Source organism: Phyllostomus hastatus, unplaced genomic scaffold, assembly GCF_019186645.2.
Source record: "Phyllostomus hastatus isolate PE091 unplaced genomic scaffold, TTU_PhHast_1.1 phas_contig_90, whole genome shotgun sequence".
NCBI classification, from domain to species: domain Eukaryota; kingdom Metazoa; phylum Chordata; class Mammalia; order Chiroptera; family Phyllostomidae; genus Phyllostomus; species Phyllostomus hastatus.
Genome location: NW_025333984.1, coordinates 4,948,563 through 5,017,973, shown reverse-complemented (window position 1 = coordinate 5,017,973; position 69,411 = coordinate 4,948,563). Strand labels below are relative to the sequence as shown.

The window sequence follows — 69,411 nt, the reverse complement described above, 5'->3', positions numbered from 1 at the left end:
TGATTCCTCTGATGTGATCTTGGGCTAACCCTCTACCAGCAGGTCCACCAAACAGATGTGTGGTTTAGATCCCTAAGAGCTGAGGAATGCCATTAGCACTCCTGACGTGTGGTCTCCAGCAGGGGGAGGATCCCTGCACCCTTCCACAGCAGAGAGCAGGAAAGTAAAGCTTTCCCAGTGGTCTGCAAACCAGTCTCCCACCTCACCTCAGTCTGCAGTGTACTGTGTGACCACTAGGAGGCAGTATTGGGTCACAGGAAGCTCAGAAGCTAGGCCACTATTGTAGTCCCAGCTTTTTGAGGATGAGAAAGCCCCTAGGGAAACCTGTGGCTTTCTGGGATGTTTGGGGTTTTCCTCAATGGTAGAAGGAACTGTGGTAGTCAATCTTGGAGGCATGGGCTGGATGCCTCATGCTGGCTATTGCAAAGAGTAGTGCAGAGGCAAAGAACAGAGGACTAAAGGAGCTCTAACTTGCTTCCAGGCACCAGACCCTGGCTGATTAGCTGGACTAAACAAGGGGTGAGGCCAAAATGCAAAACAAAAGTAGGTGAGAAAAGGAGACGAACCAGGCAGGAGGAGGATGGAAATTTGGATGAGGTTTTGGTTCCTGGGTTCAGTTTTCTAGGATGTTCCAGGAAGGATCCTTGACCTCAGTATGTGTGGTGGTTAGGCCAGGGTGCAGTTAGAGGACCGAACACAGAGCAAGCAGCTCAAAGTGGAGAGTGTGCATTATATTTGACAGCTCTCTCTCACCTTCCCTCATTCATATAATTCTCTTTTGAATTTTCCCACTTCTGTCCAGCTTACTTCTATCTCCACCCTAATCTAAGCCTCCATCATTTTTCCTTGATGAATTTAAGACAAGGTTGCCAGATACTGAATGCCTAATTAAATTTCAATTTCAGAAACACAAAAATTATTTTTAGTACATCCCATACAGTATTTGGGATACATTTCTACTAAAAATTGTTCTGTATCTGAAATGCCAATTTCAGTGGCATCTTGTGTTTTTCTTTTTTCCTCTTGCTTTGTTTCTAAATCTGGCAACACTCCCCAGAGCCTCCCCAACCTTATACTTCTATAACCCATTATCTACAAAGCAGTCACAATGAACTCACAGAAATTCACATCTAATCATGTCACTACCCTACCCAAAGCCTTTCAAGGATTGTCTACTACCCAAGGATCAGGTCCAAGCCCTCTGTATGGCACACAAGTGCCTCCACACCCCGACCACCAGCCAGCTCTCAGCTTCACCTCCCACTGTCCTCCCAAACCCATGGTATGGTCCCAGTATACGAAATGTCCTGAAGTCCCTTACATGTGCCCCCATGCCTTTGCACACCCCCACCTCTGTCCTGAAGGCTTCCCCCCAGCCACATAAAGAGCTCAAAGTCAGTTCTCAGACTTAACCACCACATCTTCTTTCCAAGTTCTTCCTAACATGTTTCCATTTCCCCAAGCCAAGCTCACCCTCCTTGTGCCACATAGTGATCTTACTTAACCATATCGAAATGATCTGTGTGCCTGTCTGCCCCACTGAACTGCAGCCCCCTTCAAGGATGGGCCCTAGTGTTATACATCTTTGTACTTACAATGTATAGCACAGTGCCTGGCCCAGAGCGGGGGCACTCAATAAATGTGTGAAGCATGAATGAATGAACAACAGTGATTCTAAATTTCCTAAGTGGGCCACTAACAGTGACTGCAGTGACAGAAAAGGACACCAGGGGGCAGAATAACCTTAGTTTTGTTTGGCTTGTTGGGGGAGTGGTGTGGAAAGCACCCTTCCTGGCACTGGTTTCCTCTCTCCAGTTCCAAGGAGGGTTTTTGTTGTTTTCTTCTGTTTTTAAATCATGGAAACACAAAACAGGAAGGGACCTTAAAAGACTATACAAACCAGCCCTCTGCTTTCACGTAGTTAAAAAAGTCTTTCATTTCCATTTAATACCTCCTATCAGGTAGTTAAACATTCTTTGGTTTGTTACAAATCAATCACAGAGAAGTTAGGAAACTTGCTCCAAGGAACACCATGACTGAATTATACAGGAGACTCTAATACTAGCTGTGCAACTTCAGATAAGCCACTTCCCCTCTCTGAACCTTTCTTCAAATATTAAGTAGGGATGATAACATCCCCCTTGGGACCGGCATGGATCAGATGAGATAGTATATAAGAAATGTAAGCTAGTAGAGGGCTCCCTAGGTCAAAGTGTACAATCAATGTTGGTTATGGCTACTGTTATTAGTATGTCAGCAGGCATTACAAAGAGAAGGGGGAGAGAGACAGGGAAGGTTTCTTGCGGGAGGTTAGGCTTGATCTTGACATTAAAAGAGAAGAATTTGGATGGTCACAGGAAAGGAGATATTTGTAGGTAAGTCTTGCCAAGCATTTTTTAAAAAAACAAGGCCCTAAATTTTACTTCCATTCCCCCTCGTGGGTGGTGTAAAGAGATTGTCATGAGGGTTGTCTGGCCCAGGAAGGGCACACCTTTGAGAAGTCACAGGAAAAAATGAGGTGGTCAGATGACCCTCCTGTCCCAGATGAAATTCAAACCTCCACAAGGCAGGGAATGGCTAATCCTGGACTAAACTGTGTGGTCTGCCACCAATCTGTGACCCAGGGTGGCCCCCAGAGGCCCTGAGCCTGTCTCTTCACCCCTACCCTGAGAACTGGTCCTTGAGAATGTGCTTTCTGGTAATCAGTAGATAAATGCCTGTGACCCCTTCCAGGAAACTGGTATGCATTTCAATGGGAGCTTTCCAGAGACAATGCCTTACCTCCCAAGGCTTCCAAACTTTTGAGCAGCAGGAGCTCTTGTTTTCTTGAAATCTGAATGGATTCCTGGAGCAGATTACATTTTCATTGTTGACTGAATCCCAGGACCCAGGAAGCACACTTTTCTTCTGTCTGAATACCCAGGGCTCACTAGGTCCACACTCAATCTTGGAGACAAGCAGGACCACAGGGAGAACAGCTGGTGGTGCCCATCTGCTTTTGTTCTTGTTTGGACAGACGTGATATACATGTCCTTTCTCTGCCACTGTGCATTGGTCAGGATTGTCTAGGTTATGCTGCAATAATCCAGAACCGGGACATGTGGTCTCCAAGATCTCCACAGGAGGGAAAGGAGAAATGGAGAAGTAGGTGTCTTAATCAGCTGGGGCTGCCTTGACAAAATACCACAGCCATGGTGGTTTAAACAACTGAAATTTATTTTTTCTCACAATTCTGGAAGCTGGGAAGGCCAAGACCAAGGTGCCAGCCACTTCAGTTCCTGGTGTGAGCTCTCTTCCTGGCTTGTAGACAGTTGCCTTTTCACTGTGTCTTCACATGGCAGAGAGAGCTCTCTAGTGTCTCGTCTTATAAGGGCACCAATCCTATCAGGTCAGGGTCCCACTTTCATGACCTCATTTAACCTTAACTACTTCTTTAATCCAAATATAGCCACATTGAAGATTAGGGTCTCAATATATAAACTGGGGGAGGGGGAGCACACAGTTCACCAGCTCTTAACTGCCTCAACTCAGAAATGGTGCACATTACTTCTGAGATGGGCCCTTGGTCAGCATTAATCACATGGCCCAAACAACTGCAATGGAGGCTGGGAAATGTAGAAGAACAAATGGATATCTGTTGAGCACAATGTTTGCCACACACTCTCTTCTGGGCTGAGTCTTGCTGAAGAAGGAAAGTCTTCAAGGTCAGAACAACAGCTCTGAGATAGAAGTAGAAATCACACACAACTGGGACTATTAGGCAGGTTCAAGGAGCCAAGACCTGGAACCTGATTCTGAAGAGGATTCTAGGGGGTGGGAATGTGGGTTGGAGGGTAGGAAAGTTGTCTCAGATGTGAACATAAATATTTCATCAAGATGTATCAATAGATGCTGAGGAAATTTCAATGAATTGAGCAGAGACCAGGCTTTTGATTCAATTTTTTAAAATTGACATGTTGAGTGTTCTCCTCCCCACAAAAGCTCTGTTTCTTTTTAAAAATCTTTTTCTACTATATATCAATAGGAACAAGGCTAACAAAGTACTGTCAAACCGGAGTCTTCAGGAACCTGTCTTGATGACTAGACAGGTCTGCCCCATGGGCTGCACAGCTATGGTTGATTTCTAACTTGCTAGAGAGTCTGTAGTTTTAAACAGATGTATTCTGGTTCATTTGGTGGCATTTGGGAGGCAGTACAGCAAAATCACCATGTCAGCCCAGCTTCGATGGGGGCCAATTCAAAGTCTGAATTTGTGAGGTCCAAAAAAGAGAGGCATTGCTCTTCTGAACTGTCCATAACCATAATGGGAGCATCTATGACTGGATGCCACATTTTCCTTCCTTCTGATAGCATGTAGGTAATTGAGCAATATATTTTGGCAGCATGTTTTAGGGAAAGATCTCAGCCATCTGAGTTTGCTATTTAACAGCCTTCCTGTGGCTTATAGAGCCTGCCTGCCCCTCCAACCTCACCCCTCTGCCTAACAACCCAGATACACCAACCTCCAGTCTGTTGAAGAGACCCCAAGTCCTTTGCTGCCCTGCACTTGCTGTTCCTCTGCCCAGAATGTTCTTCTCCCAAACTTTTGCAGCCTACTTCCTTTTCATCTTTGAGGACTCAGTTTAAATGCTAATATCTCATAGAGGTCTGATTGTCCATATAAAGTCATAAAGTCTCCCAGCCATCAACCTACACCTATACTCATCATCACCCAATTTATTTCTTTGGTAACAATGGCCACATTCTGTACCTATTTGTTTCAATAATTTATTTACTTATGAATGGCTTGGAAGTGATTTCTCAGGGATGGACCAACTAGATGATGATTTTCCCCAGGGAAATATATCCTTTATCTACCCTACAGGAGGCAGATAAAGATATTGACTTTATTTTTAAGAATATCTGAGCCCTGGTTGGTGTGGGTCAGTGGTTGAGCACTGGCCTGCGAACCAAAGGGTTGCTGGTTCGATTCCCCATCAGGGAACATGCCTGGGTTGTGGGCCAAGTTCCCAGTAGGGGGAGGGGTGCGAGAGGCAACCACATTCTAATGTGTGTCTCCCTCTCTTTCTCCTTCCTTCTCTCTGTGTCTAAAATAAATCAATAAAATCTTTTTTAAAAAGAATGTTTGAGTCCTAAAGTAACGAGAGAGTTACCAAAGTCCTGGGTGGAAGTCACACATGAGATTCAATTGAACACCTACTGTGTATGAGTTTACCAATCATTATGTACTAGGGCTCTAGGTGTTGTAGGTAGAAATTAGGCTCTTCCCCATGATCACAAGGAAAGCATTCAAAGGACCCACACACAGGTGATTGTTGGTATGGTGTGGTTTAGAATTTCTGTTGTTTAAGCCACCATGGCTGTGAAAATAAAAGCTGTGCCCTGGGTTTCCAATGTCCCATCTTCCTCTGATCCACCATGGAAAAAGTCAGCATGGCCAAGACAAAAGCCTATGTCCCAAATTTTTGCTTCATATTACAGCTTAGTCCTTTGGAGCCTGCAGACAGCTGCTAAGTGGTCTCAATCCCCAACCAGGTAGCTTAGCTTGTTCTGGGCAGAGTATGTGTGGCTGCTGGCCACATGGCTATAAAGAGAGGACACATGAGCACACAGGGTGAGTATGTTACTGGAGGGGATAGCGCGGGGAGAGAGAGAGAGAGAGAGAGAGAGAGAGAGAGAGAGAGAGAGAGGGACTAATTCTTTGTTCCCCTGGGATTGTATTAGCTTGGTTGTAGGATGGATTATGTGCTTTTTCAAAATGGCCAATCAATTTCCCAGGCTTTTGTGGGCTTTGAATGGGCACCCCCCTAGTTAGGCTGACAAGCTCTATGGTTCAGCACATCCCCATGTCCCCCAACAATTCAATACCGGAGGGGGAAGGGAGAAGTGTTAATCCCCTTGGCAGAGCAATGCTGTAATCTCCTGGGGTGTGAAGCTGGTGAAGCTGTAGCTTCCTGGTTGAGCAAGTGGGTTTATGTTTCCCAGTTTAAGTTCAATGTATAGTCCCCTTTGCTCCCCTTTTCCAGCGAAATATGTGCAATAGCATAGGCAATCTTGGGCCCTGCCTACCTTCTTGGAGCTTGCAGTGCCTGTGAAAGACACAGAAATCAAGTAATTACATTACCTATTCCTACTCATCACCATCATCGTCATCATTATACTGATAGCAGTAGTAATAGTTAACTCTTATATTGTGCTTATCTGTTCTGTTCTAGGCATGACAGTATGGGGATATAGATTATCTCCTATAGAGACACTCACCATCTAGAAATAACAATATAAATAATAAGTGAAACTTACACATGCTTGTTATGTACCATGCATTGATTGTTCTAAGCACCTTATACCTACTAACTCATTTAAGCCTCACAGCGGCCCCACGAGGTAGGCACCATTACCATTCCCATTCTTACAAACAAGGATACTGAGGATCAGAGAGGCCAAGTCAGTTGCTCAAGGTCACACAGCCAATGTCAAAGGAGCTATTATGAGTGACTAACCAGGGAATTCCCCTGTTTCTGTTGTCTTTGTTGTTGTTGATCTAGGTTGCTTAGGAAGTGCTACATCAAGTCCTACTGCTGTTTAGATCCTGTCTGCTGATAGTGGTGATAAACAATGCTGTAGGAGACCTGTATGTGCCCAGAACACTGCTGAATTTTCTTATTCATTTTGAATGTGATTGAATAGCTTTGAACCTGAGTCAGTGAAGTCCTTCCTCTAGAGTGGCATTGCAGTCACTGATCTTGGCAGGGAAGTCATAGCTATAAGAATTTTTCTTTGTTCTAAATTAAGTTTTCATACTGGCTAGTCTAATGGCTATGTTCCCAAATGCCATGCTTCTCCCTCAGGAATGGCTGAGTGCATGACAATGTAAATATCATCATGTTTTATCTAATGCTCAAAATAATTAAAACCAACAAATTCTTATTGGATGCCAACTATGTTTAAGGTACTATTTTTGGTATTGGGGCTACTGCAGTGAGCAAAACAGCTTAACCCCCTGCTTCTGTGTCCATACAAAGTGGTAGAGAAAGACAATAAAGAAATTAGTAAGTAAAAATGTCATTTGGTGGTAAAGGTTACTAGAAAAAAAGAAAGCATAGAAGGAGAATAGTGAGAGCTGGGCACAGGTGCAAATTTAAGTAGGGTGGATGAGGTAGGCCTCACTGAGAAAGTGACTCATAAGCAATGATCTGAAGGAAGTAAAGGTATTCCTATAGACTAGCTGGAGGCCCCTGTATACACAAGTCCTTGGGCCTTAGCCTGGCTTGCCAGTGCCTAGGAAGTGGATCTCTGTTTGTAGACTTTGTGTGTTTAGCAGCTGTTGGCTGGGGCTTAGCATAAGCAGTTCAGATGAAGGACACCCACTCCCCCAACCCCCACCCCCACTCTGCCAGGGCTTGGGAAGCTGCTGTGCTGAAATGATGTCACCCTCATGCCCCTCCTGAAACCAAAGGAGCAAGTGGACCACTACAAGAATCTCCTTAAGGTCTCAAAGGAGCAACCCTCCTCCCCAAAATGTTATCAGTTCCCTGGTGAGAATCTCAGCTGGTATCTGTCCTTCTGGGTTTGTATTTTTAGTGTGAAGGCAGCCCTAACTTAGACCCTCCTTCCCCCTCCAACTCCTAGCAGCCTGTGCTCTTCAGAGTCACCTTTGTGATGTGGGTTTCGACATTTATACTAAAGAGATGCTTCCAAAGCCCTGGATGTGTGTGTGCACACGTGCATATATTTGTGCATTAGAAAGGGAGCCCTATCTCAGACCTTCACATTTAATCAATTCATGTCTTTTGCTTTGAGCACAGAACTAATGAGGTCATAGTCATGGGTTCCAGTTTCTTTCATTCATTCAACACCATAACATGGGGCTACAATCCTGATTCTAGCACCAGATTGACTTACACTTGAGTACAGTAGTCCCCCCCCAATCTGCAGAAGATATGTTCCAAAATCTCTAGTGGATGCCTGAAACTACAAATAGTACTGAACCCTATGTGTACTACATTTTTTCTTGTACATATATACCCATAATAAAGTTTGATTTATAAATTGGCACAGGAAGAGATTAACAACAATAGGTAATAAAATAGAACAATTGTAACAATATACTGTAATAAAAACTGTGGGACCCTGGCTGGTGTAGCTCAGTGGATTGAGTGTCTGCCTGCAAGCCAAAGGGTCACCGGTTCGATTCCCAGTCAGGGCACATGCCTGGGTTGCAGGCCAGGTCCCCAGTGGGGGCATGTGGGAGACAACCACACATTGGTGTTTGTCTCCCTCTCTTTCTCCCTCCTTTCCCTTCTCTTTAAATAAATAAATAAAATATTTTTAAAAATTATGTGACTGTGCTCTCTCTCTCTGATAACTGATGTGGCTACTAAGTGACTAATGGGTGGGTATCGTATGCAGCACAGATATGCTGGACAAAGGGATGATTCATGTCTTGGGCGAGATGGAGCAGGACAGTGCAAGATTTCATCATGCTACTCACAGCAGCATAAACTTTAAAACCTATGGATTGTTTATTTCTGGAATTTTCCATTTAATATTTTTGGACTGTGGTTGACCATGGGTAACTGAAACTGTTTAAAGCAAAACTGCAGACAAGAAGGACAATAGTAGCAGTCCATTCATATACTTGTTCTATGACCTGAGACAAGTCACGATTAAACTGACTATGCATTTTCTGTAAAATGAAGCTTAAAAGCAACACTTTCCTTATAAGGTTATCAAGATTAAATGATAGTTCTTAAAAGGCACCTAGAACGGAGCCTGGCACATAACAAGTTTCATAAATGGCAGCTGTTATTCCTATTAATTAGCAAGGACATGCAGAGCAAGTGCTGTGGTAGGCAGTGGGATAAATAGGAGGAAGGTTGGTTGTGGGATAAATAGGAGGAAGAATTCAGAGATGAGTTAGACAAAGGCCAATTTAGCTCCATTTCTCACCCAGGCCCCAGTCTAGCCACCTCATTCATGAAACCTTGCAGTTGGGTGTGCAAGCCCCTGGTGTGCGTCCCACAGAGTCCAGGCCAGAGAATGTCAATGGATCGGTGCACCACCCATGCCTCCATCCTGCCCACTCCCACCACTCCTGAAGCCATAACTGAGTGTGAGTCCAAGGCCACCAGCAGAGTGGGGCATGCATTTCCCTCTGCACATGGGACAGCGGGTGGGGCACCAGTGCTGTGCAGATTGTAGCTAGGTCGCTGTTTTACTATTTCCCCACCTCAGCTTCTTAGTCACTGGCAATTCATCATCACTTTCTACTTTTTATTGGGAAGTGGCTTGCTCTCCTTGTATGAGACTCTTCCTATTCTCTTGTGTCCTTTTCTTTTTGTCACCTGCCCACTCCTTGATTTCACACTCTCCAATTCCTTGTTTCAGTCACTATTAGCCTCAGTGGTCAGTGGACCCCTCATGGATGCCTTATTGAACCACAGGGTATGATTAGCACATTGTTGGATATTGTTGGGAAGAGGAAGAGAAGGGAAGGGAGAGGGAGGGGAAAGAGAAAAAGGAAACAAAGGATTTGGTCTCTGCCGTGGCTGATGGAGTGTATCATCTCCTGCAGGAGGGAGGGAGGAAACCCAGGTGCATTCAGTACATAAACCAGTGTGAAACTATGCAGCCTGTACTTTATGATGTGAAAGAAAATGGGAAGAACAGTGAGAACCACAGTGGAGGAAGTGCGACTGGGGCTGGACTTTAAAGGAGAGGAAGGATTAGGATGGGGTGGGCAGACTAAATTCTCACCAGGTGGGATGCAATCAGCTGTCTGAGAGCTGGTAGCAGGGAGCAGTAAATGGTGATGAGTGAAGAAGATATGAGTCAGGCTGAGGCAAAAGGTAAAACATCCAGGTGGGGGCCATAGGTGGCAGGAGAAGAAAGGCACAGAGGGACCTTTTGCTAGATGGTTGCAGAGGCCATGTGGGCAGGCCTTTTTCTCCAAACCTAATTATGTTTTGCCCTTTTACCCTTTTACCCTTCATTTTCTGCACCACCCCTCTTACTCTCTCTCCCTTCTTTGGGTTTCTTTGTGGTCCCCCTTACTTTCTTTTAAGTCTCAGTTATTTTATCTGCAAAATAAGATTGCTCATACTGGAGGCCGGTGGTGTCATCACTCCTGCTTTGCATTCCAGTTCTGCAATCTGATTCAATAAGAACTGCTGCCTAAGGGCTGCTCTCCCCAGCCTTGGCCTTGTCCACTCCTGCAGATGTTTTCCCCAGAGGGGAGGCATGAGGGGCCAGGCTTTGGGTGCTCTGCTCCTGTTTGCTGGGGTTGGTTTCGCTTCTCACCCAGACTGCAGACAAATTAGAATGCCAAGTCTAGAAGTTGCTTTTCTTCCAGAATCAAATGGCTTCTTTTCACCACCAGTCCCTTTAAGATGATATGGACGCCAGAAGAGAAGATCTTTGATATTGTTCAATTGAGAAATCCATCAGATGGGATCAAGCCAAAAAATGCTGGAGCAAAGGGCTCCATCTGTGGTAGCTCATTGGTAGGGGTGCTGCCTGAACTGTGTTTTTTGATGGTAAATGTCTTCTAATATAAATACAGGCAGAGAAAGGAATAACAACATTCAGTCCCCAAACAAACAAAACAGGAACAGGACTTGCCTTGCACAGGGGATGACTCTTGTTGCAATGATGCAGCTCAAGGGGCCTTCACTGTGGAATTTCCGGCCTTGAACATGATGGATTTTCCATTCTTGTTGCCAAATGAACATGCACCTTAGAGCTTAGTGGATGATAGCAGGACTCAGCAAGCTCCTCTGGAAATGGGCAGCACTATCTCAGCTGGGACTGAGGGGCACACCTCCCTTCTTGAGTCAGGCCTGGGCTGAGTGTTGCAACTGTACCCATCAAAGTACCACAAGGCCCATTGCCCCCAGGTGCCTGAAAACTTAGCTTGAAACCTCTCTCTTTCTGTACGTGATCTCGGAATACTGCCCTTCATGTACCAAACACTCCATCTACAACAGACTCATCTGTGCTTTTCATGAGTGTGCCATGCTTTCTTGCATCACTCACTCTCTGCTTATTCTGTTTGTTGGACCACTCTGCCCCCAACCCCACACCGTTTTTGCCCATCCAAGAGGCAGTATAGTATAGTGGTTATCAGCATAAACTCTGTCTATGTTTGATTCCAGGTTTCATTGCTTACCAGCTATGTGGTCTTACGCAAGTTAGCAAGCCTCTCTTTGCCTCCACTTCCATACCTGTTAAATACAGGTGATAAAAGCATTACTTCGCAGGACTGTGGTTAGCCCTAAATGAGTTACTATTTCTAGTGCACTTAGAAGAGTATCTGGTACATAGTAAGCATTATATAAAGTATTAGGAATTAATATCCAAAACCTACCACCTTTCAAACTTCTGGTCAATTGCCACATACTCCATGAAGTCATCCTGATCCACCTTAGTGGAAATGCTCTGTCCTTCCTCTAACTTCCCATAGCCTTTCAGCTGAATCTGTCCTGGGGAGTTAAATACGTAGTGTCTTAACAATCTACACACAGGCATCAGCTACCTGAAGGCTAGGGCCCCTTGTGACACTTCTACAGGACCTTACATCCAGTAGGTGCTCAATAGATCCTTGGTGAATGATTGAGTGGAGTTGAGAAGTGGGGATAACAGGACCCAGGGGGAGAACAGAGCTGCTTTTCAGTCACGGCTGGCCTTCCACATGAAGGTGAGGGACCCATCACCAGCAAATTATGTGTAAAACAGTTGGGGCTGGCTCACATGGATCTACTGCTATTCCTTGATCAGGGATTTCTCATTAGCATAGACAAGCCTGTGACACAAGTCCACAGGGGACAGTGTGGAGGGATTTACCAAGCAGCCTCCACCATGTTGTCTTCTGACATATCCTGGACTGCCTCTGGACTGCCCTATGCCCACTCTAATCCTAGAATTCTCAGAGTACAAGAGTGTGGCCAAATCAATCAGAAATGCAGATCCAAACCCTACACATATTCTTTCCTTGAAATGCACCTTATTGCTTCCCTTCCCACACAATTGACCCAGTTCCTGCTGACCTTTGGCCTCCAGAGGCTGACTACTTTGCCTCCCTCCTTTTGCTCTTGGCCAGGGACTATGGACACATCCAACACCATCTTGAATCCGGCCCATGTCTATTGAAGCTGAACTGGAGCCTTACCAGGGTGTTGAGCTGTTTTGTTGGTGGTCCCAAGTTCCCACATATACCTTTAACTACTCTACTCTTCGATTTTTGTTCTTCACCTGTGCCATTTCTTGCTGAAATGATTTCTCTGTGGGTGTTTTTTGTCTACTTTATGGCACCTAGCACTGTGGGAGTGGAGGTTGGCCTTGCACATAGTAAAGGCTTTCTTAATCCTTTTTGGTTCAATTGCTGAATTAAGGGGTGGGAGGAGAGAAACAAAACTGCAGTCATTCTGATCATATTCTTCTAAACTTTTAAAATGCTGATCATACTAGTATGCCACAGTTACCAGGGTACCACATGCCCCTTCAGATCTAAATGACATTGCTTTGAGTTCCTCTCCACCTTTGTGTCATGACCCATGTAAGTCAAGAACCATGTCCAAGGTATTTGTGAATTTCTTGGGGTGGAGGAATTAGGAAGATTTATATTCTCATGGCCTCCTGTGCCACCCAGTATCCTGCAGCTTTGGGCATGACCTTTCCTTTCACCACATTGACCAAGGCATGAAAGCTAGAGCCTTTCTCAGTTCCCTGAGAGTAGAGTTTACTAAAGGTGGGAGGAGTCCTGGGTAGGGTGTCACATCACACACAGCTCACAGACTTCCTCCATCTCTCTAGCTCCTTTATCCCTCTGCCTCTCTCCTCCTTACCCTTTCCCTCCAGGATTTCTAAAGTTGCTCTAAACTTTCACCCCTCCCCAAAACCTTGGTACCTATTAAGGATAGAAGGTCAATGATAGGTATCACTTTCTACCCTCAAGAACTTAGCTAAGAATTTTTACCAACATAGGTAGTTCTTATTCTGTGGATTCTTATCATTAGCAATAAAATTTTTCCACCTCATTGCATAAGCAAGCTCCTTCCCCTCTCTGGGCCTCAGTTTTATGATCTGTAAAATGGACTAGAATCACTAGCTCAGCCCAATAGAAATATAATTCAAACTATATATGTAATTTTAAAATCTCTAATAGCCACATGAAAAAATAAACTGGTACAATTAGTTCTTTCTTACCCTCTTGGGTAGTGATGGAGGAGCTACTAAAGAAATTTTTAACAACATTATTGAGGTGTAACTGGCACAATGAACTGCACATATTTAAGGTGTACAGTTTAAGTTTTGACATATGTACACACCTGTGAGACCATCTGCACAACTGAGATAGTGAACATATCCATCCCCCCAAAATGTCCTTGTCTCCCTTTTAAGTATATATGTTTAATAGTATATTTTATTTAACAAATTATAAGAAAAATATTGTAATTTCTACATGTATTAAACATGAAAATTATTAATGAGTTATTTAACATTGTTTATACTAAAAGTTTTCAAATTCCATTGTGTTTTACACTGATGGTGTATCTTGTTTTGCACCAAATACATTTCAAGTGTTCCGTAGTGACATGTGGCTGCTGTGACTGTTTTGGACAACAGAGATCTGCATGATCTCTCAGCACCCTTCACTCTTTCACTGAAGGGCTCCCTCTGTCTATACCTCTTCCATGTATCTCTTGAAGTAGGTCTTCATCTTTCATCTTCAGACTCTACAGTGCTCCTGTCCCTGGATCCTATCAGCTGATCATGTCTGAATGGGCTCCAGGTTTGTGGTATATACCTAGGGGGTGGAGAGCAGGCTGCTTTCCAGCATTCAAGGCGGCCTGAACCAAGCTGCTGCTGCTGTGTGCACAGGCCTGGTGCTGGCCCCTGATGCAGCCTGCCAACTGAACCCACAATCACCCACAGCCCAGCTGAGATGTCCAGGGGAGGGCCACACATTTGAACCCCTCTTAGGCAATCAAATTCCAGAAAAGGCTCTGGATGGGATGATTTCTGTCAGCAACAGAGCTAGGCACAGTGGCTATGAGGTGTGTTGCTAATAAAGTACTGAAGTTCACAAATGAGTGACTTTTTATAAATGATGTTGGATTCAGGATTATTCCTACTATAAATAAGAGTGGAGTGAGAGTTCCCCCTAAACAAGGTTACTTTCACTCCAAGAGGCCTTCTTAAATGGAAGAGGAAGGGCAGGGTTGTAGCCTTTGTGTTGGGAATTGCACGTGGCTCCTCACCTGTCTTCCCTATGTGGAACCGTTGAGCAACCATTAAGGACCAGTAACAGGTGTGGCCATGATAACTACAAATTTGCAGTGGGAGTTATCACAACTGGAGTACATCAATAGGAGCATGCTTGGAGTGTGTTGCAGTGAAAAAAGATTGAGAAGTCCCAGAAACAGGGTACTAAGATGAGACAGGCTGTCCAGAGTGAGAGGCCTCTGGGTCCAGGTGCTGTTCACTGGGGCACTGATGAAAGGCATGAAGGCTGAGCAGTGGCCAGCAGGACCTTGCTGAGGTGGGACCCAATGAAAGGGCAAGAGAGCAAGCACATTTTTCAGACCCCAAAGCCCTCAGAACCAGCCCTTCTTTGGACAAAGGAAGCATAAGCCTGGGATCAGGCAGGGCAAGAGCTATAGACAATCACCATAAAGCAGCCCAGCGTTCTTTTAAGCTCAAGGGGCACGCTGCTGTGGTTTGAGGGAGCTGCCTGACTTCCTCAGGGACAGGGAAGGAGGCTGGGAATGCGAGAGGACCATTTGGCCATTTGGCCATTTGGGGCCAGAGGGAAGCTGCAGCTTTTGCTTTTGCAGCTGCAGCGGCAGTGAAGAAGCGGGAGGGCATCCTGAGGCAGGAAATGCCTATCAGTGTCATCCCCAGCTGCTTCCGGCTTCCTCCTTCAAGGATCCCGCTGGCTCCTCTGTATCCACGCCAACCTCTCTCTCCTGCCCTAAGTTCTGGAAGGCAGCTGTAGCACCTCCTCAGGGCCCACGTCACAGGTCCCAGGTCCACTGAGGGACTGTCAGCTCCCCATTGTTCTCAGGGCTTCTCCGGCATTCCTTTCGCTCATGAAGGGAAATGCCTGAAGCTTCACCCCCAACTTATCAGAGATGCTTGTGCCCTCAAGGGGCACAGCTTGAGTGGGTCTGGCTAGGCCACATCATAAGTACACCTGCTTGAGGCCAAAGACTGAATCTGAGGGATTAACTAGGCCTCTGCTTCATGGACTCATCCTAAAGACCCCAGAAGGGCATCTTTCCTCTCTCCCTTCTGAGCATATGCTGTTACCCCACAGTTACACACACAGCCACACCCTCTATTCCCAATCCTACTCATTTCCACACAGTTCTCCACATGCCCTCATATGTACACTCCCACTCAACCCATTCTCCTAGGGAAGATATCACATGTGGCAGTGGCAGAAGCTATTGTACTTTTGCTGTGGGCATGGAATATGAGTCTTCCAGAAAGTCTTCCCTGACAACAGGCAAACCTTACTGGGTGGAAGCAGTCCCTACCCCTACCCCCCACCTACTATGTGCCAGGCTCTCCTGGAGTTTACATTCTAGTGTGGGGAGAGGAGGACAAGTAAACAAACAAGTAAAATGTATACTATGATGCATTGTGATAAGTTCTATGAAGAAAAAAATAAAGGACAAAAGAGGAAGAGTGAGTAAGGAGAGGGTTTGCAATTTTAAATATGGCAGGTAGGGAGAGCTTTACTGAGAAGCTGACATTTAAGCAAATAATAAAGGATATGAAGGAAAATGTCATGTTGATATCCAGGAAAAGAATATTTTAAAACAAGGGAGTAGCAAGTGCAAGGGCCCTGTGGTCAGAATGTGCCTGAAATGAGCAAGGAATAACAAAGAGGCCAGTATATTTGGAGTGGAGGACTCAAAGGAGAAGCAGTAGGAGATGAGACTAATGACATAGAAGAGGCCATATCCTGCAGGACCTTATTTGCCATTGTAATGAGGGAGATGGGAGCTCCTAGAGAGTTCTGAGCAGAGTCCTGACATGATCTGACTTAGATTATAAGGATTATTCCAGATGCTGTTTTGACAACAGACTGTAGGGGCAATAATGGCAGACATAAGGACAGCAATTAGGAGCCTCTTGAAATAATCTAGGTGAGAGGTGGTGCTATCTTAAGCCACAGTGGTAATAGTGAGACCTGGGAAGAATCTAGATATATTCTAGAGGTAGAGTCGACAGGATTTGTCAATGAATTAGATGGGGGTAGGGGGTCATGTGAAAGAAAGAAAATCAAGGGTGACTTAAAAGGTTTCCACCTGAGCCACTTTGGAGTTATCATTTATTGCCATTTATTACTGGGGAGTAGAGAATCAGATTTTTACTGGATTGGGCTAGAGCACCAGGCACTCAGTTATGGCCATATTAGGTTTGAGAAGATTATCCTACATGTACATGGAGAGGTGAGTGAGCAGCTGGGTACATGAGTCTGGAACTCAGGAGAGAGACCTATACCTTTCCCATTCATGTCTTTATGCTTTTAGTGCATTGTGTCTATAAACAATTTCTAGAATTGCCTTATGAGTGTTTAAATTTTATATAAATAATACCATGTCCAGGTGATTGCTGGGAGAAGGGGAGTATAAGGGGACCAAACGGTAATAGGAAAAATATAATAGAGATTATATATTCAAAAGATACCATGTCCATGTCTTTTTGCAACTTGTTCTTTTTTCTCAACATTAGGTTTTTGAGATTTATCATGTTGAAACACATAGTTCTTTTAATTCAACCCTATAGTGTTTTATTGTATAATTATGTCACAATTTATGTTGACATTTCCTCTATTAATATTAGGTTTAATTTGTTTAAGTTTCTGGATGTTTTTTCTGCTTCCACAGAGTGTGATGCAATGGTTTCTGGTGCTAGGCACACAGATACCAAATGATTGAGTATTTTTGCTCACTTTCACCTGTATGTCTGGGGTTACTCATTCTTAAACAATAGGAAACAAACTGTATCTGTTGACTTCACTGTATCCTATTCACTAAGCTGGGCCCAACCTATTTTCTCCAAGGTGATATTTGGTTGTCACGTAGCCCAAGCTGCTGAAAAATAACAGCCATGATTTGTACTGTTCAAGTTATCCCAAAACTTAATGGCTTAAAACAATTAACATTTATTTCATGGTTTGTGTGGATCAGAAATATGGTATGGGCCTTCTCTCTGTCTTAGGGTTTCTCACATGTTGTAGTCAGGGTGTCACCGAGAGCTGCAAGACTCAAGTGGGAGAGGATCTCTTCTGGTTCAGTCACAAGGCTGTTAGCAGGGGCCTTCAAGAGCCTAACTGGCTGTTGGACTGAGAGCCTCATTTCTTGCCAGCTGTCAGCCACTCTCAGTTCCTTGCCATGTGGAACTCTCCATAGGTCAGCTTGCAACATGACAGCCAGCTTCCACAGTACGAGTGCAAGAAAGAGCCACAGTCTTAAAATTTAATTTTGGAAATGATAGCCTATTACCTTTGCCATATTCTATTTGTATGAAGCAAGTCACTAGGTCCAGCCCATGTACTAGGAGAGGCATTAGACAAGGGAATACCAAGAGCCTAAGATCATGGAGATCCTGCCAACCACAGAAACCAGAGGATTCAGGTGGGTGTGAGATCAGTGGAATCAAATGCCTAAAGAGATATCAAGGAGAATGGAGGTAAGGAGGGGTAGGGGGTGAAAGTCAGAGAACAGGAGCAAGAGGATAGATGGACTATGGGTTGAGAAAATTAAGGCACCTGGCAAAGACCATTTGTCTCCGAAATTTGGTGGTGAAAGTAAAGTTTATGTAAGTGAAGGGACATGTCAGTGGAGGGACAAGGAAGCTCCAAGCACATTTGAAGGCCAAGGGGAAGGAGTCAGTGTGGAGCCAGACCCCTAAGACAGGAGGAAAAGCATCCTGTCATCTACTACTGAGCATTTATATAGCACACTGTAGGTTAAAAGCACTTTTACATATACATTCTTATTTGATCCTCATGTCAATCCAGTGAGGTTATCAAAGTAGGTTATAACATCATCCCCATTTACAGATGAGGAAACAGGTGCAGAGATGGGAAGTGATTTTCCCAAGATCAGATAGCCAATCTTTGAGCCAGGACTAGAATTCAGGTATTCTGTCTTCCAGTGTTTCAAGTTCAGTGCTAGTTCCTCACTAGGACACAATACTGTCAGCATGCTATTCCACTGCTCAAGAACCAAACTGGCTCCCTTGTGTCTATGAAGTTGGAGACCTCTCTTCACCTCAAGGGGACTAAATGAAGGACTATATTTTCAATTTAAAGCAGGGTAGACTATAGCTAGAAAAGAGTAAGAATTCCTTGAAGGTCAAGGGGCCATAACTCAAATAGGGTAGCTTTGGGGTCTGAGGAGGTGTAGGGAAGATCTTAGAGTGGTCTAGTGAGATAGAGTCCATGGACTCTGTTTAGGCCCAATGAGAGTGTGTGTGCAGAGAGTTGCCAAGTCCATGTGGACCAAGTAAGGCCTCTCAGAGGAGGCACATGGCCTGGGAAGCTAACTCTCACTATGGGAGCAGCTGTCCTCATGATTTCCTGTCCCAGCCACTGAGCACCTTGGGATCTGCAGGCAGGTGACAAGCCTAATGAAGGAGTGTCCATCTAGGTCTAGAAGATGCCAGTGAGATCTGGGCAGCTGCTTTTATCCAGCCTCACCAAGGCCTGTCTTTTCCTTTCAGCTGGAGCCTGACCCCCTTTGGGCAACATTTAGAAACTCACTGGGGAGATGGCAGTGTCCCTTCTGAGAATCCCTGCCTTGGGCGTCACCATGTACCAAATCATGGCCTTAGCCCTCCACCATGAAATCTAGAGCACCTTAAGACTGGGGGGGGGCGCCTCTTCTGATAGGCAGGGTACCCAAGGCCTGCCCTTTTTGAGCCACAGGATACATACAACTCACTCTGACCCTGGAACAAAGACCCAGTGACAACCTACCAGTCACCTGGCACCACCTGAGCTACAGGGTTCTCAGACACCTTCTAGAGCCTAATTTTTTTTAAGATAAGAAAACTAAGGTACAGAAAATTAAGGGGTTTGGTCCAACATCATACAACTACTGAGTGGCTGAAGGGGAGCACCATAGTTTGAAGGAGACTCAATGCTAAAGAAGAAAAAACTGTTGTGCAGCTAAGGCAGGAGCTCTAAGTAGAGTGTAAAGGAGTTGATCAAAGCAATACTTGAGAAAGTTTGGAAGTGGCACACAGTAGGTACTTAAATGCATCATAAATAAATAAAAACTATTGTTGCTGTAGGGGAAGGGGTAAGGACTAGGCCACAAAGCAAGAAAACTCTGCCTTCTCTGGGTCCTGCTGGGTCCAAATAGCCAGGCAGGGCTTTGTTCTCATGTGACTCAAGTCTGATCATAAACTGGAGTGGTGGCAATGTGGGGAGGTTAGAGGAAGGGAAACCAAGCCCCACTCTTACTTGGGTTGAAGATACCCCACCCCTTGTTTTCTCATTGTAGTTTTGTCAAGTGCTTACTTGGTGACAAGCAGTATTAGAAACACACACACACACACACACACACACACAACTGAAACACAAGATCCCTATGAGGCAGGCGTATCAACACCTCCATTTTACATTATTAGGAAACAGCTAATAGGTGGACATCTGGTTTTAATGCCCATATTCCTAACCACTAAATTGCACTGCTCTTTGGCTGAGAAGGGCAGCTTGTAGTGAAGCTGCTGCCACTGCTGAGAGTATAACAAATAGGACATGGTTTGGGGTTGTTAAAGCCCCACACACTTCCATACAACCTCTACATGTTATGGGGCCTGAGGTGTTCAAATGAAGGGCCTATGAAGCCATTGACCCCAGTGAAGGTTTTGATGCGAGTCTCTCAGACCTCTGTGAGGACAGCAGGGCATTAAGGAGACTGCACCATGGTGGAAATGTTTGAAAAGTAAAGGAGGAAGAATGTACAGGGCAGCCTGTCCTTCTCTCTATCCACTTAATACTTATTAAGCACCTATTATGTGCCTGTGCAGGGGGTTGGAGCTATAGCAATGGGCCAGAGAAGCCTGTTCCTGTGGTCACAGAGCTCATAATCTAGAGTGGGAGAGCAAGAGTAGTCAACTGCAGTGTGACAGGGCCAGTAGGCAGCAGTGGGAGGGCTGTGGGGGCACCAAAGAGGGACCAAACCCAGGTCTAGTGCAAACCCACTCTACAGTGCCAGGAAAAGACTCCCTGAGAACTTGACATGTTCAGCTGAGATTTTGTTTGATTCTCACCACAGCTCAGTTTCCAGAGAGGAAAACAGGACCAAAGAAGTGAAATGATTTTCCCAGGAACACACAGGCTGTGAGTCACAGAGCTGGAACCCAGAGTTACTGCTCAGATTCCCAGTCCAGTGTGCTCCCCACTTCAGCAACAGCAAATGCAAACAAATTCCAATGATGGGGGATAGTTTTGCAGTGGAGGAGAGGTGTGAGGCAGCCAGGGTTGAAGGAAAAGTGATCCTGCAACACATGGAAGCAAAAGGAGGGGATGGGTACCTAAGGGGAAGGGTACAACCTGAGAGAGTTCAGTGCCCTTTGAGACCCAGTGAAGTCCCAGGAAAGCCTCTGGAAGCAGCCTGCACACTTGACAGTTCCCAGGGCTGCAAAGGAGGACCATACCCACCAGGCCTACCAACTAGTGAGGCAGGTCTGGTTGCTGCTGCCCCAGATCTTCCATTTGACAGACTTGATGTTTGTGGCATCTTCCCCTGAGATTCCATGGCAACTAGGAATTACAATCACTACCATCCCCCATCCCAACTCACAAGATGTTCTGCCTAGTGTGGCCAGCAGCTCAATGGGGTTATGAAGAAATAGCATGCACCTGGCCTTCAAGACTGTTCCCTCCAGTCATCCTGGATGGGGCAGAGTTAGATGTGGATATTAGTTGTGGAGGTACAAGTAATAAAGAGTTTATAATGCTTTGAATGTATGTGTCTGCTTGAACTCAGTGTCACCAGAGATAGGCCAGGGATCAGCATTCATCCCAGAATCCCCTCTGGAACTAATCTACTAATAGACTCAAGCTTCAGTCAGCCCCCAAAGCTTCCAGTTTCTCGTGTGCTAAAGGAAGATAATTATGCCTGTCTAAATAGTTTGTTATAAAGAAGAAACAAGATAATATCTAGCACAGAAAACATGTTCTAGCAAAATTTCTAGCACATAGTAGGTACTCCTAAATGTCAATCTTGGAAGCTCCATTTTAAACATTTTTGTGTGCTCCCACAATGGAAGCTTCTTTCTTCTGCAGATCATTATTGTAACAGAAGCCCTGGTGGGTCCTTGGGAATTCAAAGAGCCCAAGTTAGGGGACACCCAGTCCATAACACACTGGGTTTTTTAATGAGAGTCCTGGGTTTTAGTCCTAGCGATAGTAATGAGAGGCTGTGGGGCCTTAAGCAAGTTACCTGCACGTTCTTGTTCTTAGTTAACCTCTTCATAAGGACTATTGAGGGACTGGCCTATGCTGGAAGTTTTTCAGATTGTTTCACAGAAGTGTAGGTGCTTTGGGGAACACTTGTAGTGGGAAGAGGGATAAGACTGAATAAGTAAGGCTCTGGATGCCCCCAATCTTGCTTCAATGGGCTTCATATGTGTCATAACTTTGGAAGTAGTTTGAAACCTCTGGCACATGCTCCTAGCTTTGCTATGGGAAGATATTGCCTTGGCTGCTTCCTCAGCCCGGGTGCATGAGCCCTGCAGCCTGGAAGCAGCAACACCAAGAGATGCTGCTGACCCAAGAGGTGTCCCCAAATCCATTTTCTACCATGCCAACACACCTGAGTCATCTTCCTGCCCCAGCCCTTCTCCCTGATAGTCCCAACTGCCCAAACCCAGGCAGCTTTTGCCAAACACCCCAAGGAGCAGTATGATGAGGGAGTGTGGGGACTAGAGGGGGCCTCAGAAGAGATACAAGCCCTGCCTGATTCCTCCCCTTGGGAGGGAATGGCAGGGGCCAAGCCCCTAGGACACTGGTCCCTGGCCTACCTCCCAGAGCGTTCTTGTTGAGTGTGGAGGGTGGGGGGTCTAATCTGCATTTGGGACAAAGCCTACCCGGTGCTTGAGCATTGTTGCCATGGAGACTCAGAAAGGTGTTATTAGTATCTTTTCAACACAGTGGCCTTGTGTGGTCTGGTCCTGTGCAATCTTAGCAGTAGCGCACCATCACCCTGGCAACACATTAGCCTAGTGTTGTTACCATGGAAACCCAGCAAGGTCAATCAGCCTGGGAATTTCCCTGAGGAGATCTGCTCTGGGGGATCTGCTCATGGTGGTGTCCACTCTGCAGGCCTCCCAATGGACAGTGATCTACTCCTTGGATACTCAAGGTAGTTTAGGATCTTTTCTGGAGTGAGCTCAGAGTCAGTGCAACGGGAGAGAATTTGGCCCTGTAGTGACAGAGCTATGCCTCGTTACCATGGAGATACTGCTTTTAAGTATCTCAAAGCACAATACAAAACTAACTCCTCCAGGAGACTGAGGCTGGCTGGAAAGGAGGCTGTGAGTCTGCCTTTCATTCATGTGTCCATTCATTCATTTATTCAGCATTTATTGAGCACTTATTAAATACAGTGAAGGCTGTGTATGCTCTGGGCTCTAACTATAGGAACTCCTGCTCACTCACTCTCCTCAGATGACAGAGGAGTACTGGGGTGGGGGGAGCCATCTTACTTCCTGAATTCAACCTCCATTTGAGGAGAAGGTTTTGGTGAATGGGATCAGAGGGTCTGTGTAAGGACCAGGGATGCTGGGAGAGTGTTTGTTTTCTATAGTCTCCTGTTTTTAGCCTACCCCCTGCTTAAGTCTTTAGGACCTCTGGGTGATTGGGATCACTATAGGCTTGACCAGACAAGGAAGAAGACAGGCTACCCTAGGAACTAAGGAGTTCCCCATCACTGAAGGTATGCAAGCAGAGGCAAAACAACCACTTAGTGAATATTGTGTACAACCACAGAGCACAGGTTCTGAAGCCAGAATTCTAGGCTTTAAATCTTAGCTCAATTGACTACCTATGTGACTTTGAGTAATTTACTTAAGTATATTTAGCTTTGTTTTATTTGTGTGTAAGATGGGAATGATAAGAGTTTCTACCTTGTGAAGTTGTTGTGGGGATTAAATGAGTATAATATATGTAGAGCACTTAGAGCAGTACCTAGCATGTAAGTATTCAATAAATATTAGCTTGCATTATCTATTGATTAACCCTGGGATTCTATATGACCATTGGTTACAAATCTTCATAAATAACTTGGGCATAAAAAATAGGTTCTGTCCTGCTGGAGAGCTGCCTTAGGGGAACACCTTAGAGCTTTGCACTCACCCCTTGCATGATTCTATCAATAATTTCCTTCTCAAATTGATTTCAGATTCAGTGACTTAATTGAGCTTTAAGACAACACAAGAGGTACGATTGTCATCCCCATGTTATGCATAAGGGTGGTGAAACTCAGAGGAGGAGAGTGACATAGCTACCAAGTAGCAAAACTGGGATGCAAGTTTCCCCTCTAGCAAACCACTTCACAGTCTTCCAGGTCAGCTTATGGGGGGGGGGGGGCAGCAATTGGAAGGGGCAAGTCATACAGTGGGCAGAAAAGAAGCCCTGCCTGGAAGTAACCTGTGGAAAACTGCTCCCTATTGTTTGCATTTCTGCAAACAGAAATGAAGAGCTGAGCCCAAAGGCCAGGGACAAGAAGAGGGTTTTTCCTAGAAATGCTGTGGGTGTGACTGGTGTGCCCCACCCATGTGCAAAAGACTAGGCCAGGCCTGCTCCTGAGCACTTACTTGAACTTGAACTTGAATCTTCCAGAGCTCCCATCCCTCTGAGCTCACTCGGAAAGTTGGGCCTTTGGGCAAAGTCCAAGGGTGTTATTAGACTGATATCCTAATGGCTCAAGTATTTATCTGACTGATGATGGCCTCACCAAGGGATTTCGCTTGCTGACACTAGAAAGATGGACTAGTATCTTCATGCTATTTAGAGGGGTGATGAAGAAGGTCTATTTTTCTTAAATACAACTTTTTCTTAGGCTTGAAGACAAGACAAATGCCCTAGCTCATGGTCTCCTGAAGTTCCAGGTTAAAAAAAGAAAGAAAGAAACATATATTACCTGGGAAGGTAGGAAATGTATAGGGGAGACATTGAAAATATTTAGTAACTAATATGATATGGGCACCAAATAATCAGAATGTTTGCCAGCAAGAAATACCCAGAAAGGGGACAGTAGCACACACAGAGGAAAAGAGCAGCCCTGAGTTGAGACTTGGCCAGGATGAGAATGTTCCTTTTGGCCTCTCTTGTGAGTACATGCAGAAATCAGATTTGCTCATTACCTCTAGAAGCTATCAGATCTCTCGCAACATCTGTGAGTGCACACAGTGTACCCGCTAGCGGGGAGATTAGTGGAATAAGAAAGTGCTCCTTGGGAGCCAGACAGCCTGGGACCACTCTGTATGGGTGCAGACAGGGCATGGCCTGGGCTCAGAGAGCCAGCTGCTGCCTTTTGCAGCTACAAGCTGGAGAACATAACCCTTGGGTGACATTCCCTCCTTTCCCCACCCACATACCTTGCACAGGCAGTTAATATACACACAGGCCTAATCCAGTACAAATTCACATACCTGTCTAGTCAGTATTCACACATACAGAACTCACCTACACTCATGACCTGTAGATTCACCCTCACCTCCTCTCAAGTCATGGGGCATACACTTGCACCCACAAAATCACAGACTCAGAATCCTGTAGCAGAAGCAACTAAAAGAGTCTACCTGGACTAACTCCAGCTGACACTCCTGTGCACACATTTTAGTTTTTGCTCTTTCTCACACTTTAAATGGAATAGGACGGATGAGGTCACTTCAGAAGCTTCTTTAAAAAGTGGCCCTATCCTAGGCTTGGCGCAGATGCTAAGAAGTTCATGCAGTTCCTGGAATCTGCCAGCAGGGGGAAGTCTCTCACTCCACACTAAATTTCACCCGAAGACTAATGAGGCCTGGAGAAAAGGGAGGCCGAGCCTAAGGAAAGTTGAACTAAGAAGCTTCAAAAGTGCCAGGCCAGTTTGGTGGGCTTGCTTCCTGTCTGAGAAATGGGTTTAAGAATAAATCACGTCTGTTCCCTGCCTCCTGGGGTGCTTGTACTCAAACCCTGTGATCCCTCTGCCAGGACTTCCCCTCTCCTGCTCCCACTTCTTAAGGAAACCCCTCTGACCCTCACTCCCACCCCTTGCCAACTAGATCGTGATCTCTCTCTCTAATAAACTTCCTAGAGCCCTTACCAGTCTTGGTTAGACCTTCTCTTGTGATTTTTTAAATAACATCTTGTCTTCCTTACCAGGTAAGGAATGTGGCACATAGTAGAGTCTCATTAAGCATTTGTTGAATGTTGAAAAATGAATTTCTGTAGCCTTTTACAGATGACAAAGCACTTTCATATGCAAACCAGATATCTTCTGAGGGAGGCATTTCCCCCTGTTTTACACATGCATCCAAACACTTTAATTTCAGAAACCACTTTAGCCTCGATATACGCCTGTGAGGAAGCTAGAGATTATTATTTCTATTTTAGAAACAAAACTGGGGCCCAGAAAAGTGAAGTGAGCAACCCAGGCCTAGTACTTGGAGGAGTCAGGATTTTTAAGTCTCCAGATCCTGGGCTGGAAGGTATGATCATTAGATTCCCCATCATCGCTGTAGGGCATTGTCACCTCCATCGAGGTTATGGCCATCTCAGTCTGGCAATAAAGTGTATGATTAGTAAGCACACAGACTTTGTGGGGAGACAAGCCTGGCTTCCAATCCGGCCATCACCTGCCGGTGACCTTCAGGGCACGAGGAACATCTGGTAAGCTTTCATGGGGGAGGTTGCCTTGACTGGCACTTGAATGACTGGGGGAATTTGGGGAGGCAGAAAGCCAGTGAAGCAAAGTCTGGGAAGACTGGAAAAGCAAAAGGAACACTGGGAAATGGAGTTTTGTTCATTCAGGGTGAGATCTTCCCAGCTTCTGCTTCCTGAAAGCAGTTCACTTCCTCACATACCTGCTGGGGCCAGGGGAACAGCCAGGCCCATATAGAGGGCACTGTGGCAGCCACTGGCAGCAAAGGCTGTCACACCTTCACCACATACCCTTCCCTTGAGCTTCCCACAGACAAGGTAAGGAGCAAGTCTTCTTCACTGTTCATGTGGTGTCTTACCCAGGCATAGGCATTTTTAGCTAATGGTTTAGGAGATTGTTTTGATTCAGTCCTTGGGTAGAGGCAGGTAAAACGGGCTTTTCTTATGCTTGTGTTCTGAAAATGTTAGCATAGATTGAGGGGAGGTAGACCTACTTTTGAAACTTGCACATGGCATGAGACTTGTAGCTTGACAGGCAATTTCAGAGTGGGGATGGGGGTGGAGAGGGCTGTGGAGCTGGGGTAGGTAGCCCAGAGTCTTCTTGGAGTGAGGAAGGAGGGGAATCAGATTGGAACTCATGGAGAAAGCAGCATCTGAGATCTCTGACTGGATGGAGGTAGAAGGGGCTGTGTGGTGAGCCCTCCCTCCTGACACCTCTCCTCCTGCATCCCCATGGGATCTCTCCCCTCCCTGCTTTATCTTCTCTTCCCTTATCTTTCCACACCCCTCACCTCTGAGGAGTCGGGATTTCCCAAAGGAAGTGAGAGGGACTCTAGGCCGTGAGAAATTTGGGGAGCTTAGAAACAGGGGAATGAAATCTCATAACTATGCCAGGGTCACTGGCCTCTACTCCTACACTTGCTGGGGAGGGAGTCAGAGACACAAGCACTTCTGCTGCCCTGGGACTGAAGGTGCCAGAATTAATCCCTCCTCACAGCAGAGAGGTGACTGCAGCCCTTGAGTGAATGCTTGGCATTTCAACAGTGCCTTCGCCTTTCTTTGAAACAATGCCACCTTAGTCTTCTCATTTCATTTTCACATACCACAGAAGATCCTCAGGTGAACTTAGCCTCTCTGTGTCTCAGTTTCCTCAGCTATAAAATGGGGTAGTGATGGGAACTAGGGAATTCAAGACAGGCTCTTTACCAGTTTACTTGTATCATTTAGCTGTGTCCCTTTAAGCAAGCCACTTTCCCTTTTTGAGTCCCACTTTCTTTATCTGTACAAATGAAGGGGCTCAGGGAACTGAATGACTGCCCAGGTACCTGCGAGTTCTGACCTTCTAGGATGCTATATGTCCTTGGTATGGAGAACAGAGATTATTGTTCTATTAAAATACACGAGGGGGACTAGGAACCCCAAAAGATGAATTGACCTCTGAGAATCACACACTAGTTCCCGGCCAAGCTGGTGCTAGGGTCCAGAGCACTAAAGATCTAGTTTCAGGCCACTGAGCTGACCTGCCTGCAGTCTGGCAGTTTTTTAACACCCGGGAAAGATCAGAAGGCATTTTGTTTGCACAATGGTGAAAGTACAAAATGGAGGTTCCTTCAGCTTCTAGGGCTAAGGAAAGCTTGTGCAGACCCACATAGCCCAGGTGTGGCACTCCTTACTGGCCAAGGTCCCTGTTTTCTGTGGTATTTCTTCTCCCAGAACACTGATTCCCTCTGGAGGGTGGCCTGAAACATTTTCACTGTTTGCTGGGACCTCCGTGAAGCCCTATTCATGATCAAATGCTACACACACACACACACACACACACACACACACACATACACCTTCAAGGTAGCCTGGGCAGCTTAGGATGCTGAGGACCAGAAAGGCCCAAGGAGACATTTTGTCAAGCTGCCCAATAAGCCCGGGCAGAAACAGACTCAGCACTGGAACTCAGGCTTCTGGCTCCCTCTCCTGAGGGCCTGAAGGCCAGACAAGTCTCCTGGAGCAAGTGCCCAGCTTTATAATCCTAGACTAGTTTCTACCCAAGCTAATGCTGCACATCATCTGTCTTGACTTCCTAGAAGATTGAGGGTCGGATCTGTCCCTGTGGAGGCCCTATGGATTATTTAGGGCATTAGAAGTTTCCAGTGGCCCAGGCTGCGGGGGGTGGGGTGGGCAGGTAAAAACCCCTATCAAGAGGATGGCAACTGACCTAAGCTGAGGATGCAGTCAGGTTTGAGACTTGACTTGCCGATTAGTGGCTCTATGGATTTGAACAACAGATTTGACCTCCCTGAGCCTGTTTTCCCATTTATAAATTGGAGGTAATGATGACTCCTGTCCACTTAGGGTTTCAGCATGAGGCTTTGTGGAGATAATATCAGTTCCCACTAGTGAGCCCCTATTGTGGGTTGGGCATGGTGTCCAACACTTTACCTGCATCATCACATTCAGTCCTGACCACAGTACTAAAAAGTAGACAGAGTATCCCGCCTGGTGTGGAAACAGGGATCATTCAGATCAAGACGCTGGCTTTCAGGTCTTACAGATAAGTAAGTAGTGGTGCCAGGACTGGAACCCTGATCTCACTCCAGACTTCCCCTTCCCCTGAAAGCCCTTTGTTAGTATAATTATTATCAGATAGCATGCCCTGGAGGTCAACTCATAACCAGTTTATTAAATTCCCTTAATTTTAGACCTTGTTGCAGAGTGTAAGCCCAAGGGTTCAAGGGTTTAGTTGAAGGGCTTGCTGATGCTTCCTGTGAGACAGGGTTAAGCAAACTGGCCCACCACCTGTTTTTATAAATAAAGTTTTGTTGGAACACAGCCACATCCATTCACTTACACTTTGTCTATGCCTGCTTTTGCATGACAACAGTTGACTGGAGTAGTTGGATGGAGACTGAATGGCCCATGAAGTCAAAAATCCTTACTGTTTGGCCTTTTACAGAAAAAGTTTGCTGACCCCAGGTTCATCACACTCAAGAATATGTCCTGGTTGCAGCTCTGGCCTTTGGCTGAAGTCCAAAGCAACAGCAAGGGAAATCCCTTGCCAGGCTCCCTCTCTGAGCACCAGCTAGTACAGAGGGAAAACTGACTTTTCAAAGGAGCCCTGGTGAGGTCTTTCATTTTTGGGAGTTCTAGAGAAATGCTGGCTGAGTCAGCAGCCCCCTCTAGAGCCAGGAGCAGAAGGTGGTAAGTCTTTCCTTGCCATTCACTTTGCCATTTAGCTGGCACAGGCTTATGCTGGTCAGAAAGAAATGTTGGATTGAGAAATTTCAGTTGAACAATCTTTAGGCCTAAAAAATAGAATTATAAAGCATTTCAGAAAGACCACTCGGGCCAGGTCCCATAGTTCCCTTTGTGACAGAGGAGCACAGCCCCATTTGGGTACACCAAGTCAGCCAGGGCTGTGGGAGAGTCTGAAATGTTAGGCTTCAACGTGGCTGTGGCTCGTTTTACACCATACCTGAAGGTCTGAAAAGCTGTGTGTAGTCTGAGTCTGTTTGCCTCCCTAATCTCTGTCATTTCATAGGCTGCCTAATTTCCTGACAAGCTTGAAGCACTGTTGTTTTTCAGGTTCTCTACCACCCTCCTTCATTCTCTAGGTCCAGGACCTATGGTCCAAAAACAGTTAAGTGAACTCCTTGTTTCCCTCTGTATTTTAAAAGCAACCTCTTCCTCTAATCCTATTGTATTTTCTTGGTCAAGTCAAGATATTGCCAAGGGGTGGAAACCCATAGGTCCTGACTTCTTTTGGCATGACACCAGTTCTCTTTCCCCTCGCCCTCTACTCCATGAAGCTCAGACTTTCAGTCATGCACAAGAATCCAGTTGACTACGTGAGTCCGGAGGACACTGGTGGCTTCCTCCCCCTTCATGTCCCCACCTCCACTGCCCAGTGTCCTACTGCCAACTTAACCAAATTCAGTTGGGCCTTCAGGAGACAGTGTTAGTTTGTCAGCCTCCATGTGCCTTTCTCTGATCCTACTAGTCAACACCATGCCATCCATTACTATTGTACTTACTGAATACCAAACACACTTTGCACTTAAGTCTGCTCTCTAATTACAGGATCCTTTATAGTACCATAGAAAAAGTTTGCATTCTAGAATTTGAGGTCCAGGTTCTAGAATTTGAGGTCCAGATTCATTTACTGGCTGTGAGCTTTTGAGCAAGTCACTTTACCTTTCTGAGCCTATTTTCTCATTTGTAAAATGGGTATTGTGGTCTTTGTTGCACAATTGTTAGGATGATAAAATGAGTTGATTTTTTAAAAAAACAGCACTGTAAACTGTTAAAGGCTACACACTTATGGGTCAGTATTAAGTTGTCCTGCCCTGCCACTTTCCCCTTCTTGGTTTCATGGGAAACTAGAACTTTGGGGGTGATTAGGGAGGTAAGAGATGAATCAGCATAAAGCAAGCCTACCAAAAACCTCCTTGCCTAAAAGCAATTACTCTGACAACCAGTTTGCCTAAAAGTCAAAGTAGTAATTTTGAAAGAAGTCACTTTGTACCAATTTTTAAGAGGTACTTCAACATAATGTCATATTTTTAAATCACTCTGTCACAATCTGCAGCATTTTGTTGATGATAACATTTTGTTATGCTTGTGGATGGCTTTTTCTATTTTATCTCCTATTGAGCAGTTTTATGACTTTTTAGCAAGTTTGCTGAAGACCTTCTCTTAAAATTGTATATTTATAGCAGTAAATACTTGTCAAATCTGTAACATTTCCTGTGAGATTTATCAAATGCACCTTTTTGGTCACTCCCAGCTCCTTCTTGCTGGGTTCTACTTTGCATCCTATATGCCTGTGTGCACCTAACAAGTTGACTAACCAAATTAGCAAGTACCCAATATTCCTGTCTGTTCTGCAAGGTATTGACATTTTGACAAGCATGAAGAAGTGAGACAGATAGGGCAGAATTGCGTCAAACTCCTTGCATTTTATTTTTCAGGCTATCTCATTTATCAAGGAACTCTACTTTGTGAAACATAAAATGATACACACAAAGTCATTACCACATGTATTTATTACAGAAATTATAACATTTTTCAAGAAAGGCAAACTGGCTAAAAAGTCCCAAAAGTGTTCAAAAGTAGATAAAATTAGAAGACACCCACCAAGGATACAAAACAATTTTTAGTAGAAATCTCACATTTAATCAGAATGTTCTTAAAAAATTGCATTCCAAAAATCCTTTAAAGCACACTATCAAAAAGTAGCACACTCAAACAGATGCCAAAACACTTAAAAGAGTACTGCATTTTATGTGAACTGGTCATTCAGTAAAGAAATTCTTTTTGTGATCTTGTAGCAAATTGGTTTGTGGCCATTTGACCTGGAACCAACTTAGGATGCAGGCATATTGCCTCCCACATGCAACATGTGGGCATGGGGAAACCATGGACCTCAGGGGGCAGGAAGGTCTCTCCTGAACATGACCTCCCTGAGTAAAGGCAAACTGTTATTTTTAACTCCTTATTACAAAGACCTATTTACACAGAACAATCTTTACAGACACAGTGAACATAATTATGGGAAGGGGACAATTTCTTAATGAAAAGGGCTTTAATATCTTTGTATAAATTAGTATAAGAATCATACACAACCACTTTAAATAAGAGCCCCCCAGTCCCCCAGTGGCCTCTGTTGCCCTGTGCCATCCCCCTTGTCCCCCTTTCCCCCTTCCTCATAGGGCTGGGAGGCTGATGAGACAGGAGATAGAGAGGAGAAGGGGGAAGAAGGTCCAGCCCCTGGTAGGGGCATCAGTGTCAGAAGAGGCTTTCTGGACACTGGCCAGCCCCTACTTTGAGCCTGAGGGGAGAGATGAGTGCTCAGCCAGGCTCCCCAGGGTGGGCCTTAAAGCAGCAGCAGCAGCAGCAGCAGCAGCAGCAGCAGCAGCAGCAGCAGTGTTAGCAGCAGCAGAAGGGCGAGAGGTGGGTAGGCAAAATCGGGGTTGTTGTGGGGCTTGGGGGGCCCTGACTCCCCCTGCCCCCAAACATACATAGGTGGCCAATAGGCCCTTGTCTCCTCTTTTCTCCCTCCTGGGAGGCCTCTTGAGAAGGAAGCCTGCTCAGACCTACACTTCCTCCCATTCTTCCTTCCTTCCTTCTCTCCTTTCCTTCCTCCAAAGGGAAGGCCACTGGGAAAGAAGACCTGGTCAACATGAAGGGAAGGCTATTGAGTCCAGTGACTTAAGGCCATCTCTGAGCTCCTAAAAAGCAGTTGGGTCTCAGTGCCTGAGCTGCCCCTGTGAAAATACCAGAGGTATGGCAGTGCTGAAGGAATGGGATCACCTGGCCAGTTAAGGAATTTTTCAGCCCAGGTTGGGAAATGAACCAGCAGGGGCAGGCCAGGGAGGCAAGAGCAGCTCTGTCCCCATGCCACTGCCAACACACCACCACCACCATGGGGCAGTTCACAGCATGCTTACCTCTTCCCTCCTAGCTTCCCCAAGCCTCAACCCCGAGAAAAGGCACTTAGTAAGTTTTGCAAAGACATCAGGAGAGAAGAGGACATTATCAAGTGGGAGTTGGGAGACCTGGGTCCTCATTCTGGCTCTGCAGTGACTCTCAGCAGGTCACTATCCCTGTCTCAGCCCCTCTTTTTGTAGGAGTTTGCATAAAGAGGCAGAGCTAAGTGATCTGTAAGGTTCCTTTTGGTTCTGATATTCTGTGATTCTAGGCAAAAACACTTCTACCTGGCTTTTGCTCCTGGGAGGGTATAGAGCCACCTCAGGTCCATCACACTCCCTTCCTGAGCTAGACTTTGAACTAGCTGTTGAGGGGCACAGAGTAAGTTGGGAAACAGCGAGTTGGCAGTAGTGTTAGAAAACACAGTAAGGTGAGAGAAGTGACAAAGTACTTCAGGCCCCTCCCTTCACCTCTTTAATCAGGCCAAACATGGGGACGAAGAAGCAGCAATGAAACTGTTCCTCATCTTTTCCAATGCTACACCACTCTCCTTCACTACAGCACCAGCCAGCCCCCCACTCCAATGCCCTCCAAGGTACCCTGTCTGCATCCCAAGGTCCCTGGCTTCTAAGTAGAGTCTTTCATTGTTCATCTCTTTACTTTCCACCGGAGGCCTGCTGAAGGGTCCAATTGGCACAAAAACCTGGGATCTGCTGGAGCCCAGTGAAGAAGAGAGTGTTCTAATGCAGCCCCCAGGGCAAACCTGAGGAAGAGAGGGCTGCATGAAGGGTTGGGATATTAGGTGGGAGAGTGGAGACTAGAGCAGGGGAAGTTCAGAGAGAAGGGTGGCCTTCCAGTGCTGAGTTTCCAAAGTTAGTCCAGAGAAGGTCCAGGAAAAGGGGCTGAATGGATCCTTGGGGGAGAAAGGGAATCATCAAACTAGGGGCAGGACCATGTCATTGAAGGAGGCTGGTGGGTAAGAAGAGCTGGGACCATCAGCCGCTAGGACGAGTGCAAGATGAAAGGCCAATGTATATAAGAACTCCAAAGAAGCAGACCAATCTGTGGAGTAGAGAGAAGTACAGGGGATAAGTACTTGAGGACATCTTTAGTCCTAAATAGACAATAAAATGACCATAGAGATATCACTGACACATCCTAGGTCAAAGGAACCACCCAGGAAAAGAGAGGAGACAGGGTCATTCTGCCCCTCCTCACAACCCTAAGTATAAAGCCCAAGGCCCCTGAGTTGGTGCCTTCTACAGAGGAAGAGACTCTCTTCTGTAACCTCTGATTTCTCTCTCCTTCCTATGCTCTGGGCAACTATATTCCAATTCTCTGCCGTCTACCATCCAAGGCTCTCTGTCCCCTCCCCACTCCCCCTGTCTGGTGAGGATCCATACTGTATACCTGCAGGCATTCCCTGGGGCACCCATCCCCAGCTCATCTAAGACCCCTAGGACTTCTAGAACTATCCAACTAGGTCAGCCTGCCCAACCCCAGGGTGGAGGGGAACCAACATCCAGCTGCTGAGGAGCCAGGAGGTTGGCCCCCAAGTGTCAAGTCCCTCTCTGAGCCTTGGTCTCTTCTTCTGCAAAATTGAGGGGGTGAAATGGGTGCTCTGTAAGCCCTTATGTTGTGTGTGGTGCTGGGACTGCTGGGAGCAGGTGTCTGGCCAGTGATAAGCACAAGGTCACCCAGCTTCCAGGCTAATTCTTCCCCAGCCCTTCCACATCATCCACTGATCAGAGGCTCAAGTACCTGCTTCAGAAAGGCATGGGGCCCTTATGAGAGAGGCGTGGCCGCTGGCGGCGGAATTTTCTCCGACCTCCCTGCCAGGGTCCTGGTCCATTTCTTGACCCTCTGGGCTGTACCAGGTGGCGGACATTGCTTTCCTCCAGCCCTTTCCCAGCAGGAGGCTGTAGCAGGGGCCCTGCAAGAAAGAGAAAGCTTGTTAGCTGGGGACCACAGACCACAGGCCCATGGTAGTGGACAATCTCTCCATAAAGTGGCATTCCTCATAGCATTTCTTTGTTTTTGTCTTCTATCTTGATGAAGAATTTGCAATTTTTCCACTGTCCTGAGGGCAAATGAAACCCACCTGTCACATCTTGAAATTTGTGGAGCTGAGTTTATGTCCTTTAGACAGTTCTATCATGTTTGTGGCAGGCACAAACTTGTTCTTTATTTAGAACATAACTGGGGGGTGCAGTTTGTGATATTATGCCTGTACTTTACTGGGGCACAGCAGGCAATAAAGCCCCCATTGCTCCCTTGTAACCAGTGCACTTAAAATGTTTCAAATCTACAACATATTAGTAAAATGAATGCCTCCACCAGCACATATCTATCACCCAGATTCATGTTATTCAGATGGAATTATGTATGCCTTTGTTATCCTTTTTCTTTTTTTTTCTTTGTTGAAGTATATCTAAGCCAATCCAGAATATCATGATATTGTACTCCTAGGTCCTTTGCTATGTGGTGGCCCACTTTTGAGTACTGGAGATCTCATACCTCACCCCTGGCATCTTATCAGTGTTTAGGCATCTTCTGAGCTCCCTTCTCCTCTGGTCACCCTGTGGGTGTGGCTGGGAGGGTCCTCTAACTCTTATGTGTCTCATGTGCTGGGTTCTACTTGGCCTGTGACCAGATTTAGAGGCCAATAAATATTACATGAATGAATGAATGAACAAATGAGTGAATGGTCACCTGAAGTGGCAAGTCTGTGCACGAGGAGGGGGCTGGGCTGCTGAAGTTAGCACCTCCCCACTGGATGCCCCACCTCCTTTCATCCTCATACCACAAGCCCATTCTGTCTGATGTAAACGCCTGCCATTTCAATCCCAGTTGGCTTCCCTCCTGCTCACTGGGACCAGCTCTGCATCTGTCCACATTTGGCTTAGACTAGAAGCCTTCTGATTGCAGACCAAGCACTGGCAGTAGACTCTAAGTGGTTCTGGGTGTTCCTGGTTTTGTTGAGGAAGAAGGCCCGTGGGCCAGCTCTCATGAAGGCTACAGTCCAGCCAGGAAAGACTGGAAGCAGGAAAAATGGGGAGATGAGATGATGCTGGGCAAGAGGTGGACTGGCAGAGTACTCGTGCAATGCCCATTATGGGACTGGCTTGCAGAAATATGGCTTCCAAAGCCAGTGACCTTGAATCCCAGCCTCTCTTCACCAACACTATTGGATTCACCTTCAGCTCTATCCCTATCCTTCAAACCCCAGCTCCATCACTATTTCACAGCTTCCACATACCTCCCCACCTCATTGGCTGCTAGCACCCAGTAATGCTCCTGGCCATTCCTCCTTTCCCTCCTCCTAGCTTCCAGCACCCTTCCTTGGTCCCTTGGCTCTTAGGATTCCTTCTCTGCTTGTACACAGTTTCTAGGTGTTTATTCTCCTCTTGGACCAAAAGCAGGTGAGGTTTTTCCTTAGGACCCTCCCTGCCCAGGCTCCTGGGGCTTGCTGCTCTTCACCCAGACATACACACACACACACACACACACACACACACACACACACACACACTCTACACACATGTGCACATTCTAGTCCTCCACCCTCCTTCCCGACTCATTACAACCCTGCTCTTTACCAGTCACATTTCTGTGCTTCTGGTCAGGGTGGATTAATATGTTAGCTCCTCCCCTAAACTCGTTACCTAATGAGAATTAAAACACAAATGAGACTTATATTTTAGAGCAGTAGGCATGGACAGGGGCCATGAGGTCACTTCCATCTGTCATAGAGCTACCTATTCTCTTGGTGCCATCGGCAAAAGTTCTGGGCTAGAGGGGGAAGAAGGGAAGGACCTTTACTAAGCCCCCTAGCCCAGCTGCTCCAACTTCTTCTTTGTATTTTGGGGTCCTCTGAAGGTTTTTCCTGCCAACTGAGGCAAATAAGGATGATGCTAATTAGGAGTCAGTACCAGAGAAACACTTGGGGCAGGAAGGGCTGTGGTGAGGGCATGGCCAGGCACAGGAAAGGACCATAGGAGTCTTGCAAATACAAGTGAGACCTTGGTTCTTGTATCCATGTCAACTACTGTGAATGGCATTGGTATAGGACAATGGCACAAGCTATGACCCCAGGGATACAGTAGGCATGCAGAAGAGAGGCACAGTGTCCAGATTAGGGGGAGGGTTTATCTCCAAATGATCAGCCCCCAGGACTTGTGAGTGTTGGTGGGAGGGCTTAGGGGTGTTGGGGCCTACATGTGGGGCAGATAAACACAATGGGGAACAAGGATGGTGGCTCGGACTCTGGCCAAGGAGATGTCTAGGCTCTAACCCTGCAGAGAAGAGCTCTCTGAGCAATCTGAGAACTCAGCCAGGCCATACAGAGCAGCCACTCAGAAGCTCCTGGCATTTTGCATCCCATCCATCAGGTGGGGTGCAGGGGGTGCTCACTGTCTTTGTAGCCGGAAGTCTGCAGCTCCTCACACACTCTGATCCCATCACCCACCTGTTTCCTACTTTTGATTCTGAATCTGGCTCACCCTAAGATAAGCTGACACCTGAAACCTGGGCTTTATCCTGTCCAAAGGGACTTTTAGAGGCTGTTGATCCTCATCACTGCAGAGGTCCCAGCTATACAAAAGAATTCCCCTTTAGAAATGGGGGCTATTCTCAGTGCACTTAAATAGTTTCTTCCAACTCATTTGCTACTTAAAGGGAAGCTGGAGTAATCCCCCAGACAATCTCCAGCCTAGAGGGACTGGAGCCATCATTCTCCAAAGCGCCATCAGCAATGAAGCCCCAGCATCTCTGCACTGAGAACCACAGTCAGGGATGAACAGGGTTTGATTTTCAGGCAGCCTGAACTCCATGCCTGCCAATGTACAAAGAGATATATGAGACTTTTCAGGAACATGCCAGCCTCATCAGGAATGATGCATCTGTTTTTCCCCTTGTCATCCAGCCTATCTTGTGATTGCTTAAAAAACCCATATTGGTGCTCTAGTGGGGACCCTGATGGCTATGTTCCCTCAACTACTCAGGGTCATGCATGTGTTTCCAGGATGAGGTCTCCTTTGTTTGCCCAGCCCTCCACCCCAGTGCCCTGAGCGATCTTTTCATGCCAGCTTTGCTGTCCTTGGACACATTTTGCTCTGGCAACCTGGCCCTTCACTTCACTTGCATTGCCACCAAGAGGCCCGACTCAGGTTACATGGGTGCTTAACTCATAGGAATAAAGGATAGAGTGGTGATGCCCCCACCCTGAGTAGGAGAGGTACAGTAGTATGTCCTCATACTATCACTGACTGCAGGCTTTGAGCTGGAGCTGGGGAGGGGGAGGAGAAGGAGAGAAAGAGAGGTACTCAGACAAGACCAAGGAACACTTGGCCTTGGCCCAGCAGCTCTCAGAATCAGAAGAGCAAAATATACCCCAGGTCAGGAGGCAGTGGAGGAGTATGTGTGTGCTGGTGGAGGAGAAGGAGACATTCCAAGTTAGGATAGAGTTTGTTATGGAGGAAGCATGGTTTTCAGGCCTGGGACTTTGACTGGGAACTCTAGGTGGGGAGAGCATGCAAGTCTGGGTCAAGGGCAAGGTGATTCTAGGGCTCCTGTTTCTCACCCAGGACAGAAAACAGGAGAAAGAGGACATGGGTACCTTGACCCTTGGCTTGTTGGCCACCAGAGTGGAGGTGCCATCCCTCAGCTCCAGGAGAGGTCATGGGTGGAGAAGGCACTGGGAGCCTAGGAAGTCTCCTGTGCTAGGCTTGCAAAAAATGTGAGCACAACAAATTTACCCAAATCAGGAGAGATAGACAATATATGGGCTAATGAAGAAGGGTGAATTAAAGCAAGCAGTGGCAGGGTCTGGGCCAGGCATAGTGTTCCCTCCCTTTGGAACCAGCTCTACCCTTTACCAGTACTGCCCTAAAATCTGGACCCTGAAAGCGTTCTAGGGGTGGTCAGTTGGCCAAGGGTCTCCCCAGAGCCTCTGGGGGAGCACCAGGTATGCAGATGAGACAATCCTCTTTCTTTCCCTGAAGATATCACCTTAGACTATTTACCTGTAATGGTATCAGGTGTGTGTCTTATCTTGCCAACTGCACTGGATGGTAGGATTATAGAGAACAAGCCCAGATGGTATCTTTCATATCTTTTACTCTCTTCCCACCATTGCCTCACAGGAGTTTCTGAGGAGAAAGCCTGCCCTCTTCTTACCAAGGACGGGGCTAACCCAGAGCTTGGGCCTTGACAGGAAGACCACTGGACAGCTAGCTGAAGGCAGGTGATGCCAGTCCCAACCAAAGCACCTTTCAGAGAAGCCAGACAGTGCTCCCAGGCCCAGGGAAGTGCCATAAGACAAGAGCAGAGAAAGGAGGATGCCTACAAAGAAGGAGAGGTGTAGTTCCACCAGCTCCCTCAGAGGTTCCTGGGCTGCAGGCCATCCTCCTTGTCTGGAGGATTTGGAACCAAGTGGGGCCCTGTGTCCTTCCTCTAGGAAACTTGTTATCCTGCCCTCTCTTCCCCTCTGTTCCCACCTCTTTGTGATTCCAGCCCTGGCACTGGCATTAGTCCACCTGGTCTTGGGCTTCCCTTCTGTGGTACCAGGCAGGCAGAAGACACAGGACTGTGGCAGCTGGAGGTGGGAGCTGGCAACTTCAGGAAATACTGACACAAAGAGGACACACAACCCAGGGTGGGACTGCTGGGGCTTGGGGAGAGCAAGGGAGCACCGGTGCCAAGTATGCCAGGTGGGGGATGTGGTGCAGGTGGGGGCAAAAGGACTCCCCTTCCCTGAGCTGCATGAAGGTGTCAGGTTAGGCATTGTTTCCTGGCTTGGTGCCTAGAGACAGGGGAACTAAGGTTAAGCACGCCTGTGCCTGACCTAGGATATCGAAGAACAGAGTCTGTGGGCCTCCTGTGCAGGGGCAGAACAGACCAAACAGGACCTTGGGGTAAGGGTGGAGAAGACCAGCCTAGCCTGGCCCTGCCCAGCTTGGCTGGGGGAGGCTGCCTCTGCTCTCAAGCAGGCTGAAAGGAGCAGCAGCTGGGCTCCACACCGCCGCCCCCGCCGCCCTCTCCTGCCTATGCAACAAGTGTCACGTCTGCATTTTGGCACATCATCTCCAGTGGCCTGTGCTCCGCCACCGGAACAGCTGGGGATTTCTAACCTGCAGGGTCCAGAAAACCCACAACGAGAGAGCGCAGCCCACCGGATTCAGGTCAGTTCCCTCCGTTGACCCACGAAGGGAGCGGGACATGCCCCCCCACAGCTTCCACCACGTGGGATGTGGGGCGCCGGACACCGGGAGTACGCCTGCGGCCCTGAGCTCCTAGGACTGTGAGGGGCAACCAGGAGGGGCAAAGCGCTGGGCGGGTGATACCTGAGGTTGCAGCTGGCGGTCCCTGGCCTGGGACGCCCTGTCTGTCAGTCGGCGGCTGGCGCGTGGCTGCTCCTGCCCGCAGGCGCCAGCCTCCGGGAGGTGGAGAGCGCACCAGTGGGACGGAGGGCAGAGAGCGCGGCAGCGACAGCCAGAGAACCGTGAGTGAGGCACGGACATATAGGAGGCAAGCACTCACCTCCACACACCGCGGTCAGGGAGAGCCAGATCAGCAGGAGTGTCTGCAAGCAGAGCCGCAGATTCATACTGCTCCTCCCACAGCACCACGGGCCTGGCCAGGAGGCGGGGAGGTGGAGAGGTCGGGAGTCTGCAGGCCCAGAAAGACTCTAGCTGCGGCTCTTGCAGGCTGGTGGGCGCGGAGCTCCTGGGGCTCCCGGGCCGCGCCGTAGGCTGGCTGGCTGTGCGCTTGCCCCCTGCCCTTGCCTGCAGCCTCCCTCGCTTGTGCGGGCAGCGCCGCCAAGCTGGCCCCAGCGGCTCCGGGGGCGTCCGCGAACTCTTTCCAAGAGGCAGGCTGCTCGGCCGTGGCTCCAGCTGCCCGAGGTCCAGGCTGCCAACGAGAATGCTCCCTGCTCACTCTTGGGGCTGCATTTTGTAGCTTGTGGCTTGGCCAACAGCCCACTTGGTCATGTGGTCATCCGGAGGGCTGGAGAGGGGGGCCAGGAAGAGAGAGGGGGGCGAGCCTCCCGCACCGCCCCCCTCCCGGCACGCACTCTGTAGCCTCAGCCAGGGCCCTAGAGGGAACCTTGATGTGGCCCCATAACAAAAGGCTGCATGGCCGCACCGACTACCCACAACCATTTCCCGGACAATGCCCGCCTGGCTGGGGGCAAGAGGGTTTTGGAGACCTGAACGATTTCAAATACAGGAAGAATCTGGGGCGGTGGAAGGGCACACTTAACCTTTTCTCACCTCGATTCCTTACCAGCTGTCAAGGAACCTGGGCGCTCTTAGAAGCACCCGGCCAAGGCTGCTCCAGCTCTGACCCTCTGACATCAAAAACAACTCAGACCCACTCCCTCTCCCTACCACTCGCATCAGCAAGAGCTTGACAAAGACCCACACACACTGGTTTACTTATCTTCACTCCTCTATAACTTCAACTGGGTTTGTATTAAGGATGACTGCTCAGGCTTGTGCCCAAGACCGCTTAATTGCCCAGCTGCCCCACAAAGCACCCTCTACCTGGAATGCTCCCACCCAGTTCATCCTGCCCCAGAGTTCTTCATTCTTGTAGCAGTACTTAAAATCTCAAATCCTATCTAGAAGATTTGCCAGGATAACAAATACTGCAGGAGGGGCTGCCCCTGGGTCGTTCTCACTGCTGGGACATGTAGCAGCTCCTATTGCACCAGGATGAGGGCAGTTTACCCACTTCCAAACCATCAAGACTGGATTCATTTTGCATGTCCTTGGGATTCCCTTTTGTAACTATGTCCTGAAGTTGCTTGCCTTCCCAGACTAGACCGTCAGCTCTTACAGCCTGGGGGCTCCCAAGAGAAGGGACTGCCTCATTCACTGGACAGGGAACCCCTTAAGATAGAATCCTGTCTTCTCATTCTTCTGCATTCTCCCATATTGGACTCTGCACATAGGTGGCACTCAACACCTGTTAAAAGACAAAATCCAAAGGTGTTTCCACATTTCAGCCAGCCAGGCAGTTTGCTTTGAGTGCAAGTCCAGATTTACACAAAAATACATTGGACAGTGTGTATGTGTGCCATAAAAGATACAAGAGACCACAGTATTTTAAAAGTATGTTTGAAATGTTTAAACAATCCAGTTTATACACAATTTATTTATGAGCAGTCTCCACCATAATTGTCAGCTCCACAAGAGAGGGATCGATGCCTTGTTCACTTCTGTATCCCCAAATCTAGAATAGTGCCTGGGACATGGTGCTCAATATATAATTTTGAATATATAAATAAAATTTTCAAAAACATCCTTTTTGCCTAAATCAAGATAGTGGGAAGGGAACAAAATAAGGCTCCTTTTAATAGTCTGTGGCTCACTAGTCACATTCCAGTAGGAAAAAGGTAGAGACATGAAGCAGAACACCTCTTTATCCATAAAGTCCAGGCTGTGAACAGCGGGCATTGGTAGCATAAGATCATCTTCCCCACTCTCTCCCCTGGAAAGAATCTTCCACCCAGAAGGAAAAACACCTGGCCTCTCGTCTCCACCCTTACCTGCTGTAGGGCCATACTGTCATCACCTAAATTTACCAGGTCTCGTGAGAATGATCATCTCCACCTTCCCTCCCTCAGGGTTGTTATAGGATTAAATGAGATAATGTACCTGAAGGCACTGTGCCAATGGGAATTAACCTTTGTAGGGTCATTTTTAGGAAGCATGATGTTCCAACCCCTGGTTGAATAAGCCCACACCACCCCCCCAAGTGACTTTTGCCTATAACTAGGTTAATAGAAGCATTCACATGCAATTATATCTTTTCTAGAGTGTGCATGGACCACCTGTAGCCACAGTATTGGACAACACAGAATAGATCCTTTAATTCATTGCAGAAAGTTCTATTGGACAGTTCTGGGTTACAACACCTCATTTATTCTTTCCCTTTCTATAATCTTTCCCTCCACCTTAGCTAGTCTTCAAAATGCACAAGGGAAAAATACAATAGCAAACCAATATTGTTTGGTTTGCAAGGCAAGCAACACAGTAAATAGAAAGCATGCATTTAAAGCAAGATTTAAAAAGCTGAACATGAGGGTGATTCATGTTTTAATCTAATCCTTCTCTCTAACCAAATTGCCTCATTTTTCCAGTTCCAGATCCAAGCTGCTGTCTTTCTCCTTTCTCCGGCCACTCTTGCCCATGGTGACTTTCCCCTCTTCATAATAGCTATGGCTGTACCTTTCTTTGGCAGTTACTATGGCAATGTGTTGGAGGAGGCACTTTTGCATCTGCTTGCTATGCTCTGCAGGCCTGCAGAGACGGTCTGCCACCAGTGTACCCATTCTGGAATTGAGGCCCATGAGGCCAGGAATGCAACTCTGATTGCTCACTATGAAACCCATGTGGGTTCCCATACATGTCAAATCATATTCAAAGTACCAGTTCTCATATCTACCTCCACCCACCAGACTTGAAGGTCTCCAGAATTGTAGTACCTAGCACAGTGCTTACCACATAGTCAACACTCATAAACTGCTTGTTGAAAAATAAATAACCATTGGCATAACTCTGTGCTTTCTTTTGTTCAGAAAGATGATATCATTGAGCTAATATCAGGAGAATAAATATTTTTGAGGTCTTTCTTTAGGGGTGGGGAGGAGGTACATGAAATCATACCCACTCTCTCGCCCTGAGGTGGCAAGCAGCTGTTAAGCACATTGCTCCATGTGGCTCAGACCTGTGTTCAGGGTCAAGACTCAATTTCCAACCAAGGTCTGGGGCAATCCAAGGGGTAGGGTTAGGATTCAGTGTATTGTTGGGGACAGAGGTGAGATAGCTGACCTATGTGAAGCCAGCCTGTGGCTTGTAGCTCTCATCAGCACTATGCACAAACTATTTAGTACTACTTAGCATCCTATGTCATCACTACCAATTGATGCTATTCAGTTGACTCTGCTCTCTCTTCTTTTGGTTTGAATGAACAGTATGGTGTATTACAAAGAACTCAGTTTTTGGAATTTCAAATAACTGAATTCAAATCCTGCCCCTCAATCTCATTCATTAGCTATGTGACCCTGGGAAAATGATTTAACCTCAGTTTCTTCAGCTGTTAAATGAAGATAATAATAGTACCTATCTTATTATGGTTGGGAGATTAAATGAGAATGCATACAAAGTACTTAGCATGGTCCCCAGAGCATAGTAGTTGCTCATTCAGTGTTAGTTTTCTCCTCTTCCTGACATTCCCCCTCCCACTGGTCCTTTGGGATCTGTCCTCTGGCTTCTTCAAGGAGGAAAGGCTCTGACTTTGCCCTGTTCCATGCACACTTGTCAAAACTGCTCCCTGTTTTATCCTCCTAAAATGCCAGTCTCTGCTGGAGCTGATCTGATGAATGTACTTGATCCAGGGAGTTAGTGAGTACTAGTGGTTCAAGGTTTTCCTCTCAGGTATAGTATTCATTTTAACAGGGCCTTTGGGAGATAATGTCCTACCCCAAGTTCCACCCTTTTGAGCATGGAGACATTGTAACGACTTTCATTTCACTGATCTACATAGAGCTCACCTTGCCTCAAAGTCAACTCAAAAAGGGATTCCCTCTGGCAACCTGCAATACAGCTTTCAACCTGCAGGTCCAGCCACTGAAGAAGACTCAGAATATAATTGTGTTTCAGCCCATTCTTTTCTGCCTGTCCCCACAGATGAAGAAGAAGAAGAAGAAGAAGAAGAAGAAGAAGAAGAAGAAGAAGAAGAAGAAGAAGAAGAAGAAGAAGAAGAAGAAGAAGAAGAAGAAGAAGAAGAAGAAGAAGAAGAAGAAGAAGAAGAAGAAGAAGAAGAAGAAGAAGAAGAAGAAGAAGAAGAAGAAGAAGAAGAAGAAGAAGAAATAGCTAAAATCTATTTAGCATATACTTTGCATGTATTAACTCATTTAATCTTCACACTTACGAATAACTCCTATTTCTTATTCTCAATGTACAGATGATGCAACTGAGACTAACAGAGATTAAATAATTTTCCCAGGCCTCCCTAACCTCAAAGCCCCTGTGTTTTCCTCACTGGGCTTCCAGAAGAATATTCTCATTTCTCTGGGCTCATATATCACTTAATTTGCACTTCTAACAACTAACTCATACTGTCTTAAATCAAATTAAGTAGTGGAGCATAATGGGTAAGGATATAGGTTGTGGAATAAGGTAGCTATCACTAAATAGGTAACTTTGGGTTAATTATCTGGCCTTTCTGAGCTTGGGCTCTTCATCTGAAAAAGGATTGGTACCTAGCTTCCTGGGTTATTGGAATGATTCAATAAATCAGTACTTAACAAAGTACTTTGTACAGCCCTGGCTGTTGTGGCTCAGTTGGTTGGAGTGTCATCCCATAACCAAAAAGTTGTGGGTTTGATTCTTGGTCAGGACACTTTCTTAAGTTGCAGGTTCAATCTCCAGTCCAGGTATGTAAGATCCTTGTTCTGGGCACATATGGGAGGCAACCAATCAATGCTTCTCTCTTTCCCTTCCTCTCTCCCTTTCTCTCTCTCTAAAATCAATGAAACAGATGCCCTTGGGTGAGGGTTTTAAAAAAAGAAAAAAAATAAAGTGCTTAGTATAGAGCTTCGTTCTCTTACTAAGGCAAGAATTATATAAATGTTATATTCTAAGTATTTCCCTATATGTCTTTCTTACCAACACTACAAGATAGCAACACTATGTGTTCTCACCAGCAGTACTGGTGCCCAAAGCAAATACTTAATAAATGTTTGCTGAATGAAGGCAGGAACCATATAGTCATACCAATAATCATTCTGGGCTTATGATACATACCAAGTGTCCTTATTTGGATACTTTTCTTTGAGCTAAATTGTCACAACTTGTCCAACAGGTTCTTAGATCGGTCAATACTAACAGTTGGAAATAACAAAATTGTGAACTCCCCTCACCCCCAATTGTAGTGCTTTTTTTTTTACTGGAGTAATGTAAGTGGAGTGGAAAGAGGACATCTGGAAAATGATGAGCCTGGCCACTAATCAGGGGAATCTCATAATAAAAAGAGCCTCAACCCCTCACTATACATATGGAGAAACTGAGGACCAGAAAGGAACAGTGATTTGCTCAAGGTTATACAAAAAGCTTGTGGCAAAGTCAGGACTGGGATCTAAGTCTAAGTAATTCATATCTCTTGTTTTTCCTTCTGTGCCTTCCCAGCATAGAGATCTTACTCATTGGCTAAACAGTGCCCCAGCAGACTGTGAAAGCACTCAAAATGGCTATACTTGGGCACAGGGCCCTTTATTCCACAATCCAGGCCTTCTGGAGCACCTCATAAATAGAGTATTTTCTATATTACAATTTGTTCTCTAATACATAAGCTAAATTAATGAGCAAAGAAGTTCAGTAACAGCAAAAAGTATTGAGGAAGAGCCTCAAAGCTGTCCTTCTCTGGAGCTACTTAACAGGAACTTGAAAAACAGCAGAAGAGCAAGATGCTTAGTTGATACCTCAGTAACTAGGTCCATGACAAATTATTTTTGCTTGGTTAAGCACCAGTACAGAACATGAATTTTTACTGTCTCATTACTATTTGTCTTTCTAATTCTATTGGCTAGAGTTGAACTTTCTTTTATTCAATTAAAGTTATCTTTTTAAAAATGAATTTATTTATTTATTTTTTAGAGAAAGGGGAAGGGAGAAAGAGAAGCAGAGAAACTTCAATGTGTGGTTGCTTCTCATGTGCCCCCAACTGGGGACCTGGCCTGCAACCCAGGCATGTGCCCTGACTGGGAATTGAACCAGGGATTTTGGTTCACAGGCTGGCACAAAATCCACTGAGCCACACCAGCCAGGGCTAAAGTTATTATCGTCTTAATAGTCTTTTATTATTTGAACTAGACTCCTTTTGTTGACATTGTTGTCATTGCTCAATAATGCACAGTATTTATATATTTTTCTCTCTACTTTTTGACTCCCTTTTCCCATTTCTCCCACCCTCCATCCCCCACCTCTGGCAACCACAACTCTGTTCTCTGTATCTATGAGCTTGTTTTAATTTAAAAAAATTTAGATTCCACATATGAGAGAGATAATACAATATTTACCTTTCACTATCTGACTTATTTCACTTAGTAAAACCCTCAAGATCCATTTATGTTGTCACAATGGCAAGATTTCACTGTTTTTTTTATAAGTGAATAATATTCCATTATATAGGAATATTATTCCTATATAGGGTCTGGCAGAAGTAATGGCTGCTTGCGTGTGGTTGGTAGGGTAATAATATAGGTGTAATAATTTGTAGTTTTAATTTGAACATTTCACCTAAAATGTCATATGGTGTGTTTGAATGTGATATTGTTATGTTACAGGATTACATGCTTATGATTTTGTAATAAAAATTTTCATAATAAAAAAGGGGCATTATTTGTGCCAGATCATGTATATATCACAATTTCTTTATCCATTCATCTGTCAATGCACACTTAAGCTATTTCCATATCTTGGCTATTGTAAATGTTGCAGAGAGCATGGGTGTACATATATCTTTTTAAGATAATATATTTGTTTCTTTGGATACTCAGATATGGAATTGCTGGATCGTATGGTAATTCTATTCTTAATTTTTTGAAGAACCTCCATACTGTTTTTCATAGTCACTGTACCAATTTACATCCTCACCAACAGTGCACAAAGGTTCCCTTTTCTCCATATCCTTGCCAAACACTCATTATTTCTTGTATTTTTGATAATAGATGTGATGTGACATCTAATTGTGGTTTCGATTAGCATTTCCTTGATGATTAATGATGTTAAACTTATTTTCATGTTCTTGTTGTCCATCTTTATGTATTCTTTGGAAGAATTGTCTGTTCAGATATTCTCCCTATTTTAAAATAAGATTGTTTTTTTGCTATTGAGTTGTATTAGTTCTCTTCATATTTTGTTTTTTCCTAAAGATTTTGTTAATTTACCCCACAGAGAGCAGAAAGTAAGGAGAAAGAGAAGGAGAGCAACATTGATGAGCAAGAGGAACATTGATTGGCTACCTCCCATGAACACCCCAGCCAGAGACCAGGCCCGCAACACAAGCATGTGCTCCCACCAGGAGCTGAATCAGTGACCATTCACTCTGCAGGATGATGCCCAACCAAACCAAGCCATGCCAGTCAGGGTTCTTTTCATATTTTAGATATTAGTCCCTTATCACATATAAGATTTACAAATATTTCCTCCTATTCAGTAGGTTGCCTATTAATTTTGTTGATGGTATTCTTTGTTGTGAAGAAGATTTTAGCATGGTATAGTCCCACTTATATATTTTTGCTTTTGTTGCTTTTGCTTTTGGTGTCAGAATCAAAAATCATTGACAAGATCTATGCCAAGGAGTTTACTGCTTATACTTTCTCTTAGAAATGTTATTGTTTCAGATTTTACATTCAACTTTTTCATCCATTTTTAGTTAATTTTTGTATATATGGTGTAAGATAACAGTCAAGTTCTCTAACATTCTTTTGCATGTGGCTGTTCAGTTTTCCCAACACTGTTTATTGAAAAGACTGTCTTTTCTCCATTGTATATTTTTGGCTACTTTGTCATAAATTAATTGAAAATATATATATATATGTGGCTTTAACTCTGCACTCTCTATTCTGTTTTATTGATCTATGGGTCTGTTTTCAATGCCACTACCATACTATTTTAATTACTATAGCTTTGTAGCATATTTTGAAATTAGGAAGCATGATTTTTCCAACTTTGTTCTTTCTCAAGATTGTTTTTGCTATTTGTTTCTTTCTTGCTTTTTTTTTGTGGTCCCATACAAATTTTAGGATTATTTGTTCCATTTCTTTGAAAGTTACCATTCAATATGATAGAGATTGCACTGAATCTCTATATATTGTTTTGGGTAGTATGGACACTTAACAATATTGATTCTTCTGATCCATGAGCACAGAATATCTTTTCATTTTTTGTGTCTTCTTTAATTTCTTTGATTACTGTGTTATAGTTTTTCATATATAGGTCTTTTACTTCTTTGTTTAAATTTATTCCTAGGTATTTTATTCTTTTGATGCAATTATAAATGGGATTGTTTTCTCTTCTTCTACATTTTAAAGTATTTTTTATTGATTATGCTATTACAGTTTTTTTTTCAGTTTTTCTCCTTTTATCCCCCACTCCACCCTTCCCCTCAACCCTCCTGCATTTCCCCCACCTTAGTTCATGTCCATGGGTTGAACATAAAAGTTCTTTGAGTTCTCTGCTTCCTATACCATTTTTCATCTTTCCCCATCTATTTTGTGCCTACTAATTATGCTTCTTCTTCCCTGTACCTTTTCACCCCTATTCCTCCCTTCTCCCTCCCCACTGAACTCCCTCTGTGTGATGCCCATTTCTCTGATTCTGTTGCTGTTCTGGTAGTTTGCTTAGTTTTTGTTTTTGTTGTTTTTCTTTTCTTTTAGGTTCATTTGTTGATAGTTGTGAGTTTGTTGTCATTTTATTGTTCATATTTTGGATCTTCTTTTTCTTAGATAAGTCCCTTTAATGTTTCATATAATAAGGGCTTGGTGATGATGAACTCCTTTAACTTGATCTTATCTGGAAAGCACTTTATCTGCCCTTCCATTCTAAATGAAAGCTTTGCTAGACAGAGTCATCTTGGATGTAGGTCCTTGCCTTTCATGACTTCAAATACTTCTTTCCAGCCCTTTCTTGCCTGTAAGGTTTCTTTTGAGAAACCAGCTGATAGCCTTATGGGAACTACTTTGTAGGTAACTGTCTCCTTCTCTCTTGCTGCTTTTAGGATCTTCTATTTGTCTTTGATCTTGGGTAACTTAATGATGATGTGCCTTGGTGTGTTCCTCTTTGGGTCCAACTTCTTTGGGACTCCCTGGGCTTCCTGGGCTTCCTGGAAGTCTATTTCCTTTGCCAGATTGGGGACATTTTCCTTCATTATTTGTTCAAATAAGTTTTCAATTTCTTGCTGTTGTTCTTCTCCTTCTGGCACCCCTATAATTCGGATATTGGAACATTTCAGGTTGTCCCTGAGAATCCTTAGCTTCTCTTCATTTTTTTGGATTCTTGTTTCTTCATTCTGATCCAGCTGGATGTTTATTTCTTCCTTTTATTCCAAATCATTGCTTTGAATCCTGGTTTCCTTCTTGTCACTGTTGGGTCCCTGAATATTTGCTTTATTTCATTTTGGGTATCTTTCATTTGTTCTTTCATTTTTTGACCAAGCTCAATCAGTTCTGTGAGCACTTTGATTACCAGGGCTTTAAATTCTCCATTAGATAGGTTGGCAATCTCCTCATTCATCGCTTAGTTTTGAGGTTTTGCTGTGTTCTTTCATTTGGGCCATATTTCTTTGTCTTCATGCAGCTGATAAGTTGTAAAGGGAGGTGCCTTGGTATTCACCCAGGCGGGGCAACACTTTTTACTGCAATGCCTGTGGGGGAGGGGCCAGAGAGGGAACAATGCAGCTTACCTGCTCATCTCTAACACACTTTCCAACAGACTCTCGTGTCAGATTGGAAGTATCTCCTACCTCAGTAACCCCAGTCTTAGCCCACAGTCAGCTCCGAGTCTCAGTTTTCCCCTTAAGTCAGTCCCTCCAGTGCAGCTCTGCTGAGCTTGGGCTGTTGGCCCTGCCCCTCCTGCCTCACCCTGGTTTTTCTGAATCAGCCAGCAGGGTCTGCCTTACCAGTCTGGTTGATTTTTTTCTTTAATTCCTTGGTTGCCAGAGTTTCATGCAGTTTGATTTTCTCGAGCTTTTGGTTGTTTATTGATTTTAGATTGGTTGTTGTCCTTTTTCTGGTTGTGCAAGAAAGCAAAGGGTTTCTACCTACACCTCCAACTCAGCCAGAACTCAATGGGATTGTTTTCTTTCTTTTCTTTTTTATCCTCACTGGAGGGCATTTTTTTCATTGCTTTGAGAGAGAGGGAGGGGGTAAAGAAAGAGAAAGAGAGAAACATCGAGGTGAGAGAGAAACATCAATTGGCTGCCTTCTCCTATGAACCTCAACTGGGAATTGAACCAGCAGCCATTCGATCTACAGGACAATACTCCAACCAACTGAGCCACACCTGCCCCCATGATTGTTTGCTTGATTTCTCTTTCTGTTAGTTCATTTTTAGCGTACAGAAAGGCAACAGATTTTTGTGTATTGATTTTGCATCTTGCAGCTTCACTGAATTTATTAGTTTTACCAGTTATTTGATGGGGCCTTTAAGATTTTCTATATACGATATCATGTCATCTGCAAATAGCAACAGTTTTACTTCTTTCTTTCCAACCTGGATGCCTTTTATTTCTTTTTCTTGCCTAATTGCTGTGGCTAGGACTTCCATAGCGATGTTTTATTCAACATCATTATGTTGAATAAAAGTGATGAAAATGGGAATTCTTGCCTACTTACTGATTTTAGAGGAAAAGATTCCAACTTTTCACCATTGAGTATGAGGTTAGCTGTGGGCATGTCATATATGGCCTTTATTATGTTGAAGTACATTCCATCTATACTCCCTTTGCTGAAAGTTTTTATCATAAATCAATATTGAATTTTCTCAAATGCATTTTCTGCATCTGTTAAAATAAACATATGATTTTTATTCTTCATTTTATTAATGTGGTATATCATGATTGATTTGCAGATGTTGAGCTATCCTTGCATTTCTGGAATAAATCCAACTTGATCATATTGTATGATTCTTTTAATGTATGGTTGAATTTGGTTTGGTAATATTTTATTGAAGATTTTTACATCTACATTAATCAGGGATCTTGTCCGGTAAGTTTCTTTTTTTGTGGCACCCTTGTCTGGTTTTGGTATCAGGGTACTACTACTGGCTTCAGACCAGAGCTGCCAACACAATGCTTGCCAACACATGTGCTTAAGATATATTCAGCAATTAACTTTCTTATTTGGGTATGTGGCTGCTTCAATCAGAGACAATGATGTTAATTATGCAGAACCTAGACTGGGACTTAGTCTATGAATCAAAAAACACTTATAATCATTTGGCTGAAAAAAATCTGGCTGTTGGGATTTCTTAGACTTTGCTAGGGTTTCTTCCTTAACTATATAAATCTCCTTGCTTTTCTGTCCAGTGCCTCCTGATCCTGGTTACCAACTGGATCTAACCCTGGCCACAGATGAACACCTTGTCTTACACAATTGCCCTTTCCCCAAGCACACGGACACTAACCATTATAAGGTATTGCTTTTCAAAAATTAGAGAAGTAGCCATTTTGCAGCATAACCACAATACCTCTATTCACATCCTTGGCATTTAATACTATTTTCAGTCCCACTGAATGCTAAATCCTTCCACAGGGCACCTTTCAGCCATTCCCAAATGGCCTCCAAACATCTCAGAAGTGCTTATTTCACTTATATGTTTCTCCCAACATTTTTGTAAACTACATACATTCTCAGATTCTCTTGTCAGAGGTTCCCTCACAGATATACCTGATTTGACACAATAATCATGTTGCTGAAAAATATGACAATGGAATTCGTATAATCAGCAATATTTCAAATGTCTTTAAAGAGTTCACTAGTGGAACAGGTCCTAAGAGAAATCCTCCAAGAAGGTAAGGAACCACTCTTCTGCCCTGCCACCATCTCAGCCCCATAGAGTTGCACCTTTTTCACTACATCCTGCCAGATTGCTTCTGATCCTTTGGCCTCTCCGAGAGCCATGCAGCCCCCTGTTTCTCTTGTTGGTCTTCCAGAACAGTTCCATTTCCTTTGCACATCCTCAATGACGTCTCCCCTGAGCCTCCATCCTTCCTCTCCTCTAGAGTCTATAAATACTCTGGTTCCCCATGGGAAGCATTCTCAAGCAGCAAGGCCCTGTGAGCTAGGATAGCCACACCAGAATGAACAGGTTTATCTCCAAGGTCCAGTGGGCTTTTGTACCATTCTTCCTCTTGCTTTTCTGGCTAACCTCATCTGTGATTACATCAGGTGGTATGTTATACTATCTCAAATCTGGCACCTTAGTGTGCTGAGCCAGAGAAGACTGTTGGAAACTAAGTATTGAGCCTATGACCAGTTTCATTATGGGCTTAGAGCCTTATGATAATGAGGTTAAAGTTAGAGGGATAATCTGAGGTGGCTTTTCTCCATTTCAATTCTAAGTTTATACCCCTAAAGTGATCAGAGATTGGTACCAATCATCACCTGGATCCTAACCCTGGCCACAGACTGAGATGTCCTTGGCTTCTCACTTCATCATTCATACATTTTATGAACACATATACAGTGAATTTAATAATATGCTAACCTGGAAATGGTAACACTTTTGAAAAAAGAAACAGAAAAATAGTCATTGTACAGCAAAATCCCATGTATTAGTTTCCTAAGGCTGCTGTAACAAATTACCACAAACTTGGTGGCTTAAGACAACAGAAATTCACTCTCCCTTAGTTTTGGAAAGCAGAAATATGAAATCAAGATAACTGCATTCTTCTTTGTCTCTTTTAGCTTCTGATGGCTCCATGCATTCCCTGGCTTGGGGCTCACATGGCCTTCTCTTCTGTCTGTGTGATCTACCTCTGCCTCTCACTTCTAAGGGCATTTGTCACTGGACTTAGGCCTACCTGGATAATCCAGGATGATCGCATCTTAAGATTCTTTACTTAGTTACACCTGCAAAACTTTTTTTTTTCCAAATAAGGTTACATTCAGTTTCCACAGGTTAGAAAGTGGACATATTTTGGGGGAGGCCACCATTCAATCTACTATATCCCACTACCTCCATTCATATCTTTGCCATGCTGAAATAGAAAGAGTGTGAACTTCCCATCAATTTTACTTCCAAGTATCTGTCAAATCTGTACAGTCTTTACATTTCTGCTGTCTCGTCCTCATTCAAACCCCGTAATTCCCCACACATCACTATCCATAGCAACCAGGTTGGTCATGCTGGTCCCACTATGCTTGAAAGCTTCCTGTGGCTCCCCATGGCTCTGAGGATCAAGACTCAACTATTGTCAATTAAGGCCCTGCATGATCTAGCTCCCACTCACCTTGCCAACATCCTCTTTTGCTTTGTCCCCTCTTTCTATCTACAGTCATATCCCTTGTCATCACAATGCCCTCCCAATACTCTTCCCTCCTCTTGGAGAATGCTCCTTCCCACCCCATCTTCTTCTGGCTAATGTTTATCATTCATTAGTTCAGCTGTAAGGTCAAACAACTCTTCTTCAAGAGATGTTTTCCCTAGCCCCCAGACTGACTGAGATTCCTCTGTAATCACATCTTTTATAGTTTTCAATTAGATTTGCATTGGATTATTGTCTCTCCCCACCCAACCAGCCCTTGACTAGACAGAGCTACACTGGTTTCATCACTATGTCTTCAGCATGTAGCCAGTGTCTGACACATAGTAAGTGTTCAATCATTATATAAATAAATATATGAATTAATTAATCAATTAATTGATCCATACATCTATTCTGATCCCTCAAATTCCTCTCTTAAAAAATGGGAGAAATAATACCTCCTTCACAAGGTTGAATAAGAATAAAAAATGAGATAATGGAGAGGAAGGGGCTTTAGAAACCATGAGGTTTCTTATGAATTTAAGGAATCATTATGATATCGGTAAATGTAACTACCCTTTTGGGGGATGGGGAGTGCACTGCACAGAGCATAGGGGCAGCAAGAGTAATAAGGGTAAAGATGAGAACAGATATTTGAGGTCTACATTCCTCTGGGTGAGAACAGTTTCTGTGGCTCTGCTGAGTATGATAAAATAACAAAAGCATTCAATTCCCCTATTTCAGACTTGAAGCTCATAACTTACCAGCCCCTGGGATCAAAAGAAAATGCCACTCGCCTCAGATATAAATATTGCCTGAAGTTGCCCTGGGCATTTAAGGTTTTAATTGTCTTCCTTTAAAGCATCTATCCAGGTGCTGGCTGAGGATAAGGTGACAGCCTTCTAGGCTCTCTACCGGTGCCACCCATGAGGTGATCTGTCAGCCATGGCACTGCTCAGATGACAAATGACTTTGAAGAGTGCCTCTTAGCTTTTTATTCTTTTCCTTCCTTGCCTTCTTGGCTTTCACTGCTAACAGGTGGGGAGGTATCACCTCCTTCCTCCTGCCCCTCTACCATGTCTAGCTAAAAGACATTCCTAGAGGCTTGATATTCCAGGTCTTCAGTTTCTTACATTGATTTCCACAGACCCCATCAAGTCATAATCTCCTTTCCTGCAGGGAAGAGACACTTCCACCTCTTCCTCCATATCCTCTTAGCTCCTTGCATTTAGGTCAAGAGACCTAAAAAGGTCATTTCTCACTTCCATCTCATCTTCCATTGTTTTCTCCCCTGGGATGTCTCTGCATTCATGGTCCTGAGACACATCACTGGTCTGGAATGTGCATGGCGAGCCAATCCTCTGAATCAGAGACTTCGAGAAATTGGAAATAACAGAGCTCATTAGGCTGTAATTTCCCCAGTTTCCTCTACTGAGCTGGATGCCTTCCCGCTAGCTTGATGGTATGTTTCCCTGCTTCATTGTACCAATGGGATTTCAGGCTCTGTGCACATGATCCCAGAAAGGTGAAGAAAAAAGGCAAGAATCTGAGTAATCCAAGCAAAATTCATGGTATTGTATCAATGATTTGGTCATCTTTGTACAACATACTATTTCAGTACAAAGCTTCAGACAGCTCCCTCTAATAGGTGCCACATAACTGGAGCTGGAAAGGACCTTGCAGCTCATTTGTTAAAAACCTGCTACTTTTGCAGGATACAAAGTCAATATATTCAGAAATTGATGACACTTTTTGTATACCAACAATGAACTATCAGAAAGAGAAACTAAGAAAAAGCCCATTTACTATAGCAACAACAACAAAAAATAAAGTACCTAGGAATAAATTTAATGAAGGAGGTGGAATACTTATACTCAGAAAAGTATAGAACACCGAAGAAAGAAATTGAGGAACATACAAATAAATGGAAGCATATATACTGTTCATGGATTGGAAGAATTAACTTCATTAAAATGTCCATTTTACCCAAAACAATCTATAGATTCAATGCAATTGTTATTAAAATACCAAAGGCATACATCACAGATCCAGAATAAACACTTCACAAATTCAAATGAAAACAAAAAAAAAAAGACTCCAAATAGCCACAGCAATCTTTTTGCTTTTTAAAAAAGATTTGATTTATTTATTTTTAGAATGAAGGGAAGGGAGTGAGAAAGACAGGAAGAGAAATATTGGCAGGTGAATAATAGCAACTTCCAGTCAAGATAGAGGCATAGGTAGACATGCTTGGCCTACTTGCCCAACCACAAAAAGAATTACAACTAAATATCAAAACAAATAACACCCAGAACCATCAGAAAAAAATGATCTGTATGGAAGTCCTACAACCAAGGATTTAAAGAAGTCACATTCATCCAGACTGGTAGGAGGGGCAGGGTCATGGAGACAGGCAGAGAGGCGAGGAGATGTTGTGTGGTGCGGAGAGACTGTGGCAGTGGTGGAGCAGGCATGGGAAGTCCCACATTCACCTGTGGTGGATAAAAATCAGGAGGGATGCCTTATGAACAAGAAATCCCAGCCACTGGCCAGAATGCATAGCCCAGGGTTCCAGCACTGGGAAGATGCATCCCCATAACTTCTGGCTGTAAACACCAGTGGGGGTTGAGGCAATGGAAGAAACTCCCAGATTTTCAGGAAACTCCACTTAAAGGGCCTGTGCAGTCTTGAAACCTATGCAAACCCACCCACTCTGGGACTCAACACCAGGGCAACAGCTGGAATGGCTCCAGTCACATAAGAGGAGTGGGTGAAGGCTGGAAAGAGGGCGAGTGCCAGGCAAACCTCCAGAAGTCAGGCAGCAGCACAGTCCCTCTCCAAACCCTCCCCCCACACAGAGCCACAAAACAGTAAAGCAGGTTCCCCCATCCTGGTGATTATCTAAGGTTCTGCCCCACACAATTTGCAGGTGCCTTGTCAACAATAAGCCATGCTACTAAGACAGGGAGTCAAAACAGCTCTACCTAATTCACAGAAACAAACACAGGGAGACTGCCAAAATGAGGAGACAAGGAAATATAGCTCAAATGAAAGAACAGAGCAAAACCCCAGAAAGGAACTAAATGAAACAGAGAGCAAACCTATCAGATGCAGAGTTCAAAACACTGGTGATCAGGATGCTCGAAGAACTCATTGAGTATGGCAACAGCATAAAGGAAGAAATGAAGGTTACACTAAGTGAAATAAAGAAAAATCTATAAGGAACCAACTATGAGGGGGAGGAAGCTGGGGTTCAAATCAATGATTTGTAAAATAAGGAAGAAATAAACATTCAATCAGAACAGCAAGACGAAAGAGGAATTCAAAAAAATGAGGTTAGTATAAGAAGACTCTGGGACATCTCCAGAAGTGTCAACATCCAAATCATAGGGATGCCAGAAGGAAAAGAGGAAGCAAGAAATTGAAAACTTATTTGAAAAAATAAGGAAAGAAAACCTCCCTAATTTGGAAAAATAAGGAAAGGAAAACTCCCCTAATTTGGACAAGATAAAGCTAAAGGCATTTATCATCACCAAGCCATTATTATAGGAAATGTTGAAGGAACTTATTAAAGAAAAAGAAGATAAAAACCATGAACATTAAAAAGGCAACAAATTCACAACTATCAACAGCTGAATCTAAACAATCAAAGCAAAGAATTAGAACAGGAACAGAATAATAGATATGGAGATCATCTAGAGGGCCATCAGCTGTGGTGGGGGGTAGTGGAAAAAAGTGCAGGGATTAAAAAGCATAGTTGGTAGGAATAATATAGACAGGGAGGTGTTAAGAATAGTATAGGAAATGGAGAAGCCAAAGAACTTATATGCATGACCCATGGACATGAACTAAGGGGGGCATTGCTGGAGGGAAGGGAGTACCAGGTGGAGAGGTGCCAAGGGGGTAAAATTGGAGTAACTGTAATAATATGATCAGTAAAATATTTTTTAAAAAATAAAATAAAATAAAAAATACCTTCTCACCCTGGCAGGTGTGGTTCATTAGATTGAGCACCAGCCTGCAAACTAAAAGGTCACCAAATTCAGTTCCCTGTCAAGGCACATGCCTGGGTTGTGTATCATGTCCCCAGTTGGAGGTATGTGAGAGGCACTGATTCATGTTTCTCTCCCTCTCTTTCACCCTCCATTCCCCTCTCTCTAAAAAATAAATAATATCTTAAAGATATCTTCCATGTCTCTACTTAATTTTTTGAATATACAGAATGCACTTATAATAACTGTTTTAATATCTTTGTTTTCTTCAATATCCTTGTTTGCTAATTCTAACATCTTTTCCAGTTCTGGTTTGAGTTCAATTAATTGATTTATCTCCTCCTTATGGGTCATAGTTTACAGCTCTGTCCATGCCAGGTAACTTTTTATTGGATGCTAAGCATTGTGAATTCTACCTTGTTGGGTTCTTTAGTATGCCTCTGTTCCTATAATCAGTGGTTTGCAACCAGAGGCAATTTTGTTTGTCCAGAAACACTCTTGATTGTTGCAAGTGAAGAGTGATATTGGCATACAATGAGTAAAGGCCAGGTATGATGGTAAACATCTTACAATGCACCAGACAGCCCTCACAACAAGGAATTTTCCAGCTCAAAATGTAGTTGTTCTGAGGTTGTGAAAGCCTGCTATAAATATTCTTGAACTTTGTTCTGGGATTCAGTTAGGTTTCTTGGAAATTGTTTTATCCCTTTGGGTCTTGCTGCTAAGCTTTGTTAGATGAGACAAGAGCAGTCTAGAGATAATTTTCCCCAATACAAAAGCAATACCTTTCTGTGGACTCTATGCAATGCCCCAATTTTAGCTGGTTAGAAATTGGCACTATTCAGAGCCCTGTGTGAGTCTGAAGCACCATTTCCTCTAATCTTGTATGTTTCTCCCCCTAACATCAGACGGTTTCCTCACACATGCTAGCGAACCTACATAGAGTTTGTTCCATTCCCACTTCACATGCAACACCAAGCCTATCTCCTCAGGATGTCCTAGACATAACTCACAATCACTGTTTCTACTTTCTCACTTCTGACCTACTCCTCCTTCTGTATCTCAGTGAATGTTGCCAGCCCCTAAAGCTAGAAATTCAGGAGTCACCCTTCACTCCTGCCTCCTCTTTACCCCACCATTCAATCAGCCAATTTGTTCTAACCAATGTCTCCTGCATTCTGTCGATACTTTCCATTTCCAAAGTCCCTGCCCTAGCTTGGGCCATTATCATCTCTTGTTTGAACACTTCACAGGATGGCTCCCACTTGCATCCCCAGCATATCCTTCCACTCCTTCTATACACCTTCACCTTCAGTGTCACAGAAGTTTTCACTGGTTATCACAACTCTGTTATTTTGCAAATGCTATTCTCTTTGCCTGAAATATAGTTCTCCACTTCTTTGCCTGGCAAAATACTTCTCATTGTGCAGGAGCCAGCTAGAAAGTTATCTCTTCTGTCAAGCCCTCCTTGATTTTTTGAGGCATCTATTCACTCTTGTCCTTACATTCTTCTGTGTTTTGGTCACACTTTGTTAACAATACTGGTCACATCTCTTTACACTGTTTTTGCTTCCACTATCACAGCTTGTAGGGATCTAACAATTCCTATAGGTGCTTACTATGGACTGAGTTGTGTCCCTCCCCCAAATTCATATGTTGAATCCTTAACTCCCAATGTGACTATCTGAAGATAGGATCTTTAGGAGGTAATTAAGGTTAAATGGGATCATAAGGGGAGGGCCCTAATCCCATAAGACTGGGTCCTTATAAGAAAAGGAAGATTTCTGGCATACACTCTCTCTCTCCCTCTCTCCCTCCCCCCACTCCCTCTCCCAACCCATGGGAGGACACAGAGAGAAAGTGGCTGTAAGCCAGGAAGAGGCTCTCACCAGATGTTAACCACGTTGGCACCGTGATCTCAAATCTCCAGCCTCCAGGACTATGATAAATAAATTTGTGTTGTATAATATCTAGTCCCTGGTATTTTGTTTTGACAGTCTTAGCAGGCTACTACAGCACTTAATGCATGATAAATGCATTTTTGAATGAATGAAAAAGGAACAGAGGACAGGGAGATGGAATAAATAGGGATAGAAGATGCAATAAGAAAGCAGAAGAGAAAAAGAGAAGAATAAGAAAAACAAGGAAACTGGAGGAAGAAGCAAAGGATGGGAGGGAGCTCATAAGGGAGCCAGTTTTTCAGTGGAGACCTAACCATGCCAAGGGAACCACTGCCAAGATGGAGGTGAGTGGGTACAGGCCATGGGGCCAGGGCTGAGATTCCAGGCATTTTATATACTGTATATTTTCCCCCTAGAGAGGCAATGTTGTGCTTTCCTCAGAAGCTCTAGGTCCTTCAGTCAAGGACACAAGGCCTGGGGCCCTTTGGAAGGAGACACCTTGGCTCTTCAGCTGGGCAACAGATGAGTGCCCTCAATTCCCTGGTCAGAGAAGGCTGCTGTCCACACCCAGCTGCAGGAAAGACAAGGAGAGTGTTTACTCAATAACCCAAGTGTCCTCAAAGGACTACGTTCTCAGTTATGGCCATGTCCTAGGCTCTGTGACTCAGAGCCTCCAGCAAAGTTTAAATCTAGACTGTGAGAATGAATCCTCCACCCTCATCTTCAACCAGTGGGGTTAGGGGCACTCATTTATGAACTGGGACCTGACAGGTGGGTTTTTAAAAAACTCATGTTCTGACAGAATGCCCCCCAAAATGAACACAATGCTTTCTGTTGCCTAGGGCTTGTGAAAATTGGTTTCAGACTCTGACACCTGCTGCAGCAGACAGTGGCAGTTTTTCCAGTAAAAGGATGTTTCCTGGTGGGAAATGCAGACAGACAGGCTGCCTAGTGGTGGTGGCAGATAGGACAGTGTCTACAGGACCGAGGAAGTCATCAAGCTCCATCCTTCCCAAGGGGGCTATGCAGTGCCTCCTGTTGCCCTTGGGTCTGTAACTGCCTCTCTACACCCACCTTGGATCTGCCCTCTGCACTGCAACCCCAGCCAGGGGCATTGTCTCCCCAGCTGAGTCTGGGCAGCCTGTGGTGGATCCTGCCCCTACTTTGGGTCAGGGGAACAGCGCTTCCTGTGAGGAAGGGTTCCTGGCTGTACCCACCCAGACCAACCCTTAGAATCAGGGCTTCTGACCAAAACAGGGTCAACATTTAGAAAGCAAACCAATAACAGTATTAAAACACATTTGATCACTTTGAAGGGGGGAGTTTTGGGGTGGGTAGGGAGCTGGTAGATAGAGTTGAAGGGAGCCAAGGCTTTGAGGGCAATCATCAGTACTTGCAATGCTAACAATCATTGCTAGGCCCAGCCCCTAGGTTAGTTGGGTGCAGGAACATGACAGAGCCCTGAGGTCTGGTTCTTTATTCTATTATTCTCACTCAGTCAGAAAGGGCTCCTAGCAAATATTCTGCTAGCCCCAGCTATCCCCATTAAATGGAGACCTTTGCTCTGCTCTCCCTATTCAGGATGGGATTTTTGAACATGCTAAGACCTTATTTACAATATCTACACTAGTATGTCAAACCACCAGCCTGGCAAAAAGCTGAGCCAGCATTTAGGTTGACACTCATGGACACTTATGGAGATTTGCTCCCAACCAAGCAACCATACACTTTCCTGAAAACTGGGATCACCCCAAAGTTTGCACTCTCCTGCCTGGCTTCTTGACAGTACTTTTCAAAAGTGATCACTTGGACAAATTACTTGGAGTCCTTGTTAAAATGCAGATTCTGAGTTAGAAAATCTGGGTAGGACTTGAGATTCTGCATTCCTCACAAGCTCCCAGGTAATGTAGTTGCTGCCCTGGCCCACACTAGGAGAAGCAAGAGGTAGAGTAATATCCTAAACTGCAGCAGCACATTAAAATCACCTGGGGAGCTTCAAACACTTGAACTTCACTAAAAGAATGAATCTTAAGTGTTCTCACCACAAAACTAAAAGATAACTATGTGAGGTGATGGACCTGTTAATTCCATTGTGTAGTCACTTCACAATGTGTACATATGTTAAATTATCATATTGTACACCTTTAAAAAACATTATATTGTACTGCCGGAATATATGCAACTCTTATTTGTCAATCACACCTCACTAAAGCTGGGGAAAAAAGTAATTAGGCCAGGCTCCACCCCCAGATAGTCTGATTTAGTTCATCTAGGATGAAGCTAGGCTTTTTTAAAATTAAGCTTTTCAGGTGATTATAATGGGCAGCTAAGATTGAGAGCCACTGGTCTAAGCAGCTGTGAAGATGGACTTAAGCTATAGCCAGGGGCATTGATTCCACACTGAACCCAACTGGAGGGTTCAGTTTATGACCAAGGTTAGAAATTCAGTTTGCCAGTAACCAGAGGGGAGAGAGGAGGTGTATAACAGGAGAAAGAAGGGGAAGGGTCATCAAGGAACATGTATAAAGGACCCATGGACAAAGGCAAAGTGGGGTGTGATTGAGGGTGGGAGATGGGGGTAGGTGAGGTAGGGACAAGTGATGGCAGGAAAATGGAGGCAATGGTACTTGGACAATAATAAAAAAAAGAAAAAAGAAATTCAGTTTGCTATAGAAGAATATAATTGGTCCACATGGTTTCAAATACTTCATCTTACCTCACATTCATTTGGTCATCAAATTTTTATTGAGCCATTATACTTGCTGGGTACTGTCCTAGTTACTAAGGATTCAGTAGTGAATAAGACAACCTGGTGATGAATATGGATAATAATCAAATAATTGCCAAAATAACTGCAAATGTGCAATTTGATGAGTGCTTGAAAGAATCTAATTCAATGAGTACCTGAGGAGAGGAGGGGCAAGACGATGACAATTAATTACCTACAATCTGAAGGATGAATTGTCACTAACTTGGTGTAAGGGGATGGGGTGGAGGGAAGGGAGAATGTTCCAGGGAGACTGACAGGGCAGTGTGGAAAGAGAAGTCAAGATGATCAGGGAGCAAGATGAAGCTTGAAAGGTAAAGAGGTACCAGTGTAGAGCAGAGGTTCCCAGAAAATTAGAATCCCCAGGGAATTTTAATAATATACTCAACTTGGTTTCTAACCCCAAGATTCAGATTTCATGGTCTGGAGTAGGACCTAGGTAGCAATAATCTTAAAGTCTCCCTAGTAATTCTAATGTTGAGTCAAGGTTGAGAATCTCTTGATATAGAGCCACATGAGGGGTTTGACCTTTATGTTAAGAACCATGACAAGGTATTGACATATTTAAGCAGTCTGGTGACATCAAATTTGTATTTTAAAACTATCAGTCTGTCTGCAGAGCAAACAGATTGGAGAGGGCAGAGTAGATATATGGAGAAGCTATTGCATTAGACCAGGTGAGAGATTATGGTAGCTGGGGCCAGGGTGGTGGTGGAGAGAAGTAAATGAATTCAAGAGCTACTTAGGTGGTGAAATTAGCAGGACTTGATAACAGATTAAACATAAGAAATAGAGAGACAGGGAAATGGTTAACAATAACTTACAAGTTACTGACTTAGACAACTCAACACATTCTGGTGCCACAGAGATAGAGAAGACTGGAAGAGTATCATATTTGGAAGGTAGATCATAAGTTTGGTCCAAGCAGACCTAGCTATCTAGTATGCAGTTGGATAAGCTGTCCAAAGATCAAAAGAGAGATTAGAGCTAGAAATAAAAATCTGGGAGCCATCAGAATAAGTATTTAAGGCCAGGCACTGAATGAATCACTTGGGTAAAGGTTATAGAATGACAAGAGAAGAAAAGGGGGGAGGCCTTGAAGAACTCCAATATTGGATAGGTTGCTGTCCCAAGGTCCATACTATTGAGCTATGTTAACCTTTTCCCCTCCCAATTGCTGCCTGTGAACCAAAGGGCTGCTGGTTTAATTCCCAGTCAGGGCACATGCCTGGGTTTTGAGCCAGGTCTCCAGTAAGGGGCACGCAAGGGGCAACCACACAATGATGTTTTTCTCCCTTTCTTTCTCCCTCCCTTCCCCTCTGTCTAAAAATAAATAAATTTTTTTTAAAGTAAAATGCCAAAGGTTAAAAAGAAAGAGAGAATCTTAAAAGCAGAGAGAGAAAAGCAGTTAGTTACCTACAAGGGAGCTACCATAAGACTGTCAGTGGATTTCTTAAAAGAAATTTTGCAAGCCAAAAGGGATTGGCAAGAAATATTGAAAGTGATGAAAAGCAAGAACCTACAACTTAAATTACTCTACTCAGCAAAGCTATCATTTAGAATCAAAGGACAGATAAAGTGCTTCCCAGACAAGAAAAAGCTAAAGGAGTTCATCATCACCAAGCCATTATATGAAATGTTAAATGATCTTCTTTAAGAAGAAGAACAACAACAAAAATATGAACAATAAAGTGGCAATAAATACATATCTATCAACAATTGAACCTAAAAAAAACAAAATAAATGAACAATCAGAACAGAAACAAAATCATAGATACAGAGAACGTTTTGACATTTGCCAGATGGGAGGGGGTTTAGGGGAGGGGTGAAAAAGGTGAAGGTATTAAGAAATTCAAATCAGTTGTTAGAGAATACTAATGGGAATGTAAAGTACAGAATAGGGAATATAGTCAATAATAGTCTAATAATGATGTATCATGTCATATTACTTATTAAGTTATGTAATGTCTAGCCACTGGGTGTATACCTGAAACTAATATAATAATATATGTCAACTATAATTGAAAAAAAAAGACACAGCCTATAGTACTGCCTTCCCCTCTCTGCACTCTTAGAGCTATATGTCCTTTGGTTTTTTCTTGTGGCAGGTAGAGAACTTCCCACCTTACATAGGGTTCCTCTTTCAACACATGTCAACTGAGCATCTGCTGAGTGCAGGGCTCTGTGCTATTCCCCAGGCATGGGAATGGATACATAAAGAGATAGTTATTAGTAATAAAAACTACCACTTACCAAACATTTTTACATACCAGTCACAATGTCAGCACTTCATTCAGGCATGCATTTGTTCATTCAGTAAATATTTACTGAGTGTCTACTATGGGTCAGGCACTGTTTTAGTGGCTGTGGGAGTGGCAATGAGTAAGAAAGCTAAACTCCCTGCTTTCATGAAGCTTACACTCTAGTGGGGAGGATAAATGGTACACAAAATAAATAATATAGTCTGCCAGACTGTAGAAAGTGCTATGGAGAAAAACAAAGCAGAGAAGAGGGAGGAGTACCCAGAAAGGTGGGAGCAGTGTGAAATGGGTTGACCATGGAAGGTCTCACTGAGGACATTTGAGACTAGACCTGAAGGAAGTGAGGGGTGAGGCTTTGCAGGTATTTGAAGGAAGGTCATTCTGAGCAAAGAGAATATATGGGTGAAGACTCTGAGGCTTGAATATGGGGGAGGCTGGCAGGGCTGGAGGAAAGAAAGAGAAGTAGGAGATGAGGACAGAGGGCAAGTGGGAAGAGGGGTGTCAGAAGGTGCAGGATCAGAGGCCATTGTAGTAACCTTGGTTTTTACTCAGAACGAGATGGGAAGCCATTGGAAGGTTTGAGCACAGTCCCCCTAACAATACTGTTAGTGATAGCATCACTATTCCCATTGTTAAATGATGGAACTACAGCTCAGGAAACCTAAGTGACTTGGCTAGTGAGTGGCAAAGTGGAAATTTAGAGACCTCATGCCTTCTCCTCCCCAGCGGAGAAGCCTGGGGCAGCATGTTTCTTACTCCCATCTGCTACTTCCAAACTGTTTTTCCTTTGTCATTACCCAAAGATCATATACTATTCTGTGTATCCCCTCCTTGTTGTATCCACTAACTTCTGCTACTTTACTTATTGAGCACCTGTTATGTACCAGCTACTGTTTTAGATGCTGAGAATAAAATGACAAATAAGAGAAGTCAGCTCCTTGCTCTCATGGAACTTTTATTGTGGTAGGCAGGGGAGAGAGGTATAAAAGAAAAAAAATTAAAGAAAATGTTCTTTAGTAATAAGAGCCATGCAGAGAGAAGGGTGGCTACTTCATAGAAACTATGTAGGGAAAGCCTCTCTGTGGGAGTAACAGTTAAATTGTGATCTGGGGAAGACCATTCCAGGCAAAGTGAGGTATGTTTACAAAAGCTGAGGTAGAAAGGAACTTGACATATTAGAGGTGCATAGGGTAAAAGCATTGGTTCTGATGTAGGGAGAGGGCAGGAGATCCAGAGGCAACATAGGGACCAGTTCAGGCAGGGGCTTGTGGGTTATGAGCACATGAAAATCCACTGGAATGTTTGAAACAAAGAAAGGAAATGATCTGATTGATAATTTAAGATCACGCCAACTTCATCTTATACAGTTGTTGTGAAAGAGAATGGATTATTGGGGAAAGAGGAGATGGAGACAAGTGAAAAGATTTAGGATACATTTGGAGATAAAAACCAACCAGACACACTGATAGATTGATTAGCTGTAAAGAGAGATTTTTGGCTAGAGCAGCTGCATGAATGGTGGTGCCATTTACAGACCTAAAGAAGTCTTTGGGCAAGCGACTTCAGAGTAAAGGTCAAGAATTCTGTTTTGAACTTGTCTGCTTCAGATAGCAATGTCCAACAGACAATTAGATTCATGAATCTATAGTTCTAGAAAGCAGCCTAAGCTAAAGGAGATATAGAATCAGAAATATAGAAATGTTAACACCATGTATACCCACCTGTGCCAAGCACATAGTTTGGCATATGGCATGTGGTCCAAAAATTTTTGGTTGTTTCAATGAATAAATTAGTGGATAAAATGTGTTCTTAGAGCTTTGGAATCAGACAGGCTTGGGTTCAGATCTAAATCTCGACTCTGCTAACTTACTAGCTTGACCTTAAATGAGTTATTAAACCTTCCAGAGTCTCAGTTTCTTTATCTATAAAATGAAGACAGCAATGATACCTATTCCATGGGGTCATCACGAATATTATACTAAATAAGCCATGTAAAGTGCATTGTAAGCACTCAGGAAATTGGTGGTTGTTATCATATTTGAAAGATGAGGTAGGCCCCAAGAGGGCAAGCCTTCAAGGGACCCTTAGAGGGTGGTACAATGTGGCCACCATCAAGTGGCAGGCAGCAAGATCTACAGGTTAGGTGTCCCTCTTGAGCCAAGTTATCTGGGTTCATAATCCTGGCTGAGCCACTTACAAGTTTAGTTAATGTCTATGTACCTCAGTGTTTTTAAAATCATTATCATTTAATCTCCAAAATAGAGATAATAATAGACCTACCTCATAAGGCTGTTGTGAAAGATTAAATAAGATAATCCATGCAGAAGACTGACAGCAGTGCCTGGCTCATCCTAAGGACACAGTAAATGTTAAGATGTAGAAGGGGTGGGGTTGCAAATAGGCTTCAGCTGTGTCCTTGACCTCTCTCCAGAGAAGACAGTATTCAGCCCTGGACAGACAGCAGAGCCCATTTCTAACAGTTCTGCTCTTCCAACACTCATTTCTATCATCCTGCTCTTCCCTATCTGCAGCCTTCCAGTTTCTGCAACTTTGTGAATAGCTTGTGAGTCTTTGCCAGGGTTAGTGTGGAAAACGCCAGCTCCTCCACTCGAGGGCTGCAGAAACGTAGACCCCCTTTCACTTGGGCAGAAGGTGTTAGCCACAGGCTACAGGCAAAATAGTCCAGGTCCCCAAGCTGCCTGAAGTTGTCTAGGAGCAGAGATAAATAACAAACTAGCACAGTCCTAGAGGGCCCCCCGGCTTTTTTTTTCCACTCAAATGCTCCCTTTGTTGCTAAGAAGCAAACCTACCCCATCTCCACTGGCACCAGCCTGCCCATTGTTTTCCTAAGAGACCATCCCAAGCCAAGAGCTAGGGCTACCTCTGTCTCACATAAATGGCAGTCTGGAAGTACCATTGCAGTGGAAGTATCATATAACCCAAATTCTCCACAGCTAAAGACTCTAGAACAGAGCCCAGGGTCAGGTAATCTGGGCAGAAACAGAAAGGGCCCAAAGGAAGTCACCAAAAGCATTTGGCCTGGCTCTTCCCCTGTGCTCAGCTACCTGTGGTGAATACTGCTCAAAGTCCTCACATTTGAGCAATGGATACAAGGTGAGTCTACTTTAAGTTCCATTTGAGCAAAGTGGTAAGCCTTGTGGATTTTTCCCACCAGAAAGATACAGCTGAGACTTCATAAACAGATGGTCCTTCAGGCAGATGAAGATGATGGGTCTGTCATAGAAACAGTTGGAGGGGTCCTTTCTTCAAAAGGGAAGAGCTTCTTTGGTACCCTTGAAGCTTTTCTCCTGGATCAGGCCAGTAGACTGCCTACTACTGACTTACCCAACCTCTTCCTCCTCCTGTCAGATATCTCCTTGAGGGGTTTCTCATCACCTCCATGTTCATGTTACACTCACTCAGCTGAGGAAGAGTAAAGAGGATTCCCCAGCTCTATCTTCATGCATTGTTATCTCTAGAACCCTCTCTCAGTATGTTGTCTTCTGCTCAATGATTAATGTTCCAACTTCTCAGATGCTTATTGACACAAAGGAAATTTTAGAACTAGAAAGGGCTTTCTAAATCATTTCATCCTAACATCTTGTTTTTACAAATAATAAAATTAAGGCCCAGAAAGGAAAAGTTTCCTACCCAAGGCCACACAGCAAGTAATTGGCAAGGGTAGACCCAGGAATCCAGATATCCTGACTCCCAAATCAGAGCTCTTTGCACAACACTACCCTACTTTCACTAAACTCATTTGTCTTTTGCTGTGTACAAATCACCTTAAGTCTTAGTGGCTTATGACAATTCCTGTGGGCCAGGAATTGGGGAAGGGCTCAGCTGGGAAGCCCAGGCTCAGGGTCCCTCTTAAGGCTACAATTGAAGAGTGACTGGAACTAGAACTGTAAGTGGAGTGAAGATGGGGCTAGAGCACCTGGGGACAGGACAGGCATCTCTCTCTCCATGTAGTCCTGAGACTCTTTATGTGATACCTCCGTGTGAGTTTGTCTGGGCTTCCTCACAGTATAATGGCCATCAAATAAATCACAGAGTGGTTCAAAGCTTCAAGAGTGAGTGTCCCCTGTCCCCATATTTCCAGGGGAACACTTTGTAAAGTATGTGATTGTCTAATCACTACCCTGGATACCTAAAACTAATACAAAATGATATGGAATGTAAAGTGTAATTGAAAAAAAATAAAAACAAATTTTAAAAAGAATGAGTGTTCTAACAAGAGAAGTGGAAGCTGTATTTCCTGTTAAACCTAGCTTCTAAGTCACCTAGCTTTACTTCTGTCATAGTCACAAGCCTGTCAAACTTTGGATGGGTATGGGGGAGGAAAGAGCGTAGATAGTCCCTACATCTCAATGGATACAGTATCAAAGTCACATCGGCAGAAATGCATGTGGGGCAAGAGACTTTTCAGCCACCTTGGGAAAATACTACCACCTATCCCAATCTTACTTCACACTTCCCATTTTTCCCTCATGTGAACCTTCCACTTTGGCCAACAGGGCTGCTCCACGCCCTTCAGTCAAGCCTTTTTCTGTCTTGGTTTTTTTAGTTTGGCTACACACCAGACACCTGCCCAAGATGTCCTTCTCTTTTCTCCAGTGCTTTCCTTAAAAGTCCTTAGAGACTCCAATGAACACCACAAGCAGCAATCTTCTCCTCATTCAAAGCATACAGACACTTGCATGTTTAATTTAATAGGCCAAAGAGTTGCTCCACAGTTGGTTGTAGCAGTCTGTGAGTTTCCACATATGAGCCCTAAGCATCTGGATTCTGCTGGCTGAACTGTCTTCCTCATTCTTCCAGGGTCACAGAGCATCAGATTCGCATGGCTTCTGGCCATAAGGGCAGAAGAGGGCAGTGACCATAGTGCAGTGTCTCTTCTGAGTTGGGCACAGAAGACAGCTCTGAGCATAACATCCTGGCAATCAGATGAGGGGTGGCAGTAAAATGTGTTGGCAAGAGCCTTTGGCCGAGAGTCAGGAAACCAATGTCCCTGCTCCAGCTCTCTGACCAATTTGATGTGTGCATGACCTAAGACAACTGTTTACTTTCTCAGTGGGCCTCAGTTTCCCTACCTCTGCAATATGAAACCTAGGGCTTGCCCTTCTTATCTGTGTGATGAGCA

General features: G+C 44.5%; 1 protein-coding gene across 1 annotated transcript; it reads right to left on the bottom strand.

The window, feature by feature from the left end:
- Window positions 1–30,849: 30,849 nt before the first annotated feature.
- On the bottom strand, window positions 30,850–40,221 carry APLN (apelin). Its single transcript, XM_045852260.1, has 3 exons — window positions 39,854–40,221; window positions 34,076–34,247; window positions 30,850–33,376 (listed from the first exon to the last, which is right to left on the bottom strand). The coding sequence occupies exons 1-2, from the start codon at window positions 39,918–39,920 to the stop codon at window positions 34,081–34,083; spliced, it is 234 nt and encodes a 77-aa protein (XP_045708216.1). The 5' UTR covers window positions 39,921–40,221; the 3' UTR covers window positions 30,850–33,376; window positions 34,076–34,080.
- Window positions 40,222–69,411: the final 29,190 nt, after the last annotated feature.

What these genes read in the sequence shown, in the direction of transcription:
- APLN (XM_045852260.1), bottom strand. Translation starts at nt 39,920, where the DNA reads ATGAATCTGCGGCTCTGCTTGCAGACACTCCTGCTGATCTGGCTCTCC. An exon ending in CCTGACCGCGGTGTGTGGAG is followed by an intron (nt 34,248 to 39,853) that starts GTGAGTGCTTGC and finishes TCTTTCTTGCAG; the next exon opens with GGCCCCTGCTACAGCCTCCT.